This window comes from Syngnathus typhle, linkage group LG17, assembly GCF_033458585.1.
Source record: "Syngnathus typhle isolate RoL2023-S1 ecotype Sweden linkage group LG17, RoL_Styp_1.0, whole genome shotgun sequence".
Taxonomy (NCBI): Eukaryota; Metazoa; Chordata; class Actinopteri; order Syngnathiformes; family Syngnathidae; genus Syngnathus; species Syngnathus typhle.
The window spans coordinates 10,700,902-10,772,626 of NC_083754.1; the positions used below are offsets into that span (position 1 = coordinate 10,700,902).

The 71,725-nt window shown below is 46.4% G+C and overlaps 2 protein-coding genes and 1 long non-coding RNA gene across 4 annotated transcripts; 1 reads left to right on the plus strand and 2 right to left on the minus strand.

Moving 5' to 3' along the window:
• Positions 1-4,525: 4,525 nt before the first annotated feature.
• Positions 4,526-9,246, minus strand: LOC133170788 (uncharacterized protein K02A2.6-like). The gene has a single exon (XM_061303928.1). It carries the CDS (start codon positions 8,924-8,926, stop codon positions 4,853-4,855), a length of 4,074 nt encoding a protein of 1,357 aa, XP_061159912.1. The 5' UTR covers positions 8,927-9,246; the 3' UTR covers positions 4,526-4,852.
• A 289-nt stretch (positions 9,247-9,535) lies between these two features.
• Positions 9,536-35,114, plus strand: gcgra (glucagon receptor a). Of its 2 annotated transcripts, XM_061304044.1 has the most exons (15): positions 9,536-9,632; positions 9,718-9,819; positions 29,080-29,202; positions 29,424-29,520; positions 29,623-29,730; positions 29,801-29,895; positions 30,022-30,116; positions 30,209-30,398; positions 30,540-30,699; positions 30,774-30,834; positions 31,635-31,704; positions 32,514-32,602; positions 32,670-32,814; positions 32,929-32,970; positions 33,039-35,114. In XM_061304044.1, exons 3-15 carry the CDS (start codon positions 29,149-29,151, stop codon positions 33,351-33,353), a joined length of 1,521 nt encoding a protein of 506 aa, XP_061160028.1. In that variant the 5' UTR covers positions 9,536-9,632; positions 9,718-9,819; positions 29,080-29,148; the 3' UTR covers positions 33,354-35,114. The 2 variants fall into 2 exon arrangements, with proteins under 2 accessions (XP_061160028.1, XP_061160029.1); XM_061304045.1 differs by lacking the exons at positions 9,536-9,632; positions 9,718-9,819 and adding an exon at positions 26,298-26,433.
• A 16,804-nt stretch (positions 35,115-51,918) lies between these two features.
• On the minus strand, positions 51,919-53,617 carry LOC133170794 (uncharacterized). The gene is made up of 3 exons (XR_009718625.1): positions 53,342-53,617; positions 52,797-52,928; positions 51,919-52,679 (listed from the first exon to the last, which is right to left on the minus strand). It is a non-coding gene; the product is annotated as an uncharacterized LOC133170794 (long non-coding RNA).
• Positions 53,618-71,725: the final 18,108 nt, after the last annotated feature.

Sequence of the window (71,725 nt, forward strand, 5' to 3'; positions counted from 1 at the left end):
TCAAACACTCGGCGCTGTGTCCACCTTGCTTTTCCTTGGGCGACTCATTTTAATAGAAGGATTCCAGGGGAAGGTTTGTGGGTGGCTTTAGCGTAAAACTGTATCTGAAAGCTCACCGCGCAAATTACAAGAATGCTGTCGTCACAGCCCACGCTCTAAATTCAGGACTGATACAAATAGAACGCGAGTGCGCCATGTCCGTACTACTGAGTACGTACACGCACTTGTGAGTGTCCACCGAGCTTTCTGACACGGCTTCCGGTAGTAAATGTGCAGGCGAGCGGTTCCCCATCTACTGGGGAAACGCAGTCATTGCAGGCAAAATGACCCCAAAAAATTTTCAATAATACCGTTTTTTTCCGTGTATAGTGCGCAATATTTTACTAATTTATTGTCCTAAAATCTGGGGTGCGTATTATACATGGGTACAAAGAAAAAAACATTTTTTTTTTTTTTTTAATTTTTTTTTTTTTTTTTTTTAAATAAAGTCATGGTACAACAAAACCAACAACAGGACTGACCGACAAAGTCGTGGAACAAAAAGACAGGGTGACATTACCAAAGACAGGAACAGAATGACAGTAACACATGCAATGATCCAACGGTGAGCGAGGGGCAGACAGGACTTAAATACAAAACACGTTACATCGATTGAGGTGACACAGGAAGAGCGGGGTGACACGAACAGAAACTATGGCAACCTAGACACATAGCAAAACTGGGGACGAGACATGACAAATCTCCCCCGAAATAAAACTCACCTTTCTTCTTGTTTGTTGTCAATCGCGCATCGCATTCAGCCATCCTGCCCAACACACTTAGTAAAATTCATAATTGACGACACATCGTTTGATGCGATGGTGCAATCCTCGATGGTGTGTTATTGTCAAATATTGTTTGTTTTTTAATCTCCATCGCGGACCGGACGTCATACGGAGGCCGCCATTACAGATGCGCAGAACGGTTGCGCAAGACACGTCAGCTATATTAAGAGCGAGAGTTGTTTTCTTCCTATTAGTTTCAATTCACAGTTTAATTAGCAGTTTCAATCAGCAAATAACAAAATGCGTTGCCTTGTTCCTTTCGTCTCTGCTGTTCATTTCAAACACGCTCCATACGACCGCAATGCTCTTGTATCGGACGCTCGCTCGATCACCTGCTAGTTTGCCGTCTGTCACAATGTACCCTACACAAATCCGAAACATTTGTTGCGGCTCCGAGTCACGACGAGGGGCAAGTTTTGGTTTCCAAGGGTGTTTTTATTCCTCTTCAACGTCTCTCCCATACAGAGCCGCCGTGTGCGCACGGAGCGCGGTGGTGCGTTTAGGGCAGTGCTTCTCAATTATTTTCTGTTACGCCCCCCCCTAGCAAGAAGAAAACTATTCGCGCCCCCCCTCCCCACCGTGACTATCCTAACTTGTCTTGTAAATCGTAAAATGTTGCACTGTCGCAAACGTGACAGAAGTAACAATGAGAGCGCCACTGCCCCCTGCTGTAGTAAACGCGCAATTACACTTTATTCTAGTACTGCCAAAAGAAAAGCCTGTTCCCCAGGGTCACACGCGCCCCCCCAGGAATAGCACCGCGCCCCCCAAGGGGGGCGCGCCCCACTATTTGAGAAGCACTGGTTTAGGGGCAGTCGGAGAAATCAACGCCAACAAAAAAAATGACATCCAGCCTAGTTAAGACCATACCAAAGACTTTAAAAATGGGACCCATTGCCTCCCTGCGTGTGTGACGATCTTTGGGACTTAAAAAAAAAATAAAAAATAAAAAAATAAAAAATTTTTTTTAAAAAAATTCATAAAAATTGGGTGCGTATTATACATGGGTACAAGCTTTTTTCCAGCATCAGCATGCCATTGTTAGGGGTGCGTACTATACATGGGGGCGCACTATACACGGAAAAAAACGGTACAATTTATTCAGGGTTAGTGGGCCGGATTAAACGGTCCCGTGGGCCGGATGTGGCCCGCGGGCCATAGTTTGCCCACCCCTGGGCTAGCCGGTCAAGAAGAATAGAGTGAGAAATTTACTTTATTACTGTGAAGGCAAAGGCCTTTACACTTATATTCTACACCATTCACTTAATTGTGTGAAGGCGATGGTTGGAAGAGAATTAGAGCTGGGTGTCATCCGCGTAGCAATGAAAGTTAATGTTATGTTTTCAGAAAATCAAACCAAGTGGGAGGAGGTAAATGGTAAATAAGATTGGAGCAAGGACAGAGCCCTGGGGAACACCAGAGGACAGGGGGGAGGGATGCGATGCGAATGATTTCAACTGGATAGATTGCGAGTGGCCCGAGAGATATGAATGGAACCAATGCAGGGGTGTGTCTGACAGTCCGATAGAGGCTAGCCGGTCAAGAAGAATAGAGTGAGAAATGGTGTCGATGGCTGCACTTAAATCAAGGAGAATGAGAATGGATGATCAGCTGCAATAATGAGCTCATTAGTGATTTTAATAAGGGCTGTTTCTGTACTGTACGGGGACGGAAACCGGATTGGAACTGTTCATATAAATTATTACTAGAGAGGTGAGTGTGGATCTGTGATGCAACAACTTTTTTGAGTATTTTGGAGAGAAATGGCAGGTTGGAGTCGAAGGTTACTGAGGATGTTTGGGTATGAGCAGGGTTTGTTGAGGGTTGGTGTAACAGCAGCAGATTTGAAAGGTAAGGGGACAGACCCAGAGGTGATTCTACATTTACCGCTTATCATTCTTCTCGCTTTCCATTTTTCCCGCTTATCATTATTCTCGCTCACCGTTTTTCCCGCTCATTGTTTTTTCTCTTACCGTCCTCGACAGTCTCGCTGGTCCTTGTTTTTCTCTCGTTTTAAATTGTCCATTTCTTATCGCCCTGGCTCCCAGAACACAAAGCCAGATGCCTTGTCCCGCCAATTCCCTCCCGGCGAGTCAGTGGAAGAACCAGCTCCCATCCTTCCCCCCAGTTGCACCATAGGCTCCCTCTCCTGGGATATCAAAGAGCTCGTTGCTCAGGCTCAGCTACGGGAAGCCGATCCAGGCATGGGGCCACGGGGAAGGACCTACGTCCCTTCCTCAGTCCATCCTCGCCTAATTAACTGGTTTTATTCGGCCAAATTCTCAGCCCATCCCGGGACCAGCCGCACCATTGCGTTGATCTCCAGACGCTTCTGGTGGCCATATGTCCACAAGGACGTCAGGGAATACGTTCTCGCCTGTCCCATCTGTTAGAGTGGTGCTCACTCTAACTTATTTTGCAAGAACCACATGGGAGACAGTTAAGTCTTTTTGGGCACCTGCAGGCGGAGAGTTCATTCGTCACTGTGCGTACAGCAATGATCGAATGACGTCTGACTCTCGCTTCCGACAAGAGCACCTTTATTAAGAGAAAAAGGGTGGGGGTGACAGTGGACTGAATAGACAAGTTAAAGCCCTTGACCTCTAGATTAGCAGAACAGGGGATGTTTTACGACATTGTGTAGGATGGAACAAGCTAGGTTATTTATTACTGGTTACCCACCAACATAAGCATAAAACTAATCTACCTAGGTTATTTATTACTGGTTACATACATTCCAACATAATCATACGATCAAGATAGTTTTAGAAAACCGTGACACCATCTGTGCTCGCAACAAGTCCTCCCATTGACCCCTACTGGTCTTCTACAGCATCTGGCAATACCCAGCCGCCCCTGGTCCCATATTGCATTAGATTTTGTGGCAGGCCTGCCCATCTCACAGGGAATGACCACCATCCTCACCATCGTCGACCGTTTCTCATGTCATCTCAGGGTGGCGTACCTTCTTTGTCCACTGGGCGCAACTGTGAGCAGAGCAGCAGAGTGCAGAGGGCCCAGGTGCGACTCATCAGGCTCGTTAGAGGAGAGCTCTTAAAAAGCATGCTGTCAACTGCTTCTCGCCTGAGTGTCCCTTCGTTGTGATCTTCTCCACGGTTGTGCCTCTAGCTCCTTGCTCATAGTTCTCGCCTTGCTTTCCGACGCCAAGTTCTTCAGATCCTTTGGTTTGCAATTACCTCCACCAATCACCGCCAAGATCCACCTGGTTGAACTCCTCACGCTCCGCCACTGCTGCCACGCTCCGTGCTCCTGGCTCCGATCATCCCGCTCTACCTCCACCGCAGCTCCTCCAATAAACACTCACTCATTCTGGACGTCTGAGTTGGTTTTTCTGCATGTGGGTCAAATCAATTGCTAAAACGATGACAGGAACAGTATGAATCAAAACCTAAAACAAAGCTCAAATATGGTGATGTTTAAAAAGAAATTTTAAACATTGACAATTATGAGCTAAGAATACATTGAAATTACATAATTTAATTGCATTTTTTCTTCCTTTCTATTCATGTGAAAGTCATGGACAATAATAGCTAAAGTAACAACTCTGTTATAGGTAACTATAAATTGTATTTATTTTTGTCGTAAATTGAATTGAATACTCCTTTTCAGACAAGTAAACTCTGCCCATTTTGTGCAGTATATTCTTGTTGTATCGTGGCCGTAATGACGCGCACACTCTCCAAGTTTAAAGGACGTTTAATAAGAACGGCACACACAGTACAAGCACATGTTTCTGTCTTGTACAACTTCTTCGGTCTACCATCAATCCTCAGTAGTCAACTCTAAGGCGAGTGCGCCCTCTACTGGGTAAAAGTAGAAGTATCACATTGGCAGCAAATACGCACTGAAATAATACTTATACCAAACGACATTACCAAATCAATACACCACATCTCCCCCACATTTAAGCAAAAACAACATGTGTTATACACTCAATAAACATAAACAGAACAATTACTTAATGTAACCCAGTATGACTTCTTTTTTTTTTTCAATAACATTCTACTTTAAGGAACAAAGTCTTTGAGGTGAACAGGGGTATGTCTCTCTCTACTAGAACGTCTCAACTCTGTCTGGGGTGGTACAACCTTTTCATCCTGGGTATTGGTAGCAGGTGGTAACTCGGACACCTTCTCTGAATTAGAACTCAGTTCTAACATCGGTGGTTTATTTATTTCCGGTAGTGGAATCTTTGCAACAGTCTCTGGAAAAAATACTAAGTTTTTCTCCTTCTCCACCGTTGTCTCGAGATTGGAAAATCTTGCTCTTACTTGATCTACATGCCTTTTCACAACTTGACCAGTACCAACACTAACGGTATAGGAAAGGGGTCCTGAAGTGTTTTGGATAACACCAGGAATCCATTTCGGTCCATAGGAATAGTTCCTGATGAGTACGTCCTCTCCTGACGTAAACCCTCTCTGCTTACTCCGTGTGTCATGATTTTCTTTCTGTTTAAGTTGCTTTTGTTGCACTTTGGTTTTCAAATCCGGAACAACCAAATCCAGGGCGGACCTTAGTCTGCGTGACATCATGAGTTCGGCAGGTGATAAGCCTGTTGTTGCGTGAGGTGTGATCCGGTAGCTAAACAAGAATCTTGATAACCTTGTTTGTATTGTCCCTTCTTTCATCTTCTTCATCCCCTCTTTAAAAGTTTGAACTGCTCTCTCTGCGAGTCCATTTGAGGATGGGTGAAAAGGAGCGGATCTCACATGACTGATTCCATTTTGCTTCATGAACGCTTCAAACTCAGCACTTGTGAAGCAAGTTCCATTGTCGGACACCAGCATTTTTGGTATTCCAAAATTACTAAAGCTCTGTCTGAGTTTCTCGATGGTGACTAAGGATGTGCATGTTTTTGTAGGGTAAACATCCAACCACTTTGAATGTGCATCCACAATTACGAGAAACATTTCTCCTAGAAAAGGTCCTGCATAGTCCACATGAATCCTTGACCATGGTGATTCAGGCCATTCCCACGGGTGTAGAGGAGCAGAAGCAGGTGCTTTTTGATGTGCCTGACATTCGTGACATGCTTGAACCGTTCTCTCGACATCTTGATCCATTCCAGGCCACCACATGTATGATCTTGCCAAACCTTTCATTTTAGTCATTCCTGTGTGAGTTTGATGTAACATTTTTAACATCCTACCTCTTCCTTTGGCAGGGATGACCACTCGAGCTCCCCAGAGAACACAGCCATCTCTAACACCGAGCTCCAATTTTCTCTGGTGGAAAGCTTTCAGATTTGGATCGGTTTCTGTGGGCCACCCTTTCAGGATGTATTCATGAACTTGTGATAAAACAGTGTCTTTTGCCGTCCAGCTCTTTATCTGCTTTGCATCTATCAATGTCTCATCCAACATGTCCATCATAAGTACTTGCTCAGTACTCTCCTCTTTCCTTAACTTGACAGGAACTGCCATCCTGCTCACGGCATCTGCATTTGCATGATGTTTGCCTGGTTTGTAGACAATGTTGTATTGGTATGCACTCAACTTCACAGCCCACCGCTGCACTCTAGGTGATCCCATTTGAGGAATTGGCTTCTTCTCATTGAACAGATAAATCAATGGCTTGTGATCCGTGTAAATGGTAAAGTTTCGACCATATATATATTTATGAAACTTTTCAATCCCAAACATGACCGCAAGTCCTTCTTTATCCAACTGTGAGTATCTTGTCTCAGCAGGTTGTAAGGTACGGGACACAAATCCAATTGGTCTCTCACTTCCATTTTCCATGATATGTGATAATACTGCCCCCACTCCGTAAGGGGAAGCATCACACGCCAAAACCAACTCACGGTCAGCTGAGTAGTGTACAAGAACATCTGAAGTGTTAAGCAAGTCCTTGGCCTTTTGGAATGCCTCTTCTTGTTCTTTGTCCCATTTCCAACGAACATCATGTCTCAACAACTCATGTAAAGGTGCCAACAGGGTTGCCAGGTTTGGAAGAAACTTGTTGTAGTAGTTTAACAATCCCAAGAATGATTTCAGCTCTGAAACATTTGCTGGGGCAGGAGCATCTTTGATTGCTTTGACCTTTTGGGCAATGGGGTGTAATCCTTGTGCATCGACTTTGTAGCCCAAGTACTCCACTTCATCTTGAAGGAACGTACACTTGTTTCTCCTAAGGCGTAGTCCCGCTTCTTTCAATCTGTTTAGCACAGAGTCTAGGTTTTTTAGGTGATCAGATTGGTCCATGCCACTTACCAATATATCATCTAGATACACAGCTACTAGAGGAATCCCACATAAAAGACTCTCCATCGTTCTCTGAAATATGGCCGGGGCAGAGGCCACACCGAATGGAAGCCTGTTGTAGGTGAACAATCCCCTGTGCGTGTTCACGGTGAGGTATTTCTTGGAGTCCTCATCCATAAGTATCTGTTGATAAGCATGACTCATGTCTAACTTAGAGAACTGCTTACCCTTTGCAAGTGCATTGAACAAATCCTCCACTCTGGGTATCGGATACTGCTCAAGGGATGACACGGTGTTTACAGTTAGTTTATAATCTCCACATAATCTGACTGTGCCCACTGGTTTCAGGATAGGTACCACTGGTGCTGCCCATTCTGAGTACTTAACTGGTGTGATAATGTCTTCTTTTAACAGTCTGTCAATTTCCTCATCCACTTTTGCTCTCATGGCATAAGGAATAGACCTTGGACGGAAGAAGCGCGGAACAGCATTTCCCTTCACATGAATAGTGGCTTTGGTGCCCTTTAAAGTGCCCAGCTCCTCCTTGAAAACTTCATCATGTTTGCACAGTACTTCTTGTAAGGTCACTTTTGTTTCCACTGTTCTCTGGTCTGTGTGTATCTGATGTACTTGTCTTTCTTTGTGTCTGGCTTTTATTTCTTTCCAATTCAGCTGAATGTCCTCTAGCCAGCATCTGCCTAGTAATGAGGGACCATCTCCTTTCACAACCACTAGGGGCAGTTTAGCTCTTTGCTTTTTGTACTTGACTTGGACTTGAGCTGCTCCCACAACTTCAACTCGATCCCCAGTGTATGTCTCCAACTTGAGTCGTACTGGTTTAATACAAGGAGTCTTGTTGGTTCTCCATGTTGTCAGGAATGTCTTCTCACTCATTACTGTGAGACTGCAACCTGTGTCAATTTCAAACTGAACTCTCTTCCCATTTAGTTTCATGCTCTCTGTATACGGATCAACTTTTCTCAGGTATATGTCACTCATGCGTCCCAGCTTAAACTTTATATTTTGTAAAGGAAAGGAATCTTCTTCTGAACCATCTGTATCACTGTCCTCTGGTCGCTCTTGAACGTTATGTGACCGATAACTTGAACGAGACTGCTCCTTTTTAGCTGTAGGATTTACTACATATCTCTTTTGTTTGCTTTTATTTCTGCAGGCTCTGGCAATATGACCCACTTTTCCACATGCATGACATTTTTCTTGTTTAAACTTACATTCTGCAGCGTTGTGTTGTCCTTTGCAACGATAGCACTCTTGAACATTTCCGCACTTGAACGCACCTCGCTGCTGCGGACCTTTGTTTACTTTGAAGCACTTCGCAGTGGCGCACGGATTCTGCAGGTCTTGCGCATTTTTAGTTGCTGTTTCTGCCGCAACGGCAATGGACAAAGCCTTCTCACACGTTAGATCTGCTTCTGCCAGGAGTCTTCTTTGAATCCGATCATCATTTATTCCACAAACGATCCTGTCTCTCAACTTTTGCTCCAAGGTGTTGCCATAATTACAGTCCTGGGCCAGCCTCCGCAGCTCCGCTACGTACTCCATCACCGACTCATTTGGTTTACGACTGCAAGAATCAAACTTGTACCTCTGGACGATTTCACTTGGCTTTGGGTCGAAGTGGTTTTTTAGTAGTGCCACCAGCTCGCCGTAAGTCTTCTCTTTTGGTTTAGTTGGACTAAGGAGATTCCGCATTAAACTGTAGGTAGATGCGCCGACAACGCTGAGGAGAATAGCTCTCTGCTTATCCCCATCATCAATCTCATTGGCCTCAAAAAACTGATCCATTATTTCACAGTATTCTTCCCAGCTTTGATTTTTCGCATCAAACGCCGCCAGAGTGCCAATGGTCGCCATCTTCTACAAACTTTCACGGTACTTGGTACTCCTCCCTTTTTAAGTCCTTGTCGTCCGAACAACTCGTCCTTCCTTCAAAACTTTGTTTATCCTCGTCGCCAAAAATATGTTGTATCGTGGCCGTAATGACGCGCACACTCTCCAAGTTTAAAGGACGTTTAATAAGAACGGCACACACAGTACAAGCACATGTTTCTGTCTTGTACAACTTCTTCGGTCTACCATCAATCCTCAGTAGTCAACTCTAAGGCGAGTGCGCCCTCTACTGGGTAAAAGTAGAAGTATCACATTGGCAGCAAATACGCACTGAAATAATACTTATACCAAACAACATTACCAAATCAATACACCACAATTCTATTCTGTTTGTACCAAGCATTTATAGTCATAATTTAAACGACTTTCACCTTGTTTTTGTTTTTTATTTTATTTCCTTCATTTGATTGACTGATTGGTGTGAAGTTTACATGTTTGAAACAAATCAATTATTTCATTCATTCAGTCATTTGTTCATCATCGTGTTAGGTGCAATAGACAAAATATGTACTCACGCTAACACGCACACGCATTAAATAAATAGCGCCCCCACTCCCCACACATGTGACGTCACACAAGTACAAGGAGCGAGTGCAGCGTCGGAGCAAGGCTCCAGTCGCATGACATCAAGCACAAAGCCACATAACGATCATGTCATCGCGTCACTCTAGTGAGTTGTAATAACTATTTCAAATGAAACTTTCCACTTGGCGCGGTCACGCAAGACTAAAACTAATTCTTGGGGGGGGGGGCAGTTTTGGATTTAAAACGCAGGAGCCACTCTCGTCTTTGGTGCCAGATGCTCTCGGGATGAGCGGGAACGACGCAGACCGAGGCAGGCCAACCCTCCAGAACCGGTAAACACTTTTGGTTTGGTTTGGTTTTAGCCGCTTCGTCCTGCACTTAGAACGCACTGGGCACACGAGGCTCACGCAAGCGCTGTTACGTCGAAGCGAGAAAAGTTACCGGGCGCTCAAATGCCGCTTTGGGTCTGCGGTGGAGGCGACAGCAAAAATAGCAATAACAAAGGGCTCGGAACACACGGACGGCAGCTCTGGAAATTGTTGATTTGCTTTTCTTCGCTGCATTAGTTTGCAGAAAATGAAAAATGCCAACATAACACACTCGCCGCCTTTTTATTAGGTACACCTGACCCGCATAATCCAAAACTATCAGCGGCAGAGTGTGATTGTTTCAATGTTGGGGTGCACATCTTCAAAAGGTCGCTTCGTGAGAAGCAACCGCATTGGCAAAGGCCTTTTATCAAATTCAGATGGAAGTTCGTTAAAATAAGTACAATAAAAAGTTGCAAATGGGCAGCGAGCGCATCGACAGTCGTATCAAGTGATAGGTAATCTTAATCTTGCCCAATGTACAATTGCTTTGCCCCCTTTTGCCTGCGGTTTGTCGAGTTGCCATTTTACTAACCATCATGTTGTAGTTGCCGAAAAATAAGAACTTTGTACACTTAAATGTTTTGATAGCATCGTATGAACCAAGTTAAAAAAACACAACTTTGCAAATTGCATGATAAATAACAAAATAAAAATGACCCCCCCAAAAAAATATATGTCTAGCCCGAGCCACAATTGTCGAAGCAGCAAATGAAGCAAGAAGGTTGGCAAACGCTACTATTGTCTTCAGACCATTTTTAGTCCAGCCATTCCATAAATCATCCCTCAGACACATTATTGGATTTGGTTGTGCCTCGAAGACTAAAACAGCGACAAACATATGTGCGCCACGTTTAAATCAATATTGGAGGATTATAAATTATTCTTGAAACAGCAAATGGAATTTGGGTTGCGAGTTTGCTGAATTCACGCTCAACATTGCCAAGTGCATTTGGGGCATTGCCTGATACACCCAGCAAATGGGACTCTTTCTTTTTTCTCCTTCCTTCCTTCCTTCCTTCCTTCCTTCCTTCCTTCCTTCCTTCCTTCCTTCCTTCCTTCCTTCCTTCCTTCCTTCCTTCCTTCCTTCCTTCCTTCCTTCCTTCCTTCCTTCCTTCCTTCCTTCCTTCCTTCCTTCCTTCCTTCCTTCCTTCCTTCCTTCCTTCCTTCCTTCCTTCCTTCCCAGTATGTATTTTGTATTGAATACAGAGCAGCCAATGGGGGGGGGGTGTAGGGTAATTGCCTCATTCTCTTTAGAGACAGTGTTGTATTAAGAGTAATTTCCTGTGTGCAGAAGCGTAATTTCTGTTTTAATAGTCGGTAATAACAGTGTTTTGTCTCCTAATTGGACCCAAGTTGACAGCATCACGAAGCGCAGGCACAACTTGGGTGCATTGCTCTCGCCCGCCCCCACACTTAATCTCCTTAAGGCTGTCAAGCGTGCAAATATATTTGGGCACAGGCATGGGCGTAACCCAAGGAAGCGTCGGCGCCACGCTTGACGAATGAGTTTGGATGCGCGCATTCTAAAAGGAGCTGGTTCAGTGCCATTTTCGGGTTGCCCGGGCAAGCCCTTGCCCCGCAAGCGGCTTCGACGATGTCAAAGCCGGGCAGACCCGTGCTCGATGGCATTTGTTTGCATTTGGCGAGGCTTGCGGACGACTCGGGCGCCAAGTTGGCCCGAAAGGGCAAAATGTCATTTTGGTATTTGCGCCTTTGTCACAAATTTGGTCGGCAAATAGCCTGTCGAAGAGGAACATGGAACGTGACATGAGCCTCTGCCACTCTTCTGTAGAGCAAACTAGATCCAGACACCTTGGCCCCATGGCGGCCTTTCAAGGGAGCATTTCATGAGCAAGTTTATCATCGCAATCAGACGTATTTTGAGCGCTAAAAACGAGCCGTCGAGACTTCTTTGCGTTGGTGACATGCCGTGAAGCATTAGGAATGGGATTCAATTCTGCCTTGGTGTATGCGGTCGTTGTCGAAAAGCCAATGACCACCGGCTTCGCTCCTTTGCGGTCGACACGGATTGTTTTCACCGATCCGTTGCAACAAGACCAAAGGGAGACACAATGACAAATGCGTGAGATGTCACTCAGCAGACAAGTGGCAGAATATGCCCGCCCACCGGCGCTGCTCAGCACACATGAGAGAAGTCAGCTAAGAATAGGCTGCTACTACAAAGCGCTGTCACTCTGGATTGGAAGAGTGTGCCGAGAAGGGGGCTGGCGGCTCGTGACACCTAAGCTTCACCCACCCCTTTATCAACACAGATACTGTATGCTGCCGGCAGCTCCCACAAAGCCTTTGAACCTTTTCGCTCAGACTTTGTTTTCATCGGATTGGAGAGCTGGGGGGTATTCCAGAAAGCAGGTTCAACATACTCTGAGTCTATCCCGAACTCTGAGTTGACTTACTCTGAGATGGGAGCAGTGTTCCCTCTAATTTTTCAAGTGTCTGTACAAACACACAACGCTCCCTGTGCACACTGTGGACCACTGTGTGCAACACCAGATTAAATAAATAAATAAATAGAATTATTTGAATGAATAAATGAATAAGCGGCCGAAATGAGTTTTCTCCGCAGGATGTCCGGGCTCTCCCTTAGAGATAGGGTGAGAAGTTCGGTCATCCGGGAGAGACTCGGAGTAGAGTCGCTACTCCTCCACGTTGAGAGGAGCCAGATGAGGTGGCTCGGGCATCTCATCAGGATGCCTCCTGGACGCCTCCCTGGAGAGGTGTTCCGGGCATGTCCCACCGGTAGGAGACCCCGGGGACGACCCAGGACGCGCTGGAGAGACTATGTCTCTCAGCTGGCCTGGGAACGCCTTGGGATCCCCCGGGATGAGTTAGATGAAGTGGCTGGGGAGAGGGAAGTCTGGGAGTCCCTCCTGAAGGTGCTGCCCCCGCGACCCGACCCCGGATAAGCGGAAGAAGATGGATGGATGGATGGATGGATAAATGAATAAATGAATGAATAAAAAAATAAAAATAAAAAAAACCACAACACAATACAATATTGTCAATGAGAACTTTAACTTGCTCTGGGTCGGATTTTGTTTTGTATGATAGCTCGTTCCTTTTCTGTCTGTCTTTTATGTTCTCGCAATGATGTACTGATCTCCTGTCTTGAGTCTTTGTACAATTCCAACAGCTTTCAAATGACATTTCTGCTGAATGTGACGCTTGAGGTAGTCCAATTTCCATTCTTTCCATATTTTTGCCTCCGTAAACTCGCCCGCCACTTTGGCTTCACTGCATGTTTTGCAGAGGAGACCGTTCTCATTCAAAAAAGAGAAAATCTCACTCAGTTTCACCATTTCCTCTTGTACTTGCACACACTCCGACAGCCATTCAATCTTAAAAGAACTGCCGCATCTCTTATTTATTTTTGCTTGGCGAGTGGATGTGTCGTTGCTCATTCGTTTTCCCATGATTAGCTAATTTAGCATTTGCATCTCTTGACTCCGCCGCACTGTCGTTAGCTAACCTGCGCGTCACGGATGGGCAGGCCACATGTTCAGGCACTGTCTATCCCAGGGGTGGGCAAACTTTTTGACTCGCGGGCCGAACTGGGTTCTAAATTTGGACCAGAGGGCCGAACCAGGAGCAGATGGACGTAGTGTTTGTGTGAAGTAATATAATCGACCTGTAAAGGTCATTGGATAAAAGATTTTGGCCTATAGTAGGTAGTAAAGCATGGATATTCCAAAAAGTTTTTTTGAAAACAAATGCATTTATTAACAGCATTAGTCAGCAAAATCACTAAAAAACTGCTATCAGTGATTCTCATAAAATACGACACTGTTATTATGAATATCACTTCAGTGCCTGCAGGTCAGATTAATGCAGTGCTTCTCAATTATTTTCTGTTACGCCCCCCCTAGCAAGAAGAAAACTATTCGCGCCCCCCCTCCCCACCGTGACTATCCTAACTTGTCTTGTAAGTCGTAAAATGTTGCACTGTCGCAAACGTGACAGAAGTAACAATGAGAGCGCCACTGCCGCCTGATGTAGTAGATGCGCAATTACACTTTATTCTAGTACTGCCAAAAAAAAAGCCTGTTCCCCAGGGTCACACGCGCCCCCCCAGGTACAGCACCGCGCCCCCCCACTATTTGAGAAGCACTGGATTAATGAAAGATGTTTATTTTATGAGATCACATCAAACGGCAAACATTCTGACCAAATATATCATCTTGAAGAATCGGTGAAAGCATACATCCAAATAAAGTAATTAAAACGGCAACACGGTGAGGGGTATCTGAAAATCAGAGCAGAGTTTTAACTCACAAACACCTGGTAACAGAGGTGAGGAAACGGGAAACACTTCTTTAAAGTAAGCCTTAAGAACTTTACAGGTTAAGATTAGTCGCAAACAGGTCGTGCATCAATGTCCTTGAGCAATCCTGCATTGTTTGAAAATGAGAATGGTCGCTAGTTTCAATCCCTGCTATGTGTACAAATCATATTCAAAATGCATTTTTTTACAACAAACTTGAGAGCCTCCTCTTCATTTTCAGTGGGAACAGTGTTGTTGGTCTCCCTTTTTTGCTAGTGCGTCATAGTCTGGAGTAAAATTTGTTGTGGCAATTCTTAGGAGCGAGCCGAGGTGTTGGTCCGTTTACCTCGATCTGTGACGGGTTGATGTTGATGTGGCTGAACGTCACGTCGCGTACGTCGAGCCAAATTGGCCACTCTTTTTCAAACACTCGGCGCTGTGTCCACCTTGCTTTTCCTTGGGCGACTCATTTTAATAGAAGGATTCCAGGGGAAGGTTTTTGGGTGGCTTTAGCGTAAAACTGTATCTGAAAGCTCACCGCGCAAATTACAAGAATGCTGTCGTCACAGCCCACGCTCTAAATTCGGGACTGATACAAATAGAGCGCGAGTGCGCCATGTCCGTACTACTGAGTACGTACACGCACTTGTGAGTGTGCACCGAGCTTTCTGACACGGCTTCCGGTAGTAAATGCGCGGGCGAGCGGTTCCCCATCTACTGGGGAAACGCAGTCATTGCAGGCAAAATTACCCCCAAAAAATTCCAATAATACAATTTATTCAGGGTTGGCGGGCCGGATTAAACGGTCCCGTGGGCCGGATGTGGCCCGCGGGCCGTAGTTTACCTACTCCTGGTCTATCCTATGATTGGCTATGTCGTGTAAGCGAACCATATCATTGGCTGGACACCTGTCAATTACTGATTTTTCACTACAAAAAGGCACTGAAAGAAAATAATTCGTCCACTTGATTATATTAGATTAGATTACGTCTAACATTCGATATTAATCATTCAGTTTAAGATGAATTTTATTTTGTGCGCAGCATGGAGTTTCTTGTGCGCAGAGACTGTGCGACCAGCGCGCAATTGCGCAGCTGCGCAGCTTAGAGGGAACACTGGATGGGAGACTCTCAGTATTCGGTTCCAGAAAAGCTGATCTGAGTTAGTTCAATCAACTCTGAGTATGTTAACCTGGAGTTACGTGCGTGCACAACCACTATAAAAAGCCATCATCAATGGAGCCCCGATACCACGTGTCACCATGACAACTGAGGAAAAACGGATCACCTTATTTTACCACGATGGAGTTGGAGGTCCTTATGCAGGCCTATGGCAAGTACGAATATATTTTTTCGCCACAAATCTAATACGGCTACAGCAGCGAAGGACAGGAGAGACGTCATGGGATTAATCGTTAGAATCGTTAGAATCAATCTTTATTTGCCAAGTTTGAGCATGCCAGACAAGGAAGTTGACTCCGGTAGATCTCGGCCACTGTACAACATTTAGGTACGTAGCTCACAACATTCAGGACAACATGTGCAAAAATTGACAATTATTCTCAAACATCCCCTGATCTTAAACTCCCAGGAGGGCAAGGAAAAACTCTAAACTCTTACTAGGGGAAATGAGAACCCTTGAGAAGAGACCACAGGTGGGAGGATCCCACTTCCAGGATGGCCAGGCTGCAATGGATGCAGAGAGGACACATAGTACAGGGCTCTGTAACTCCGTAGTAGTTCGAACAGACTGCGACCTGGGTCAGAAGGGTCTGTAGAGATGGTACTTGCACGTTTCCTGGTCCTGGACAGGTACAAGTCCTGGATAGATGGGAGGTTGGTCCCGATTATCTTTTCTGCAGTCCTGATTGTCCGTTGCAGTGTGTGTTTGTCTTGTTTGGAGGCCGATCCAAACCAGACAGTGATGGAGGTGCAGAGGATAGACTGGATGATGGCAGTATAGAAGGTCTTCAGCAGGTTGAACTTACTGAGCTGTCTCAGAAAGTACAGCCTCTGCTGGGCCTTCTTCCAGACAGAGTCTGTTTCCTGCCCGAGTCAATAATTAAGTTTGAATAAGATCGTATCACAACCTACAGTTATTAGGGGTGTAACGATCGATACACATCGACTAATCGATATAATGCTCTACGATTTGTTGGCATCGATGCTAAACGTAAACATCGATCTATATCGCCCGTTTTTGACCTCGGACATTAGACGCAACTTCATTTTGAAATCCAGTTCATTGTTGCTTGCTTCCTCTTTCCGGGAGCAGTGCGTGGCGTGTTGTGTTGTGAGCAGAGCAGGCACGTGAAAGGGGAGCCGACAACTATGCGGCTCCTGGGCTGGTGCTATGGCTAGTGTCCAATAAGACGAGGAAATTCGCTCCCCTTTGGGCTTCAAGTCATTCGTTTGGAAGCACTTTGTAATTTCCTAAATAAAGAGTTTGCAGTACCTTGTTGATTTTGCGTACGAATTGTTATAAATCAGGATATTGTTCTATATCGATCGTAGGGCACTATATTGTGATGTATCGTGAATGAATCACAGCAGGCTTTAAGATATCGGCAAATATCGTATCGTGATTCTTTGTATCAAAATGATATTGTATCGTGACAAAACCCGCGATTTACACCCCTAATAGTTATGAATTTAAAGGAATGAAATCTGATTTTCATTTAGGTCAAGTCAAGTCAAGTTTATTTGTATAGCCCTAAATCACAAGCAGTGCAATCCAACATGAGAAAAAGGGATTTAGAAGCAGCTCAAAATGAAATAAGTCATGTTTTGCTAGACTGTGATTGCACCTCAGTTTAATTTAATTATTTTAAATGGACTTAGACTATTAAACAAAGTCAATATTCATTCGAACTAAAATATTAATTCATCCATCCATCCATCTTCTTCCGCTTATCCGGGGTCGGGTCGCGGGGGCAGCAGCTTCAGGAGGGACTCCCAGACTTCCCTCTCCCCAGCCACTTCATCTAGCTCATCCCGGGGGATCCCAAGGCGTTCCCAGGCCAGCTGAGAGACATAGTCTCTCCAGCGCGTCCTGGGTCGTCCCCGGGGTTTCTTACCGGTGGGACATGCCCGGAACACCTCTCCAGGGAGGCGTCCAGGAGGCATCCTGATGAGATGCCCGAGCCACCTCATCTGGCTCCTCTCAACGTGGAGGAGCAGCGACTCTACTCCGAGTCTCTCCCGGATGACCGAACTTCTCACCCTATCTCTAAGGGAGAGCCCGGACATCCTGCGGAGAAAACTCATTTCGGGCGCTTGTATCCGGGATCTCGTTCTTTCGGTCACGACCCATAGCTCGTGACCATAGGTGAGGGTAGGAGCGTAAATCGACCGGTAAATTGAGAGCTTCGCCTTTTGGCTCAGCTCTCTCTTTACCACGACGGACCGGTACAAAGTCCGCATTACTGCCGACGCTGCACATCCGCCTGTCGATCTCGCGCTCCATCCTCCCCTCACTCGTGAACAAGACCCCAAGATACTTAAACTCCTCCACTTGGGACAGGATCTCATCCCCGATCCGGAGAGGGCATTCCACCCTTTTCCGATCGAGGACCATGGACTCGGATTTGGAGGTGCTGACCCTCATCCCGACCGCTTCACACTCGGCTGCGAACCGCTCCAGTGAGAGCTGGAGATCACGGCCTGAAGAAGCCAACAGCACCACGTCGTCTGCAAAAAGCAGAGACGCGATGCTGAGGTCCCCAAACCGAACACCCTCAACGCCTCGGCTGCGCCTAGAAATTCTGTCCATAAAAACTATACCAATTTTTATGATTTCTTTTTTATGAATTTTATGAAGTCCCAATGATCATAGGGAGGCAATGGGTCCCATTTTTATAGTCTTTGGTATGGTCTTAACTAGGCTGGATGTAATTTTTTTTGTTGGCGTTGATTTCTCCGACTGCCCACAAACGCACCACCGCTCTCCGTGCGCGCACGGGAAAGAGGCGTGCGGACGTGAAAAAGGCGGCTCTGTATGGGAGAGACGTTGAAGAGGAATAAAAACACCCTTGGAAACCAAAACTTGGTGATTTCAAGTTTCATTTCGAGGGACATTTGTCACGTCTCGTCCCCAGTTTTGCTATGTGTCTAGGTTGCCATAGTTTCTGTTCGCATCGCCCTTCCCTTCCTGTGTCACCTCAATCAATGTAACGTGTTTTGTATTTAAGTCCTGTCTGCCCCTCGCTCACCGTCGGATCATTGCATGTGTTACTGTCATGATGTCTGTTTGCTTTCTGTTCCTGTCTTTGGTAATGTCACCCTTGTCTTTTTGTTCTTTTTGTCGGTCAGTCCTGTTGTTGGTTTTGTTTTCTAAAAAAAAAAAAAATTTTTTTTTAAAAAAATCAAAAAAATTTTGTACCCATGTATAATGCGCACCCCAGATTTTACGACAATAAATTCGTTAAATTTTGCGCACTATACACGGAAAAAACCGGTATGTCTTCTTTATTGATTTAGTGTAGGTATAATTATATGCTTAAAATATTTCTTTTATTGCTTTTATATGTGAATATACTTGTCTGCTTATGTACTTTATTCAATGAGGTTTGAGCATATCTGTTTTTGTAGCGAGGCAGGACTTTTTGTATTTCGAACTCATTTCTTCACCTCCTTGTTTTAAAACTTACCTATCACGGTAATACATTTTACTGTTTTACGTTTTACTCATTGAGTTGCGGTCTATATAAAGTGGAACAGCAATGCTTTTATCTGAATTCTTTGTTTTGATAGCCTCACAGGTCCCTCTTTTCTACTCGTTCTGAGGTGCGGCTCAGAGCAAGCCGTTTTTGTCTAAATTTCAGCGATATGAAATTTCTGTCACAATAATGCGATCAGCGCGGTCCAGTTGCGCGGTCGGCGACGCGCTACGTTTGCGCGTTTGGCGGTGCGCTGCAGTTGCGCGAGCTGACAAAATTAAGCTCCCTGCGCACTTAGGTCCACTTGAATTTTGGAAAGTACATCAGCAGTTTAAAAATATTTTCTAAATTTCAGCGACGGCTCTGTCACAATAATGCAACCAGCGCGGTGCAGTTGCGCGGTCGGCGGCTGTGCGCTGCAGTTGCGCGATCGGACAAAAATGCGCAAATGAAAAATTGCTTAGAAAAGTCTTGGAACGGATTAAAAAAAATCCATTATTTGTGATGGGAAAAATAGATTCGGAATTCGACCGATTCGCTTCTCGAACCGCCTTCTGGAACGGATTGTGGTCGAAAACCGAGGCTTGACTGTATTATATTCACCTTGGTAGCCCACCAAGCAGGAATATTTTTTTAACAAAACTGTTGGAATTGAGTGATGAAATTAAGGGTTTTGGGGTTGCTATACTGCCAAAATCCAGTAGTTTCCAGGGAGCTTTTCCCCATGAGCCCCCTCTGGGGCGTTGCCCCTGGCCCCCTGCGGGCCCCAATGGGGGCCTGTGAGCCCTGTGGACCCCAATAGGTACCTGTGGCCCCGGCAGACCCCAATGAGGGCATATGGCCCCTGGCCCACTGCGGCCCCCATTGGGGGGCCTACCTCCCCTGGCCCCCTGCGGCAAGTTCACTGTGTGATCAAGTCAAGCTCAATTTCAAACAATCCTGCTTCACCGGTGCAATAAATGCTAACGCTCACAAATCACACAATGGGACGAAAACCGTTTCCGCTATGGTTTCTTTGGTGCGCTTTCAGTTCTTTTTAATTTTCCCTTTTAATTTACTTTGTTTCATGATGGAAAATGTTTTGTCAAATTTTGTGTTTGTTATTTCTAGACTGAACTGTATTCATCAAGTGGAAATGACAGCGTAGCAGAATGCCAGTCAAATCTGGGCACAGGCTGCAAAACACGCCCGGTTGCCCGCTCGTCCAGTAGGTGATTGCCTTTGAAATCGCAATCATGATGAGAGAAAACAAAAGATATTTCTAAACTCATTCGACACACATAAGCATGTAGACATTCTTCATAATTGAAAAAAAGGGAAGCATAAGAATCTGCCTCTTCCTGTTGATGTGCTTGCTCATCGAATGGAATGGAATCTAATCGAATAGAATCGACATCCCGTGTCACCCACAAACCTTTGAAGGGGACAATTTATTCAGGCACGTGCCGCCTTAAACGGATCACCTTTGACTTGATTACATCTACCTCGAACGTAGAGCGCAAGTTCTTCAAAACAAGCGCCGCTGGCGCACGCCCCTTCCCAGAAGCTAACCTGATTAGCCACCGGCTATTGATGGGCCAATATAGGCGCACGCGTGGAAGGAGAAAAGTGGCGCTTTAACTGGAATGTAAACATGAGCGCCGTGTTTCTTACTGCCTGATCAGCGGTCCAAATTTTGCAAGACAGAAGATAAAATGGGGTGGTCATTCGTCAGAATTCTTTGACATTTGCGTGCAACTCGATGAATTTGCCGCACAGCAACGTTTTTCACTTTTCACTCCCTGCAGGTGTAAGGGCCAGGTGTTCCAATACTTTTGCCCAGAAACCATTGTTGGGGCTCCAATGTTAGCGTTCGGCCGAAAATCCTTCTTACCATATCAAAGATGGAATGTCACTGTAAAAACATTTGCCATGTGGTGCCAAAAAACGCAAAGAATTTTGCAGATATTACAAACGCTATTTCCAGTCATCTACTTTGAACCTTAGAGACGCCTGCTCCTCTCGTGGCTGATCTATGCCGCAACGTAGCGATTCCTATATGATTTCCAAATGCATGCGCTCGCTATGCAGTGGCGTCATGATTTTCTCTGCAGAATTTACCGTTGATGACTCGCCGACGCTAAATTGTTCTTCCAAAACGACTTCTGTTGTACTATAGCACTTTGTCTTCTTTGCTAATCAACATTTTGTCTTAGCTTAGCATAGTTAGCATGCTTTCCGACCCCTTCCCATTCTACTCATCGTTCTTTTTGATGAAAAAAAAACTTCCGTCTGCTGTGGCTCAAGTTTTTGTGATGACATTGTATTTGCATCTTTCACGTCTTCTGATTTTAACATTGCAATCTATGAGGTTTGGCTTCAATAGAATAAAAACAAAGACAGTAACTGGAAGAAAAATTATGATAGTTGTGCTGCTTGGCTGGTTGGTTCCCAGCCAATCATTCCCTATTTTTAATCCGCCCTGTAGCCCACAGTTTGTCGTGGTAGCAGATAACGCAGAAACAGATACGGAACCCAGAACATTCCGTCACTTCAGTGCGGCCCGGACGGCTGTCGGCGGTATAGCTTCCTGCCGCCCCGCCCGTGTGAAGAAACGGTGCTTGTACTCCGGCGGGAAACGCTCACATTCATCAAGATGACGAGACCCCGAACCCTAGCATCCTGATTTTGGACAGGTTCAAAGGGATTTGCTCAGGGTTTTGCCTTGGCTCAGCCTGGCCCATCCCTTTAGACCAGTGGTCACCAAACTACGGCCCGCGGGCCGGATACGGCCCACAGGACCGTTTAATCCGGCCCGCCAACCCTGAACAAATTGTATTATTAAACTTTTTTTGTGTGGTCATTTTGCCTGCAATGACTGCGTTTCCCCAGTAGATGGGGAAGCGCTCGCCTGCGCATTTACTACCGGAAGCCGTGTCAGAAAGCTCGGTGCACACTCACAAGTGCGTGTACGTACTCAGTAGTACGGACATGGCGCACTCGCGCTCTATTTGTATCAGTCCCGAATTTAGAGCGTGGGCTGTGACGACAGCATTCTTGTAATTCGCGTGCTGAGCTTTCAGATGCAGTTTTGCGCTAAAGCCACCCACAAACCTTCCCCTGGAATCCTCCCATTAAAATGAGTCGCCCAAGGAAAAGCAAGAAGGACCCAGTGCCGAGCGTTTAAAAGAGAGTGGCCAATTTGGCTCGACGTACGCGACGTGACGTTCAGCCACATGAACGTCAACATCAACCCGTCACAGATCGAGGTAAACGGACCAACACCTCGGATCTCGCCTAAGAATTGCCACAACAAATTTTCCAGACTATGACGCACTAGCAAACTTTAACAAAAAAGACAGCGGTGTCTACAAGCCTACTTGAACCTACAAAAGGATTATAAGGAAGGAACACAAGAACTTTAAGAGACTGCTCATATGTGTCAGAGAGATTCTGCTCTGACAACTGAGCTGAACTTTTATCTGTTAAGATAAAAAGACAGAAAGTTAATGTTCCATGGCTTTTTTTTCTATGATGAACCCAGAGAGAGTTATTTAGTTATTTATTTCCTGTTTTTTCTGTGAAGAACTCAGAGAGGGTTATTTAGTTATTGTTTATTTCATTAATAGTGTTATTATTTGTTTCCTGACTTTTTTTCTGTAAAGAACCTGGAAAGGGTTTTTAAATACCGTTTTTTTCCGTGTATAATGCGCCCCCATGTATAATACGCACCCTAAAAATGGCATGTTGATGCTGGAAAAAAGCCTGTACCCATGTATAATACGCACCCAATTTAAAAATGCGTCACACACGCAGGGAGGCAATGGGTCCCATTTTTATAGTCTTTGGTATGGTCTTAACTAGGCCGGATGTAATTTTTTTTGTTGGCGTTGATTTCTCCGACTGCCCATAAAGGCACCACCGCGATCAGTGCGGACGTGAAAAAGGCGGCTCTGTATGGGAGAGATGTTGAAGAGGAATAAAAACACCCTTGAAAACCAAAACTTGCCCCTCGTCGTGACTCAGAGCCGCAACAAATGTTTCGGATTTGTGTAGGGTACATTGTGACAGCAAACGAGCAGGTGATCGAGCAAGCGTCTGATACGAGAGCATTGCGTTCGTATGGAGCGTGTTTGAAGTGAACAGCAGAGACGAAAGGAACAAGGCAAAGTGTTGTGAAATAAAATATTACCTGTAATACGCATTTTGTTATTTGCAGTTATACTGCCTCAGTATGACGTCCGGTCCGCGAAGGAGATTAAAAAACAAACAATATTTGACAATAACACACCATCAAGGATTGCACCATCGCATCAAACGATGTGTCGTCAATTATGAATTTTACTGACTAAGTGTGTTGGGCAGGATGGCTGAATGCGATGCGCGATTGACAACAAACAAGAAGAAAGGTGATTTCAAGTTTTATTTCGAGGGAGATTTGTCATGTCTCGTCCCCAGTTTTGCTATGTGTCTGGGTTGCCATAGTTTCTGTTCGCGTCGCCCTTCCCTTCCTGTGTCACCTCAATCAATGTAACGTGTTTTGTATTTAAGTCCTGTCTGCCCCTCGCTCACCATCGGATCATTGCATGTGTTACTGTCATGATGTCTGTTTGGTAATTTGGTAATGTCACCCTGTCTTTTTGTTCCACGTCTTTGTCGGTCAGTCCTGTTGTTGGTTTTGTTGTACCATGATTTTCTTAAAAAATATATATATATATATATTTTTTTTAAATTGTACCCATGTATAATGCGCACCCCAGATTTTAGGACAATAAATTAGTTAAATTTCGCGCATTATACACGGAAAAAAAACGGTAACCGTTATTTGGTTATGTGTAGCTTTCTGGAAAACAATAAAAAATTTTAAGCTCCCCTACGATCGTCACACTTTTTCTGTTAGAGAAGGGAAAAGTTATGTGGCCCTCACAGGAAAAAGTTTGGGGACCCCTGCTTTAGACAATGTCACAAGAGAGCAACTTGAGTGCATTCTCTTTGGAGAGCAGCCAAACACAGAAAAACGGCAATTGTGACGTGATCAAGTTTGTTGCACGGGAGGAGAAAGACATCAAGTCACGTACACCCCATCATAAAAAATGCTTCGACACCACCGCATCACATCTCACGGGACCGGTGCGACAAAGCAAAAGTGGAGCGGTAGGCCACGGCGAGGTTGACATACACGCCGGCGCAGTGAAAGCGGGAAGCCCGCCGTACTTTGCGCGACGTGCCACACAAATCACAGTCACGGCCGCATTTAGACGCTCAGGCCGACAAGTCAAGTGGGAGGGGGCCAAGAGGTCACTGGGTTGACGGAAACATCCATCTCGCTAACTCCCTCAAGGCGCAATCAACCCAATGGAGAGCCAAGAGGCCTGATGCGATTAGCTGACTGATAAGCCAGCCACCCACTCGCACGTCCGACAGCGCACGTGGCCCCATTCAAACGGTGGCCTTGGTTTCACGTGTGGCTGAGTGGGCGGCATGATTCACAGGGCCCTTTTGGGAGTTCAACTTCCTCTTTAGCGCACTGCAAGCCCAGAGCGCATTTATGGCGCACAAATCGATTGCAGCAAAGTGGCGGGAAGTGACGAGCACAACACGCTTTAGCTTTTCTCCCTCCACACTTTCGCTTTGCCCAAGAGGCGCTCCTAATACCCCCCCCCCCCCCCCCCCCCACACACACACACACACACATACACTCGCACGGTTGTGTTTGCACACTACCATGACCTAACTAATGCGTCTGTTTAATTCTGCCATCCAAGTTGGGTCACTTGCGATGAGTGAACATAAAGTCCATGGGACATGGGGAAATAAGCAACTACTGGCAGCCTCTCTTTCCCAGGAATGTGACTGAAGAGTTGGCCGTCCGTTGGGTAAACGTTGTCCGTTGAGGCAAAGCGGCGGCAGCTGCGCAAGCCACGCTAAACTCTGAGGCAACTGATTACCGTTTTTTTCCATGTATAATGCGCCCCCATGTATAATACGCACCCTAAAAATGGCATGTTGATGCTGGAAAAAGGCCTGTACCCATGTATAATACGCACCCAAATTTTGACTCCTACTTAAGTCCGTAAAAGTAAAATTATTTCAGAAAAAATATCATCTTTGGGAACAACCGGATGTTATTCTGCCGGTCAGTATCACTGCGCATGCACTAGCTAGCAAACTCGATAGCGAAGAAATGTTTCGGATTTGTGTAGGGTACATTGTGACAGCAAACAAGCAAGTGATCGAGCAAGTGTCTGATACGAGAGCATTGTGTTCGTATGGAGTAGGGGTGTAAATCGCGGGTTTTGTCACGATACGATATAATATCGATATAAAGAACTACGATACGATATTTGCCGATATCTTAAAGCCTGCTGCGATTCATTCACGATATATCGCGATATAGTGCTCTACGATCGATTTTTTTATTTTTTTTTAATAAAAAATATAGAACAATATCCTGATTTATAACAATTCATACGCAAAATCAACAAGGTACTGCAAACTCTTTATTTAGGAAATGACAAGAGTATTGTAGTATACAAATTGCTTACTTTAACACTGAACTTTGATGTCGTGTTTTTTCTTTAAATGTGCGGCGAGATTTGTGCTCCCTGAATATTTGATCACCGCATGGCAGGATTTACAAACTGCACGTGTCTTGTCCGTTGAGCCATCTTTTCTTTGGAATCCAAAGTGCTTCCAAACGAATGACTTGAAGCCTAAAGGGGAGCAAATTTCCTCGTCTTTTTGGACACTAGCCATAGCACCAGCCCAGGAGCCGCGTACTAGTTGTCGCCTCCCCTTTCACGTGCCTGCTCTGCTCACAACACAACAACGCCGGGCGCACTGCTCCCGGAAAGAGGAAGCAAGCAACAATGAACTGGATTTCAAAATAAAGTCGCGTCCAATGTCCGAGGTCAAACACGGCGATATAAATCGATGTTTAGCTTTAGCATCGATGCCAATAAATCGTAGAGCATTATATCGATTAATCGATGTGTATCGATGTCTCGTTACACCCCTAGTATGGAGCGCGTTTGAAGTGAACAGCAGAGAAGAAAGCGCATCTGTAATGCCGGCCTCCGTATCATATCCGGATTAAAAAAAAAAAAGAAAAAGGTTATTTTTTTGTTTTTTTTTATACCCATGTATAATGCGCACTCCAGTTTCTAGGACAATAAATTAGTTAAATTTTGCGCATTGGATATGGAAAAAAACGGTATTTTTGCAAACATTACACAAGAGGCGAAACAAAGCTGTCAATTGCGCTGAGGGCCAGTGAGGCCTTCCTATTGGCCCTCAGCAGTTTGGAAAGCGCAGAGATGGAAATTAGTGTTTGATCTCTGAACCGTTTTGCCACAGTGACAGTCCCATTTCAATTTCCAAATTTTTTTTCTAAGCAAATAAGGTTAAGCAACAGAAAGCCAACAACGTGTGTTTGAAAGTACGTCGGCTGCTAAACGGCTGCGCGGCTGCGACCTCTTGCCTTGACCCAGCAGCCACCGCCCACTTTGAGCTCGTTCACATGCTGGCTGGCAGCACATGGCCGCATCATGTCCGACACCCACGTTCGCCAGATGTGACCCCAATAGACAACAAAACAAATCAATAATGCGCCCAGCAGCGAAGGAGGAGGCGACGGCGGCGAGAAAACGACAACAAGGTCATGACCGAGTGTACGCGTGCATCCTCGCAGAGAATTACTGCTTTTGGACTTGAGATGGCGGGTTAAGCGCCGCTCATGTCCTTTTCTTTGCCAAACAGGAAATGGGAGCAATTTGCCTCAAAGCGGTTGTTGTTAATGCCCGTCACTAAACATTTGGCTTTGTCTCATGCTCAGCAACATGATCAGTCAAGTTCTTTGTTCTTATTCTTTCTTTATTTATTTCTTTATTATGCAAGGAAGACCAAAGATTCGAGGAGGTCAAATTACTCAATATATAATGGCCAGAACTGCCAGCCACAGTGAGCGTTTTTGGCCCAAAGCGCATTGTTTGGGCAAAATGCGATCCACTACAGCGGGGCTTTGCCAACCTTTTGGAAACTGAGAGCTTCTTCTTGCATACGTTACTCGTGTTCATGAAAACATTGTCAAATCGAAATGAAGCCAAAGACCCGGTAGAAAGATAGCGGCCCACCGACTAAATATTGCCTGTGACATATTTTGCAAACACGGCAGAGCAGACGCCGTTGGACAGCCAAGAGTCAAAGTCCCATTCCAACAAGCAAGAGCACCGGCCGGCGGAGCGACCAAATTAGGCCATGACGGCAGTGGCCGAGCGGCAGCCGAGCTTACGTGGTTGTTACATATGACGACGGGGAAGCCATTGATCACCAACACGCACCTTGTATCGCCTCAATGTGAAAGCACAAGTGTTTCTCTCTCATTCAACTCTCTGCTGCTCTTGCTATGAATTTAACAGGACATATCTGGTGACATTTATTTTAGTCGTTGGGAGGGGGTTGGGGGGCATTTTAAACTCCAAAGTCCATGTGTACTATGGTGGGTAGTTTTTTTATTTGTGGAAAAAAAAAGCTTTGGAGGGGGCTCTTGGCCTTTTCACGTTCACTTGACAAAAACGGTTTTGCATGTTTGCTTTAGTGACCATTCATTTCATGAACATCTGATGGAAAACAAAGCTTTGCCATTCATAGACTATTTCAACTTGTTTTTTTATAGTTATCATAGTGAATGGGCTTGACTTGATCCCCCTACACGTGTTCAGTGTTGTCATTAGCAAGTGCCAACGCAAATTGTCCGATAATACATGCATACAATACATAATACAATGTCTTGTATTCTCGTGCTCAGCAACATTTCGCGCGTTCACTCAAGGTGAGTGAGTGTCGCGTATGTTTTACTCACACAAAGAGCGTATGTTTTACTCACACAAACAAAGAGCTTCTTTGCAAACAATTTAGTTCAAAACACATCGCTTAAGTTGAGTGTCCATCACTTGAAAAAGTCCAAGGTAAATGAAACAATGTGAAAATGAATAGGTGGCTCACAAAAGTTTGTTTGAGCCAAAAATTGGGAAATCATTTTCAGCTGAAGCACATCTGCAGTGCTGAAACACCCACACACACACACACACAGCAAGCAGCTGAATAGAACGAGGCCAAAAACTTAATGACAAAAGTTGATTCGCTCCATAAACGCTACGTCGACTGACCATTCAAAACATTCAGTCGGCAGCAACCTTGAAAGTTTGCAAAAACAAACGAACCAAAGCAGCAGCCCGAAACGCCAAAAGCATCACAGCCACATGCAAACACTCAATGTCTTCTGGAAAAAGATAAACTGTAAAACCAAGATAGCACTCTCGCCGCCAAATTGCTCAGAGTTTATCCTGAAAACGTGGCTGTCGTTTGCTTGTTAGTGACAAATGGAAACCGCACCAACGTGACAACAAGGACATGTTGCAACACACCCTAATCATCCTGCTTGCCGAACTCCAGTGGCAGCCAACGGCTGCCCCGCTTCCTGTGTTCATATCTGAGCCATCGTGTCATATAGTATGCTGCACGGACGGTGACGACGTCCCGCATTATTCATCGGGGCTTTGTCTTTCTTGATCGTATATGAATTTTTCATCCACAAAGGAAAAAGCCTTAAATACTTATTAGGCCCGTTGGCACTCACACAACTCGGCCGGGGAAGGATGTTTTGAGACACAAGTGCCATTCTTCTCGTGGCACATTACTCGTCTTTTGATGAGGCTGCTCCTCCGTCGAGACGAGGATCACGAAAAAAGCCAAAGAAAAAGCAAATCTCATCCCCTCTAAACTTCATTCTGCACATACATGACGACGACGTGGCAACTGGGGTTGATCCGATGCCCGTCAGCGCCAGAGGTAATCAGCCAATGCTTCCTATGGCTCATTCCTCTGTACGGGCCATTAGGGAAGCGGACAGATGCTATCTGAGGTCTCGCTACCATGCCGTCGCACATTTTCAAGCCTTTGTTTCGAATGTTCAAACAAACCACAGCTGAGATTTGGTGGAGGGGGATAAGTCTCAACTACATGCATCTGTCCACCCTCAAAAGACCAGAACAGAATGAAATTTGAAACGTTTTGGTCAAGAATGTTTCCACGTTCAAGGTGTTTTTTGCAGAAGCGTTTCAGATTTGGTCCGTTCTACCGCTTCACACTCTTGCCGGGATGGAAATGGAACGGCTCCGGCTGACAATGGCCTCTTGAGTAGAGAGCAGCTGAGCAGCCGGCGAAGCTTTCTTCAATGTGGCTGTAGCACGCTTCCTCCTTCCACTTACGTGACACTGGCAATGTATGCTCTGTGTGTATCCAGGTTGTGCGGCCGGCCTAAATAAGCCCCCTCCTCCAATGAGGTGAATTTGCCACCCCCTTTGAAAACGGCATGTCGCGGCTCTTCCTGCTTTCCACGATACTCCTGGTCCCCGGCAGCATCCAGGTGGGTCAACGGACCCGGAGTCCGTGCCATTCTGTTAGCCAGCTGTTGATTTCAACCATGTTGACCTTTTTGCATGCAACTAAGCTGCATCAGAGCGAGAAGGCTTTCTTGCTTTTGTGGTCGCTAATAGGATTTCATTTTGGTGACTATAAAAGCGCAAGGCTCTCTCAACAGTATGGCATATGTGCTCATCACTTGACCCCCCTCCCCCCGCCATATAGATGTCTCCCCCCGTCATCATGGATAAGCTGCACGAGAGCTGGAAGTTGTACATGGACGAGTGTGAGCACAACAACAGCCAAGCCCCGCCGAGCACCGGTGAGCAATGACAACAAAATATCGCCGTCGTACTGTCATCTATGTGTGCCAACAGCTGCGGCCATCTGGGCTATCTCGCATCTTTGTTATTCTCGCCTGTAGTGCCAGTGTGCAACAGAACTTTTGACAAGTACGCCTGCTGGCCCGACGGAGTGCCCAACACGACGGTGGGCGTATCGTGCCCGTGGTATCTGCCCTGGTACCACAAAGGTACGAGCGACGGCAATGTGGCGAAACCAGCCGGAGTACTTTGAACTAAGTGTATGCTTTGGGAGCGCAGTTCAGCACGGCGCGGTGTACCAGGAGTGCGACACTAACGGCCGCTGGCTAACGACGAAGAACACCAGCGAGTGCGACTCCAATGGGCCCGCTCAGGTAAGTGCAAGCTTGGCGGCATGGCCGCCAGCGCTCATTCTGAATCCTTCTACTTCGGGATTAGTGTCAGACCAAGACAAATGAAAAGAATGACAAAAACTGACATGATTGTGTCGGTATTTGCAGCAGTACTACGGGCAGATCCGGATTATGTACACCGTGGGCTACTCGCTCTCACTGGTGGCTCTGGTTTTGGCTTTGAGCATTCTCATTTTCTTCAGGTAATGTTCAGCAGCCCTGATGAGAGTGAGCAAAAACGAATGAAAGATGGACGCATGTAAAGTAGAACAAGTCCACCGATGTGACCCGACAGGAAGCTACACTGCATGAGGAATAACATCCACATGAACCTGTTTGCATCCTTCATCCTGAGAGCCTTGTCCATCCTCATCAAAGACGCGCTGATGGAGGCCAACATCACGTCGCAGGACCTGAGTCAGGCGCAGGAGCAGGGCTTCTCCCGGACCTCTGCATCACTCGTAGACCTGCTGCTCAACAATGAGGTCAGTCCCGACAATCTTCACGAGCGGCCTATGAAATGGGCAAATGCTCCCATGTCACCAAGGGTGTGCCAAGCTCCGGTGTGCAGTTGTCTGCTGTGACGATTGCTGGCGATTTAACGACACTGCACTCTGGCCCGGCAGATAACGGTCAGTTGTCGCGTGGCTGCCGTTATGATGCAATACAGCATCTTGGCCAACAGTTACTGGCTCCTGGTGGAAGGCATCTACCTCCACAACCTGCTAGTCATTGCTGTCTTTACAGAGAGGAATTACTTCCAGATCTACCTGTGCATTGGCTGGGGTAAGCTGAACCCAAACCGGAGAAGTCTGACGCGTAATCGTGCTCAAAATCATGTCGCAATCATTTCTTTTCAGGTACGCCATTGTTATTCCTCGTTCCCTGGGTGATTGCTAAGTACCTCTATGAGAATCACGAGTAAGTTTCGGCGCATTGTCGTTTGTGCTTTGTGGTCTTTTGAAGCGACACTACAATAGATTCCTAGAAAGGAAAAGAAAAGTAAAGCAAAGTAAAACAAGCCAAGGTAAAGCTTCATCCATCCATCCATCCATTTTCGGAATTGCCTTATCCTCACCTCGTTCAGATAAATTAAATTGGAACAGAGAACTCAAAGCTCAAAACTCAACTCAATTATGAGCTTTGCAGCTAAGCATTCAAAACGACCCCAACTAAAGACAATCCCAACAAGACCAAGATAAAGGAATCAAACAAAAACAGATTCGGCTAATTTTAATGGCACAAAGATGAGTTGACTATGCAAAACTAACTTCAACTAAGCCAAACAAAGAGGTTTCAATCAAACAATGTATTCCTCTTGACAAAACTACGATGAACTAAAGTCAAATCAAACTTCGCAAGGTTTCAGCCACTCAGTGGGCTATCTTTGAGAAGCTTAACTAAATCTGTAAAATCAATCATTTAGACATGAATGGAAAGAGTGCCACAGTCGTAAGTTTAGCTCAAATGATGGAGAATAACAAGCAAAACACTAACGGGATGGCAGGCGAGCAGATTGTCTTGCTCCCAAACAAAGTCAATGTTGACGATAAATCTAACGCCTCATTAGAGCGCTCTACACACTCACAAGCAGCCAAATATGGCAATTATGTTAAAGCACTTTGGGAGGCATGGCAGGCACCTCATTCAGATCTCACGCAACATTTAGGCGAGCGAACAAGGGCCGCGTGAGCGCTGATCATGCCGTGGCTCTTTTCCAGGTGCTGGGGCCAGAATATCAACATGAACTACTGGTGGATCATCCGTTCGCCCATACTGCTGGCGGTTGTGGTAATTCTCGTGCGCAACCTCCAAAGTCGCACACAACTGGAAGCGCAGCCATGAGACACATTATGCATTTTCACCAATGCTTGGAAAACGGCAAATTGGAAACAAAGAATTTGCACATCGCGATGAAAAGTGTGCCATAGCAACAAGGAAACCATTTGTCCAAACTGATCAATCACATTTTGCGTATCTTCAGCACTCCCCTTCGACAATCAACAACTATATATAAATACAGAGTGTCCAAAAAATTGTGATTTTTTTCAAAGAGTTGTAGTGGAAAATCCCGACGACGATTTCTTCAAGTTTGCCCTTGGGAGAAAAATAATTTTTCCTCAAAGGTCATCGGCGAGCGTTTATGTACGTAAGTGCCATTTGTCACGACTCTCATGTCAGGCTCGTCAGAAACACGCACGCGTGCGCACACACGTCTCGCTATTTTTCCACGCATTAATCAGGTCGTTAAGTGGGCTGTATCGCACAGGAATTCCTGTGTTTGCTTTGACGCGGCGACCAGCGGCCCAGCTCCCATTTCAGTGCTTCCCCCTTGATCCCAATCCCGTCGTGCGTTACCAGAGACCGATGCCTTATGTTTGTTTGATCAATGACTCCATAGGCAGCACTGCCCAGAAACCATTGAAGCCGCGCTATGTGTGGCGCTAACAAGTTACTCTACGCAGTAAACAGGTCACATCGCAAGAAATTAGAGAGCGTGCGCAAATGACGCTTGACTTTGTGACAGTGCAGGAGGGACATTTGCAGAAACAAACACGCGGCATAATGTGTTCCTCACGCACTGTGCGTATCTCGCGCAGATCAACTTCCTGATCTTCATCCACATCATCCAAATCCTGGTGTCCAAACTGAGAGCGCATCAAATGAGATACAGCGACTACAAGTTCAGGTGAGCACCAATTGGAAGGCACTTTGGAAAAGCTTGCACGTGACCGTGTGGTGCTCCTCCATCGCAGGTTGGCCAAGTCAACCCTCACCCTCATCCCTCTGCTGGGCATCCACCAGGTGGTTTTTATTTACGTCACGGACGAGGCCACAGAGACCGCCATCGGTTTGCGTCTCACCAAGCTGGTCATTGACCTCTTCTTCTCCTCATTCCAGGTACGCTAGCACCTCAGAGTGGGGAGTGGGTTATGATTAGGCCAAAATCCCGACCAGATGTGGATGGATCTCAAGTTGACATTTCATTGATGAATGTCCGTGTTGTCTCTCTAGGGCCTCCTGGTGGCCATTTTGTACTGCTTTGTCAACAAAGAAGTGAGTTATCCCCGCTCCGTCCTCGACACGTCCCGTTTTGGCACCCTGGCTAACGCGCACGTACGCAGGTTCAGTCGGAGGTGACCAAGAAGTGGAAGCGCTGGAAACTGGGCCGAAACATCAAGGAGGAATACCGCCATACGTACAGCAACACGCCCAACACCAAGACGGCCATCCTGCTCAACCATGTGGCCCAGCGGCCACCCCAGCTCACCGAAGCTTACGCCAAGCCGCCCACGCCCGTCTGCAACCCCGAAGAGTGGCACGCCCTGGTGGCCAACGGCAAAGCGGCGGCAGGCCAGCACCAGGCCGCGCTCACCCCGGTGGAGGACGTGGGCCTTGTGGACAATTATAAGAGCGAGCAGGCCGAGAGCGGCCACTGAAGCAAAGCGGGCGGGCGCACGCACACTGAGCACGGCACGCCCCGCCACGCCAAAGAATAGCACGACCACAACGCTGAAACCTCACACGGCCACTCGTCAATGGAGCCACCACTTTTGTTTGGAGTAGGCAAACGTGAAAACACACAAAACGACCGACTTCACTCAAAATTCCTTCAAATGCGCCCTTGCAAGTGATTGACTTCCTGTATCTTCCAACCAGGGTATGAGCCAAAGTCTTATTTAAAGGCCTCTGTGATCAAGTTGAAGACCTCGCCTTCAGTAATGTGTTCAGTAATGAACACTGGGCGGGCCATGCCCACCCAATCATTTGTTGATATTGTGGAATTAACACCAAGATCTACTTGAGATATACTAATAAAATAATTCACTTGGCTTTTTTTAGGTCTTTTGAACTGTTTCAAGGATAATTGAGGAAAACATAAATCCATATGAGGACTTTCTTTAAGGATCCTCAGAGACCCAAATGATACTCTCACAAATGTAAAATCCTAAAAAAAAAACGTTCACGATGTCGTATGCTCTGTTCATTTTCAAAATCAATGTTTTTTTAAGATACGGCTAAGAAGGCAAAACCCTCCAAAAGGTCTCGTCAAACAAGGAGTACAAACACGTACACACACCTAGCATTGCAATGTCAAACGTGTGATGCAACCACCAAATGGGCTAACATGGCAAGGATCATTCAGAAACATATTTCTTAAGGATCCACAGACACCCTGTCTAATGCTGAAAATGTTGAACTGCCTTGGAATAAAAAATCTTTCAAAACATCTTCAAATGACGAACATGTAGCCACCTAGCATTGCAATAATGTGTTATTAGGACACAAGGATGAATACGGGGTTTTCTTGAGGATCCACTGACACTCTTGTCTTGTGCTAGAACCTCACGAGAAGAGAGACATGCCTCCAAAATGTCTCTCAAAATTAGAAATGCTAAACCGTTGATGCAACGCAACCAGAAAATTGCAATTGCAAGTATGCCTGTTTTAACGCCTGATATGTTCAATCTGCCGAGAATGCAACGCTAACATGTAGCCGGCTAGCATTGTAACGTCGAATGGCAGGAAACGGGCTCGACATGAAATTGGGGAGTGGGCTCAGAGTGTGCAGCGGTAGTTTTCTGATTCTCTTTGGTGCACACTGAAACGGTTGGTTTGGTGTCATCCTACAGACCTTGGCCGAGGGCGGTCGGTGCACAAGGACCGGCTCCCGTCGTGCAAAGGCTACTCGTAGACAAGACATACGGACGGCCTCGCGGGCATTTTCCGACACGTTTAAGTTTGTGTGCCAACTGCTCTGCTTGTGTCGTGTTGCATATGAATTTATCACGTGCCACAATCACATGTTGGGGGCACCTTTGGCATGGCTTGCTGCTGTGTGCTCTTGTGGACAGATTCGGTATTACAAGGTACGCCGTGGGGTCAACGCCCGCCCGCTGTTGGAAGACGCGTAAGCGTCAGTAAGCAGAAATCGGCGTCGCGTGCCGTCCGTCACTTTTGCGGGTCAACGTGTCCTTGGAAAGCAGATGGATAAAGAAGCTGTGACCTGACCTGGATGTTCTTCTTGGGTGGCCTTTTTTCAAAGTGGTTCTACGATGTGAATGTATTCTCCAAGATGTTTCTCTTCAACGTGTACAGTTTATTTGCTGTGAATGCTCAGGTGTAAACAGTTGATCGTGCTTGTATGTATATATTGTGTCCGAAATGGTGGAAGAAGAATAAATCGCAGAGTCAAATGATTTTTTTTGGGCTGTGGGTATCTCCTTGTCTGAATGTGAAAATAAAGACGAGGATGCGCGGGCGCACGCGCGCACACATACGCACACACAAACACACACACGGTCTTTTGCAAGCTCTGGCTCCTCGCCTGTCAAATTCAATCAAGTCAAAGTGCAATCACATAGCAGCCACGCCTATGCACGCCTACACACACACACAGCGAATAAATAGGGTTACACAGGAAGGGGGGACATTACCAAACTCACTGGCCTGAGAAGTTCAAGCTTCTCGCCGAGGGAGACGAAGATCCATCATTCTGGAGGATTGTGGCAATCCATGAGCCAGGGTTTGCTGTCAAAATTGTGACGCAGAACATCGGAGATCATCATCAAAGAATACGGAAGAAGGAGGTCATAATGTCAAACATTTCTTCTAGTGCTTGTAAAAATTGAGGAAAGAAAATGTCCAGAGCAAGCTCAACATTTGCAAAATCGAAGACCTGCAAGAAGGAACTCAAAATGGGAATATTATTGTGAAAATGAATGAGCTTCACATTTGAAACGGGAACATTTTGCTTGAATATCTCATTCAAAAGTTTCATACAAGCCCTTTCCACACATAAGAAAGTTGTTTTTCTTTCTGGCAATATGGAGGCAGCTTCCCGAACAAGGTGTGTTCATGGGAAGCGCCTTTGAATGTATGATGCCCACAAGCTGTTCAAGAGGAGCACTTAACCGTCAAGGCGCTAATATGGCTCATCTTTTTGCTCTCTCAACAAATAAATGCTGGTGAGGAGGGGGGGCAACAACATTCCGCTGACATTGTCCTAAGCTTTTAAGCCGTTTGGAAGCTTGCTTATTGCTTCGACACGTCCACAGGCTTCAGTATTCACGATTGAAGACAAGCAAAGACGCTAACACGATGTGCATTGCGCACGAGTCCTCCGGGCACTTTAAGGCATTTTTCTGTCCTACTTTGCAAGCACAATTATTTTGCTGCCGACAAGCGTGGGAGGCTAATAATGTCAGCAGACACTTTGAAGAGGTCATTAGCTCATCGATGGCATCACAATGGAACACGCCACGTGTGGCCTTTTCATGGCCGACACGATTGAATTTGCACCTGAGGAGGCGCACTCACGCTTTGAAGGTTCTGGACATTCGGGATGTTCTCCGAGGGCACGCCGACTTTTCAATACGTGCATGTTGAGTTGGAGGTGTGAACTTGAGCGCAAAAGGTGCTTCAACTGTCGAGCAAAGACAAGCAAGTAGGGGTGTAAATCGCGGGTTTTGTCACGATACGATATCATATCAATACAAAGAACTACGATACGATATTTGCCTATATTTTGAAGCCTGCTGCGATTCATTCACGATATATCGCGATATAGTGCTCTACAATCGATTTTTATTTTTTTTTAAATAAAAAATATAGAACAATATCCTGATTTATAACAATTCATACGCAAAATCAACAAGGTACTACAAACTTTATTTAGGAAATTACAAGAGTATTGTAGTATACAAAGTGCTTATTTTAACACTGAACTTTGATGTCGTGTTGTTTCTTTAAATGTGCGGCGAGATTTGTGCTCCCTGAATATTTGATCACCGCATGGCAGGATTTACAAACTGCACGTGTCTTGTCCGTTGAGCCATCTTTTCTTTGGAATCCAAAGTGCTTCCAAACGAATGACTTGAAGCCTAAAGGGGAGCAAATTTCCTCGTCTTTTTGGACACTAGCCATAGCACCAGCCCAGGAGCCGCGTACTAGTTGTCGACTCCCCTTTCACGTGCCTGCTCTGCTCACAACACAACACGCCGCCGCGCCACTGCTCCCGGAAAAAGGAAGCAAGCAACAATGAACTGGATTTCAAAATAAAGTCGCGTCTAATGTCCTAGGTCAAACACGGCCATATAAATCGATGTTTACGTTTAGCATCGATGCCAATAAATTGTAGAGCATTATATCGATTAATCGATGTGTATCGATGAATCGTTACACCCCTACAAGCAAGCAATCGGCTTTAAAGTTACGTACGTTCATGAAAGTTTGATGAGCATTCTGACAGTTGGAACTCAAGCTGCGAGCCTAGCACCACACCGTCTGTTAGGGTGGTGCTCACTTTAACTTATTTTGCAAGAACCACACGGGAGACTAGTAAGTCCTTTTAAACACCTGCAGGTGCAGAGTTCATTCGTCGGTGTGTGTACAGCGATGATCGAATGAGGTCTGACTCAGGCCTCTTGCAGGAGCATTTTTATTGAGAGAAACAAAGTGGGGGTGAGAGTGGACAGGATGGGGTTGAAGCCCCTGGCCTGCTGATCAAAGCATAGCAGGGGGTCTTTTACGACGTTGTGTAAACAAAACAACTTTGATTGCTTCCTCTGCAGCTAGTCAATCAGTTCAAAATATCTTCGCACTTTGTTCTACCACTTTTGTTAAGACAGGCCAAGCTAGGTTAATTATTACAGGTTACATTCCAACATAATCATACGATCAAGATAATCTGTAAATCCTAACACTGTCATTATAGTCTGGATTTTTTTTTGCAGCGATGTCAGTCCAGCATTTGAACAAGTGCCAGATGGGCTCATTTGCGAGCTTTTGGTTAAAAAATGCCATGAAGCTGACGGCTTATCGAGGCTGTTTACGCGAGCGGTGAAAAGAAGTCCAAAACGATGTCTTTAAAATAAAACATGTTGAGCACAAACGCAGACACGGCATACGCAAATAGATCAAGCAGAAGCATATTTTGCATAGAGAAACAATTGCTGTAACTTCCCGCCTTTAACTGCTTTCGCGCCTGGTGGGCAAATTGAGATGATTTGAGACCAAGGAAAAACCAATGAAAGCAAATAACAGCTGCGGTCGGTCAAGTTCATGAGGGCGGTCTTATGTTCGGAAACACGTGGACAACGGCTCCGTGCTCACTGTCGTTTATTTTCCATCACACACACACGGTTTACGTTTTTCCGAACAACAAACTGTTTTTACGGCAGTCACGCCACACGTATACTGTGATGTAAAGTCACATACCACATTCACCCCCCCTTCGCAGAATGCCAACCCACGACAACAAGGTAGTGCAATATAACATAACAGTGCAATATAACGCAACAGACTGGAACATAGTCAACCATTCTAGGTAAACCGGGTAGACTACCAGTTTACCCGCATAGCCCTGTGGATTATTGAAGCACGTGACGGGCTATGCTCTATTCGAGCACATAGTCGATCAGGTAAGAGGGCCTTTGGCGAACCCAGACAGGGCGGGGCCCCGGTTCTGGACTGGTATCCTGTGCCTCAACCTCTGGTGGGTCCCCTACTGGATTATCCGGCTGCAGGGCTGCGAGGCCCCAACCCCAGTCTGCGTGCCGCGAGACAGCTGCAGCTGCCTGGTCCTGGGCCGATGGAGGTGTGACTCGTCTAAGGCGGCGAGCATGCCACCGGGAGTCATCAACCACACGGAAGGTAGCCGTCCCCAACTGTGCAGTTGTCTACTGTGGTGAGGACCAGAAAGAGAGCAGCTTGTGGGACCGTTTGGGCCGACGGATGCGGACCCAGTCCGACACTTCAAGTGCGGGCTGTCTCACCCTGCGCACCCTGTCGTAGCGTCGCTTCATGTGTTGTTGGTTCCCTGCCACCGTGTCTCTGGGAGAGGGCTTTGGTGTCAGCGTGTCTTCCTTGGGAGGTCGAGGTCGATCCAGGGGAAGCCGGAGTTCACGTCGCAGCATCAGGAAGGCTGGCGAGGTTGTGGCGTGTGTTGTCGCCCTGTAGTGTAGTAGGGTGTTCTCCAAGGCCGCTGTGAATGAGAGGTCATCAGCCAGGTGCACTCTCAAACCGAGCTTGAGGGTCTGGTTGAACCTTTCCACCCCTCCATTGGCTTGCGGGTGATTCAGGGCCGTTCTTACATGTTTGATCCCTCTCGCCTCCACGAAGGAAGCAAAGTCATCTGAGATGAACTGGGGGCCGTTATCCGTAGTGATGGTGTCACCCCAGCGGGCAAACGGGGAGGAGAGGAAGTCGGCGACCGCCTTGGTGGTTACTGACCCCACAGGGAGAACTTCAGGCCACTTGAGTGAAGATCATAGGCCACCATGAGGAAGCGGTGGTTGTGAGGGGTGCCACGAAGCTCCCCACAGATGTCCACCTGGATGTGGGACCAAGGTGATGCAGGCCGTGGCAGGGGCTGTAAAGGTGGAGGCGGCGGCAGGCCAGTCTTGCCACTGGCTAAGCAAGCTGAACAGTCCTTCACCATCGTCTCAATGTCCCTGTCAATGCCTGGCCACCAGACCAGACCCCTACAGCGCTGCTTAACCCTCACGATGCCTAGGTGACCCTCATGAACCATGGCTAGGATGCGGGGTCTCAAGGCCATAGGGATCACGCCACATAGCCCTCTCGCAATGCAGTCGCCATTCCAGCAAGAGAGGTCGCCTTTGACACGGTGGAAAGAGTGTGAAGTGGCACCCATAGAGGTACATGTGCCACCTCTCGCACGCCCAAACGCATGCCAGTGCCTCTCTCTCTCCCACTGAGTATTTCTGCTCAGTCGGGGGGAGGCACCGTGAAGCAAACGCCACAGGACGTTCAATCCCCCCGTGGAGCTGGGACAGGACAGCACCCACCGCGGTCACAATTGTGGAGCTCCGCAGATCAAAATGGGCGAGCACTGGAGGAGAGGTGAGTTGGCCCTTCAGTCGCCAGACTGCAACAGAGCAGGCAGGAGTCCACGACCACAAGGCATCCTGTTTAAGGAGAGCACGCAGCGGCGCTGTGGTTTCGGAGTAGTGGGGAAGGAAACACAGGTAGAACGCAGTCATCCCCAGGAATGACGACAGTTGTGCCGGGCAGGTGGGCTCAGGCAGGCGCAGGATGGCATCAACATTGGAGTGCAGCGGGCTGAGACTGTCAGCGGTCAGACGGAAACCCACGAACTTGATGGTGGACGGAGCAAAGGTGCATTTCTCAGCATTCAACGTGAGGTTGTAGCGGGAGAGAATATCCAGCACCTTGGAGAGGCGGTCGTAGTGTAGGGCTGACGACGCTCCATGAACCATTATGTCATCCAGGTACACGACCACGCCAGGGATGCCAGTGAAGATAGTGGCCATGATCTTCTGGAAACAGCTGGGGGCGGAGCTAAGTCCGAAAGGCATGCGCGTGTACCTGAAGACCCCCATGTGAGTGACAAAAGCGGTGAGGTTCAGCTCTCTGGGTGCAGGGAAACCTGGAGGTAGCCCTGGCGGAGATCAAGCTTAGAGAAGACTCCTGAGCCGTGAAACTTGGCTGAGAGCTCCTCTGTTGTGGGCAGTGGGTACTTATCCGGAACCACCGCCTTGTTCACCTGCCTGAGATCGATGCAGGGGCGTAGGCCGCCTGTCTTCTTCTGCGCCACCACCAGGTTGGATATCAATGGTGATGCGTCCACCCGCTCAATGATTCCTGCGTCCAAGAGTTTTTGCAACTCGGCCGTGATCCCGTCACGCAGAGCGAGGGGCAGGCGGCGTAGAGGCTGGATGACTGGAGTCACAGCAGGATCCAGGAGCGGCTGGTGGTCAAAGGCTCTGAAGCAGCCCAGCCCAGCAAACAGTGAAGGCCAGCGTTGCAACCGGGGCGCGGTCACTGTCAGTATGGTGTCATCCAAGTTGTCCGTGATGGAAAACCCAAGGGCACAAAATAGGTCGAACCCGAGGAGGTTGGTCCCATGGCGAGACACCTGAAAGGTGAACGCAGGGAGAGTCCTGGAGCCGTAGCGCACCGCAAAGGTGGCAGTACCAACCATGCCAATCTTAACCTGCCCATAGCCGTACAGGTTCTCTGCGCCTGGCTCAATCGTCAGTCGGGGAAAGAGCCGACGGACCGTGGACATGTTCAAAAGAGACCTGGAGGCCGCAGTGTCCAGCAGCAGTAGCAGGCACACACCATCCAACTCTATTGTGCACCACTTGAACGGCTTTGCACTGGACTCCACAGAGTGGATGGTGGTGTGGCTAAAGGCAGCGGATGAGCGAGACCTGGGGCTGGAAGAAGCGGGTGCAGCGCGGCACACTCTGGAAAAGTGGTTTAACCTACCACATCATTGGCACCTCTTTCCCACGGCCGGACAGGCAGGCGCGTGCGTAGGATGTGACGAAGAGATGCAATTCCCACAGTGCTGACGTGGTGTGGCGCCCCGTCGCCCGCCAACATTAACCTCGAGCTTGTCGGAGGTAGCGGGGCCGTTAAAGCCACCGTCTGAGCCTGCGGAGTGGGGTAGGAGGGGCCCTGGTCCGCACCTGCGAGCCGGGACGCGAGCATGGCAGCCGACTCGAGCTCGAAGGCCATGTCCACCGGCTTAGAGATAGCGTTGTGTCGTCCGGTGACATGAACAGCTTCTGACGCAGCCTCGTGTCGATCGTATGCTCCACCAGCTGATCCCGAATCATCTCCTCTTCTAAGATGCCGAATTTACACAGGCTGGCCAAAACACGGAGATCGGCGACATAATGGTGGACCGACTCGCTGGCCGCACTGATGGAAGACGATCCTCCGTACTGAAGGAATGGGGTCGAAATACAAAAGGTCATGCCTAGCTACAAAACCAGATATGCTCAAACCTCATTGAATAAAGTACATAAGCAGACAAGTATATTCACATATTAAAGCAATAAAAGAAATATTTTAAGCATATAATTATACCTACACTAAATCAATAAAAAAGACATAACTAGACATCTTTGATAGGTGGTAATGACACCTAAAGGTTTTTATAACTTTATGATCTGATATATATTTCTGAGCACTTTGAAATAACAAATGTTTTTTGACATATTGCCTGAATAGCTTAATGACCCTTAAGGAACTGTTTAATGCATGCCTGATGATTTTCTAAATCACGGACACCGCCAAAGTCGTCTAAAAATGTTCAGTACTTGATTGTATCTTATGTTTTGACTAATGCTAGATGCCAGTTTTTGATTACTACTGAACGTTCTGGACAGAGGGAAATATTGTGCCTAACAAAGAAAAGATATGGTTGAAAGCATGATTAAACTAAGAATATGATGACATAAGCAAGTACATGGAGTATCAAAAGAACAAACAAACAAAAACATGGTAAGTGGTGAGTACAAACTTTGGATAGTCAGGGAACATTAATAAATTGATGATGTCACAGCCAAAAGCTCACATAATTCCGTACAAAATGACAAAATTGAAAGAATGATGAATGGATGAGGTGCGACAGTGTATGTGCAAGAATGGAGGAGAATGTTTACAGGAATGTCACTTGGAGATAAAACCAGCAGGTGCCAGAGGGAGACAGCCAAGAACCCGGCCAAAGATGATCGTCAAGGCTGAAAGATGGAAAGGAAAATAACAGCCCCCACACACATCGAATCGCCCATAATCAGCACCCAACCCCACGGAACCAGCTTTCACCGAACCAGCACCCACTCCCATGGAATCAAACTCTACTGCGAATTTGCCCCACCCCAAAGACTCATCACCCATCAAACTCGGCCCACAATGTGCAACTGAATATAAGCTGACCAAAGAAACTTGAACGTTGCCTTCTCTGAATGGAGACTTTCTGCTCTTGAGCATGGTCGCAAGAAAGGCCCAGCGCTGTATTGTACTTTCCTGAAAACAGCTTTCTTAACAAGAATTGTGATTGAACTCAACCAACCTGTGTACCGTAATTTTCGGACTATAAATCGCGTTTTTTCATAGTTTGGGTGGGAGGGGGTGGGGGTGGGGCGATTTATGAGGAGCGAATTATGTGGGGTTTTTTTCAAAAGATTTCCCCCCCAAAAAAAGTTAAACCGCGATAAACGAACCGCGATGTAGCACGGGATTACTGTAATTTGAATTTTAAGTGACGTCAGCAGCGCGACGCGGCGTGACAGTTGTTTACATAAAGGACAAAGATTGATCACGGGATGACGAAGATGACAAAGGACCCCACGTACTACCGGCATCATTAGCGGCTTTGTTTCTAAGTGACACGGCGGACGAAGAGTTTGAAGGATTTAAGGATTTGGAGTGACACAGAAGGTTTGAAAAACTATTATGGCTTTTACGCACGCCCGGTCCTATTCTGTGGAGCTCTCTTCCACTTCCGTGGCTGGAAGTCCACGCCGCCACACGCCTGGAAGTTTGTTTTGTTAAATAAAGAGCCGTTTACCAAACCCACGTCTTTCCTTGAACTTTGTTAACGCTACAATCTAGTTGTATAGTAGATCTGTTGAATAACAACGAGGCTGACGTCAGGGCGCACGCGCAGCGTTGTTGACAAAGGACGAGGAATTTGATTGATGGATTTAATGATTTAGAGTGCACAGATGGTTTGATAACATTATTGCTGATATAATAGTTATTTGATATATAATTTATATATCGTTATATGGGCCTGTGGAATATTTTGAAGTGCAAGCGCCGTCAGCGGCGCGCACGCATTGTTGACAAAGAACGATCAATGGATTTAATGAATTGTAATTAATTAAATTAATTAAAGTCCCAATGATCGTCACACACACATCTGGGTGTGGGGAAATTTGTCCTCTGCATTTAACCTATCCCCGTGTGATTTTAATCCATCCCCTGGGGGAGAGGGGACCAGTGAGCAGCAGCGGTGCCGCGCTCGGGAATCATTTGGCGATCTAGCCCCGCAATTCCAACCCTTAATGCTGAGTGCCAAGCAGGGAGGCAATGGGTCCGATTTTTATAGTCTTTGGTATGACCCGGCCGGGGTTTGAACCCACAACCTTCACATCTCAGGGCGGACACTCTACCACTAGGCCACTGAGCTGGTGACACAGATGGTTTTATTAACGTGTTATTTATGTAATAGTTTTTTTAATAACTAAATGTTACGTCAGGGCCGTTCTCAGCTCTTCGTTTGTGTTTATGTCACGTTAGCATACCTATCGTTTAGCCTGTTGTTCCTCGTTCATGACTGTTCTTGGTGTTGGATTTTGTCGAATAAATTGACCCCCAAAATGCGACTTATACTCCGGAGCAACTTATGTATGTGTTTTTTTCACTTTTTTGGGCGTTTTATGCCTGATGCGACTTGTACTCCGGAGCGACTTATAGTCCGAAAATTACGGTAAATGTTAGGGTGGTGCTCACTCTAACTTATTTTGCGAGAACCACACAGGAGTCAAGCAAGTCATTTTAGACACCTGCAGGCGGAGAGTTCACTCGTCGCTGTGCTTACAGCGATGGTCGAATGAAGTCTGACTCAGGCCTCGTCAGGCGCTTATTTATTGAGAGAAACAGAGTGGGGTTGAAAGTGGGGGTGTGGGAACACACAGGATAAGGTGAAGACGGTCCCCTGCTGATCAAAGCATAGCAGGGGACCTTTTACGACGTTCTGTAAACAAAGCAACTTTGATTGCTTCCTCTACAGCTAGTCAATAAGTTGAAAAGATCTTACTACTTTGGTCAACTACTTTTGTCTAGACAGGACAAGCTAGTTAAATTATTACAGGTTACATTCCAACATAATCATACGATGAAGATATTCTGCAAACCCTAACAGTAAGTCTAATTTCTGCTTCAGTGTCTTAACATTTTCCTAAATCTGAAGAAATCAAACGAGAACACAGTGAGTAAATTGGATAACAGGTGATTGGCAATGGCTTTTGCCGTGAGGCGCAGATAGCGCGCTCCCTAAATTGTGGACAAAATCCAACAAATGTGGACAAAATCCAACAGTACCATGGCACTCTGTGGGTCCGCGAAATGGCAACACATAGTAGTTCTAGTTGATTTGTAAGTAATTTGTTATTCTTTCTAAAATGCACATTCCTCTAAACCAGTGGTCACCAAACTACGTCCCGCGGGCCGGATACGGGCCGTCAGCACATTTGGCCCGGCCCTCTGAACAATACCAGAGACGCTATCTGATTTTTTTCCTATTTGGCCTCCAGAAAAAAAATCCTAGGCCCAGCCCTGTCAAAGAGAGAACGGAATAATGGCGAAAAGGTTAGGTAAGAGAAAAATTGATTCAGAATGCAGGGTATTTAACCTGAAGTGGACAAACGATTATTTTTTTGTTCAATGCAAAGAAAAGGCTGTTTGTCTCATCTGTCAAGAGACGGTGGCGGTATTCAAAGAATACGGTCTTCGCCGACACTATGAATCCCGTCACAAAGACAAGTACGATAGCTTGCAAGGCCAAATACGAGCACACAAACTCTCAAAGCTAAAAAGTGGACTACTATCTCAGCAGAATACATTTGTACGCCAAGCTTAGCTGAACCAGGCATCCGTTCGGGCCAGCTTTCGGGTTGCTAAACTGATAGCAAGCAGCGGTAAGCCTTTCACTGACGGAGAGTTTGTTAAGAAATGTATGGATGCTGTCGCGGAGGAGGTGTGTCCCGAGAAGAAAGATGCATTTAATGCCGTAAGTCTGTCGGCGAGTACAATCACCAGACGCGTCGAAGAAATCGGGAGTAATGTATATATATGCCCAGCTGCAGCAGAAGACGAAAGAATTTGACTTTTTTTCATTAGCACTGGATGAGAGCACGGACGTGCAAGACACAGCGCAACTGCTCATTTTTATTTGTGGAGTTAGCCACAACAAGTTAGCGCAAACTTTGAGATATGCGAGGAGCTGGCAGCCCTCCAAAGTCTCAAAGGGACTACAACGGGAGAGGATATTTTTGACAAAGTGTGCCAAACCATGGAGAAGTTGGACCTGGACTGGTCAAAGCTAGCTAGCATCACAACTGACGGGGCTCCTAGCATGGTGGGCGAAACTCGCGGTCTAATAGGACGCATGAACCGGGAGTTGGAAAAAAGGGGTCTTACCGCCCCGCTACGAGTCCACTGCCTAATTCACCAGCAAGCACTGTGCTGCAAAGTGTTGACGTGGGATTCTGTAATGAAGGTTGTGGTGTCGTGCATGAACTTCATCAGAGCAAAGGAACTTAAACACAGGCAGTTCCAAGAATTCCTGTCTGAACTGGAGTCTACGCAGGGAGATGTGCTGTACTACACAGAGGTCCGATGGCTGAGCCGGGGCAGAGTTTTGAGGCGTTTTTACGAGCTGCTACCCGAAATTAACGCATTTCTTCATTTAAAAGACAAAACGGTCCCAGAGCTGATCGACCCAGAATGGAAATGGCACCTCGCATTTTTAACAGACGTGACAGAAATAGCCTTAACTTGCAGCTACAAGGCGAGGGGAAACTCATTTGCAACATGTATACACACATAAAAGCATTTGAGGTGAAATTAGCGCTGCTTTTGGAACAAGTGAAAAAGCGCAACTTCGTCCATCTTCCTGCTACCCAAAACCTGTCGACAGAGAACCCAGCGGTCCCGTTCCCAGCTGAAAAGTGCGTGGAAGCACTGGAAATGCTGAAGGCGGAGTTTGGTGTGCGATTCAGTGAACTACATGTTCATGCAAAAGAAATCCGTCTTTTTCAGAACCCCTTTGTTGCCGACATTGATGAAGCCCAGCCTTCATATCAGTTTGAGTTGGCTGAGTTACAGAACTGTGATGTTCTGAAAGACGCATTCAAGCCCAACAGTCTTATTGACTTCTATGCCACCCTCCCAAACGACACATATCCAAACATCAAAAAACACGCAATGAAAATGTCCACAGTTTTTGGCAGCACGTATATCTGCGAGAAAACCTTTTCTCGCATGAAACTGCTGAAAACTCCAATGAGATCAAAATTGACAGATGAACATTTGCATCAGTGCTTGAGACCGGCTGTAACTAGAATGGAACCAACTTCTCACTAGCCAGATGCAGGCCCACAGTTCACACTGATGAACATACATAGGTAAGCTCGCTTTTCTGACTTGAATGAGTCATTCTGAGCATAAACAAATATAGTCATAATAAAATCTACTGGGATAAAATCCATCTTTACAACCATATTGGTAGTGAAATGTAATGTGCTGTGTAGGTGTCACAACCGTGCCAGAGCACGGGCTGCCTGCACTTCCCTCGGCCACACCCCTTTCGTTACCGTAATGTCTGTCACCTGGTTCCTCTTGTTACCCTGTGTATTTAAGCCCTGCCCGTGTATTTCTCCCTGTCGGTGTCTACTGTTGTGATCCGTCCCTGTCCGCGCCCAGTGTTCCTGTCGTTTGGTTTTCCACGGTCTGTCTGGAGGCTCACGGTCAGAATTTTATCCTTGTCCAAGTGTCCATGTATCCAAGTGTCCAAGAAGACTTCTGTCTGTTTGCTGGCCGTGAGTCTCTATCCCGTTTGTGTCTTCGTTTCCCCACCTGACTCCCTTCCCACTCCCTTTCCCTTCAATAAATCCTAGTCCAAGCTGCATTTGGTCGCCCTGGCTCACGTCATTCCTGACAGAAGACACCGACCAACACAGCGACCAGCGCTTGGACCCCCCTCCACCACCAGCTTCCGTTGCCAAAGCCAAAGCCAAGCCGAAGCCATGCCAAGCCAAAGCCAAGCCAAAGCCAAGCCAAGCCACAGCCTAGCCACAGCCAAGCCACAGCCAAGCCACAGCCAAGCCCCAGCCCAAGCCCCAGCCCAAGCCCCAGCCCCAGCCCAAGCCCAAGCCCAAGCCCCAGCCCAAGCCACAGCCCGAGCCACAGCCCGAGCCACAGCCCGAGCCACAGCCCGAGCCACAGCCCGAGCCACAGCCCGAGCCACAGCCCGAGCCACAGCCCGAGCCACAGCCCGAGCCACAGCCCGAGCCACAGCCCGAGCCACAGCCCGAGCCAAGCCACAGCCCGAGCCAAGCCACCGCCGAGCCAAGCCACCGCCGAGCCAAGCCACCGCCGAGCCAAGCCAAAGCCGAGCGAAGCCACAGCCGAGCGAAGCCACAGCCGAGCGAAGCCACAGCCGAGCGAAGCCACAGCCGAGCGAAGCCACAGCCGAGCGAAGCCACAGCCGAGCGAAGCCACAGCCGAGCGAAGCCAAGCCACAGCCGAGCGAAGCCAAGCCACAGCCGAGCGAAGCCAAGCCACAGCCAAGCCACAGCCAAGCCACAGCCAAGCCACAGCCGAGCCGAGCCAAGCCCGAGCCAAGCCCGAGCCAGGCCCGAGCCAAGCCAAGCCAAGCCAAGCCAAGCCAAGCCCCATCTGCGACGCCATCGGTTCCCCAAGTCGCCGCCCGAGTGCGGTTCATGTCCCCCAGGTCGCCACCCGAGTGCGGTTCATGTCCCCCAAAGTTGCTGCCGATTGCGCGTCAGGCCCCCAGTGTGTGCCGCGAGTGTGGCCCTGGGCCCCTGACCTCCGCTGAGTGCAGTTCTGTTCCCCAAGTTCTTGCCGATTGCGCGTCAGGCCCCCAGTGTGTGCCGCGAGTGTGGCCCTGGGCCCCTGACCTCCGCTGAGTGCAGTTCTGTTCCCCAAGTTCCTGCCGATTGCGCGTCAGGCCCCCAGTGTGTGCCGCGAGTGTGGCCCTGGGCCCCTGACCTCCGCTGAGTGCAGTTCTGTTCCCCAAGTTCCTGCCGATTGCGCGTCAGGCCCCCAGTGTGTGCCGCGAGTGTGGCCCTGGGCCCCTGACCTCCGCTGAGTGCAGTTCTGTTCCCCAAGTTCCTGCCGATTGCGCGTCAGGCCCCCAGTGTGTGCCGCGAGTGTGGCCCTGGGCCCCTGACCTCAGCTGAGTGCAGTTCTGTCCCCCAAGTCGCCCCCGAGTGCGGCTCTCTGCCCCTAGTTGCCGCCGCCCGAGTGCGGCTCTCTGCCCCTAGGCGCCGCCCCCCGAGTGCGGCTCTCTGCCCCTAGTCGCCGCCCCCCGAGTGCGGCTCTCTGCCCCTAGTGGCCGCCCGAGTGCGGCTCTCTGCCCACCCGCCCCCCCGCGTGCCGTCGTGAGGGATTGGATTTTGGGACGTCGGGAGCCGTCCCTTGTGGGGGGGGGGTACTGTCACAACCGTGCCAGAGCACGGGCTGCCTGCACTTCCCTCGGCCACACCCCTTTCGTTACCGTAATGTCTGTCACCTGGTTCCTCTTGTTACCCTGTGTATTTAAGCCCTGCCCGTGTATTTCTCCCTGTCGGTGTCTACTGTTGTGATCCGTCCCTGTCCGCGCCCAGTGTTCCTGTCGTTTGGTTTTCCACGGTCTGTCTGGAGGCTCACGGTCAGAATTTTATCCTTGTCCAAGTGTCCATGTATCCAAGTGTCCAAGAAGACTTCTGTCTGTTTGCTGGCCGTCAGTCTCTATCCCGTTTGTGTCTTCGTTTCCCCACCTGACTCCCTTCCCACTCCCTTTCCCTTCAATAAATCCTAGTCCAAGCTGCATTTGGTCGCCCTGGCTCACGTCATTCCTGACAGTAGGTGCTGTATCACTTAGTTCAGTTTCTCAACCTGCTTCCTTTGTGGTTTTCACAGGGAAGTTGATGAGAGAGAGCTGCAAACAGCGGTGTGTACAAGCCTACTGGAACCTACAAAAGGATTATTAGGAAGGAACACAAGAACTTTAAGAGACTGCTCATATGTGTCAGAGAGATTCTGCTCTGACAACTGAGCTGAACTTTTATCTGTTAAGATTGTGCATGGCACAACAGAAAGTTAATGTTCCATGACTTTTTTTTCTATGAAGAACCCAGAGAGAGTTATTTAGTTATTATTTATTTCCTGTTTTTTCTGTGAAGAACTCAGAGAGGGTTATTTAGTTATTATTTATTTCATTAATAGTGTTATTATTTGTTTCCTGACTTTTTATCTGTAAAGAACCTGGGAAGGGTTATCAAATAACCGTTATTTGGTTATGTGCGGCTTTCTGGAAAACAATAAAAAATTTAAGCTCCCCTACGATCGTCACACTTTTTCTGTTACAAACTGACACCGGCCCCCCATCAGAGAAGGGAAAGGTTATGTGGCCCTCACAGGAAAAAGTTTGGGGACCCCTGGCTTAAAGCAATATTATCACACAATTAGACCAAGGTGCCCACCACTATGAAAATGGTGGTGTGTTAAAAATTGTTTGAAAAATTGATACAAATGTGTTTTTTATTCTCTATTTTATTTTATTTGCTTGGCAAAAATATATTCTGTAACCGCTTAAAGCAATATTAACACACAATTAGACCAAGGTGCCCACCACTATGAAAATGGTGGTGTGTTAAAAATTGTTTGAAAGGTTGATACAAATGTGTTTTTATTTTCTTTTATTTTCTTTGCTTGGCTGAAATATATTCTGTAACAGTTTAAAGCAATATTATCACATAATTAGACCAAGGTGCCCACCACTATGAAAATAGTGGTGTGTTAAAAAATGTTTAAAAGATTGATTCAAGGGTTTTGATTTTTTATTTTACGGTTGATTGAAGGGTAACATTGAACTATTATTTTTATAAAAATAGAAGTGAAGAAAAGAGGAAGTAAGGTACTCACCAGGGTGGCCCGGACTTTTGGTGGAAGATAGTGAGTGGGGCGGAAACAGCTGCCCGAAAGGAGCAGGTGTATGAGCGTGGGAAACTGGTCAGTGTAGAGGCCAGTGAAAGGGGGGGGGGGGGGCAGAGAAGTCTATAAAAAGACCGCCATAGGAAGGTACGGGGCTCTCTCCCAAACCGCGTTCATACGTGAAGAAGCCCGTATGAGTTCCAAGACTTTTTCTAAAGCCTTCGAGATCTTTGTGTGAGACGCAAGATCGATTGCCTGGATTAACTTGGATTTACTCAAAAGAATTGGACTGGACAACATTGCGTGAGGAGCTAGGTGAGGGGAACGACTCTTTCTGTATTTCCGCGGGGGGGACAGTCATCGGGTAGTCGGTCCTCTCGAGACCAATCTAGTTCCCAAATTGGAATTTTAGAAATAAGATCGAACTGATCACTCGGCTTTATTTCCACAAAAAAATAACACCCAATTGGTAGCTACCTTTTCCTTCTTTTTTGATTTATGTTTTACAATCAAAAGTACTCCGGGATTGAATGATTTTATTTGCAAGTGTATCAGTGAGTGGGATTGTTCAGTTTTTGGAGGTTTGAGATTTGTAATTCTATTTCATGCTTCTTCAATAAATGTGTTTTATATACTCATTTAATTCGTTGTGCGCTAATTTGTATGATATATACAATCGATTGTTTGTGGTGGGTTTGATAATTTGATTTATTAACGGGAGATTATTATGGTATGCAATCATACCGTAATAAATAAATAGAACGAAGGTGTTTAAATTAGATATATCTAATTTGAGAGTAGAATTAAAAGTAATTTAATTGTCCGTCGAGCGCGGGCCCGTTCCTATTTTGTCAGGCCGCGTCAAAGGCCATACCGGACAATTTTGGGGAGTAAATTGCCTTCATAATTATTTGAGGGATGACTGCATCTCGTTAAACATTTAATTCGCTTAAATATCTGTTTTATTTGAGTAAAATAACGAAGGTGTTTAAATTCGACTTTTTGGATTAGTGGTAGAGTTATAATTAGTAAATGTCCGTCGGGCACGGGCCCGTTCCTAATATTGTCGGGCCGCGTCAAAAGCTATGTTGGATGATTTTGAGGGATTAATTTGCCTTCAAAATTAATTGCAGGATAATTCTAATTCGTGTAAATAATTTTGATTCGTATTAAGAAAAATATTTCTTTTTTTAAACGATCGAGTTGGTTGAAGCATTCGCACGGTTAAGTGTTTATTGGTATAATGTTAGAATTAAGGATTTAATGCATTAAATTCATTATCAAATACTATTTTTGTCATACTTCTACTAATTTGATTTTTCTTCGAAAAAAGAGAAGTAGGCTCGCTACTTCCGCAACCGAGAAGAGCAGATCCATATCAAAAGTTACTTCAGCAAAACTAGTGCAAGGGTGCGCTAGAACAACGAATCCCTGAGGCCTTAACAAAGGCATCTAAAAATATCCGTAACATAACACAAGCATCAAACAACCGAAGGGGGCCATCATTATGGCGCGGTCATTTCGACGACTCGCCTCGAATTGAGTTACTCGGAGGGATTGGTGTCGTGTAGAAATTAGATTGATTCTGGTAGAATTAATTTAACTCGGGTGGTTAGCTACGGACGAGTCCTTTCACCCCGGCTTATTGAACCCGTTACCCGGGAGCCGGGGGCACTTCAATAAAAAGTGCGCGTTTGACAGATGACATCAGAAGATAAACACCTACCTTTTCACGTGCCACTCCTTGAGCTAAATCTGGAGTCACAAATCACTACATGGGTAAAAAAAGGGAAATTACATCTTTGCCATGGCATCATCTCAAAGCTCATCCGGAGTGAATGGTTTTGTAACTTTTTTGTACCCTGCGAATACCCCGGGGAAAACACGCTCACTCCAACTACTAGGAAAAGTGGTTTCGACCATCTTAAAATAGAACAGCAGCTTGTTTAGTGTTGGTTTTAAGTGGACCCAAACACAAAGCAAGCGAGCCAACGGGAAGTTTTCATTTCACTCAAAGATGTCTGGTCGGTATGATGAGATAAGGACAATAATAGTAGGCAGTCCAAAACAAACATTGCACGCCAGTGATTAGTGCGGGTAGAAGTGAGTACAGCTGAATTGGAACAGGGAGACAAAGGTTTACAGAAGTTCTTGAGTGTTTGTCAAAATACGCTTCCATAGACCCCTTCCAGTTTGCGTACCGAGCCAAACGGTCCTCTGAGGATGCCATCTGCTCTGCCCTCCATTCAGCCCTCACCCACCTGGAGAGAAGGGACTCGTATGTGAGATTGCTGTTTCTGGACTTCAGTTCTGCATTCAACACCATTGTACCGCAACGTCTCATCTGCAAACTCGACAAGCTGGGCCTCAGTACCTACCTCTGCAACTGGCTACTGGACTTCCTCTGTCAGAGGCCTCAGGTGGTACGTGTTGGCGACAAGATCTCCGCCAGCATCACGCTGAGCACGGGGGACCCCCAAGGCTGCATGCTCAATCCACTGCTCTTCACCCTGCTGACGCGTGACTGCACTGCAATTTACAGTAGCAACCACGTGCTTTTTGTGTTGTTTACTTGTATGTATATTGTGTCCTATGTCTTGTCACCGTGGGATAGTGGGAACGTAATTTCGATCTCTTTGTGTCTCTCGACGTGAAGAAATTGACAATAAAGCAGACTTTGACTTGAATTTGATTATACCTTTGTGATTTTTCATGATGTCGTTTATATGGGTCACTTCATACATTTCAAGCAAAATAAAATGCCTTACATTAAAAATGTAAAATGAATAAGTTTTAACCATGTTTAAAAAGTAAAGGATGTTAACTTTACCAAACCACCCCCCAACAAACACATACAAACAAACCACTCGCAAAAACATTCTTGAAACATACAGAGCATGCTCTGTTCAAACGTATTACGTACCTAAATGCAGCCTTTCTGTGTTTTGTTGAAAAGTAAGTTGTTCTGTTCTTTTTCTGTAGCAGCGTCGACTTTCCAATTCGATGCAACTCGAAGGAAAGTACTCAGTTCTTCTTCTTCTTTTTTTATGGTGGCGCACTATTTATGCACGTGTCTTCCCGTAGCGTTTCGAACGAAGCAATACAACCACACTTCACACGGATCATTGGTTGTTTAAAACAAAGCATAATATTTGTACAACTTATAGCTTTTTTCCGGTTTAATATTTCATATTTGATGGTGGGGACAAGTGGTATAGAAATTGGATGGATGGATGGATGGATGGATGGATGGATGGATGGATGGATGGATGGATGGATGGATGGATGGATGGATGGATGGATGGATGGATGGATGATGGATGGTGGATGGATTTAATATTGGTTATAGAAATAACCACACTTCACACGGATCAATGGTTGCTTAAAACAAAGCATCACAACTTCTGTACATTATGTATACAATTTACAGAATGGTTTTGGGTTTAATATTTTATATTTGATGGATTTAATTTTGTCGTATATTTTAGGTTATTCCATAGCCCCAATGACACTTTACACGGATCAATGGTTGTTTAAAACAAAGCAACACAACTTGTTTTGGGTTTGATATGATCATATTTGATGGACTTAATTTTGTCATCTATTTTAGGTTATTCATTAGACCTAAAATCAGGTCACAGAAATAACCACACTTCACACGGATCAATGGTTGTTTAAAAGTTTAAAACAAAGCAACATGACTTCTGTACATTATGTATACAACTTGCAGAATAGTTTTGGGTTTAAAATATCATATTTGATGATTTATTTTTGTCGTCTATTCTTGGTCTATGTGTAGACCTAAAATAGACGTATATTTTAGGTTATTCTATAGACCTAAAATAGACGTCTAAATTAGGTCTATGTGTAGACCTTATATAGACGTCGAACAGGTTTCAGAAATAACCACACTTCGCCTGGATCAATGGTTGTTTAAAACAAAGCAATGCAACCTCTGTTCATTATTTATACATCCTACAGGTGGTTCATGGTTTAATATTTCATATTTAATGGATTTAAATTTGTCATCTATTTTAGGTCTGTATATATAGACTTAATTAAGGTGTCTATTTTAGGTCTATATATAAACGTAATTTAGATGTCTATTTTAGGTCTATAAAATAACCTAAAATAGACGTCTATATCAGGTTACAGAAATAACCAATTCACATGTACGGATCAATATGCTTGTTAAACACAAATCCAAACAATTATTATGCATTATTTATACAACTTACAGCGGGTTCAGACTTTAACATTTTAAAATATAATCATATTTGATGTTTTTAATTTAGACATCTATTTTAGGTCTATACCGTGACCAATTTTAGACATCTAAATTAGGTCTATACAGAACCAGACGTCTAATAGATGTCTATGGCTGACAGGGTATGGAACATATCTATGCATGTGTCTCGAAGGTACAGTGACAAAGAAAATCCCTTTTTATTGATTATCTCTTTGTAATTTATTTTTTTTACATCTCTGATATAATGCATTTGTTTTATTGCTGTGTAATTATCTACAGTATTTATTAAGGAGTTATTGTTGTTGGTTTCTTTGGCTGTGGAACAAATTAAATGAATTACAGACTATTCTTATGGGAATATTTGATCCAACATATGACTATTTCAACATTTGAAGTAGGTCCTGGAATGAATTAAATTCGTATGTAGAGGTTTGTAGTGTTGTAGCAAAAGCACCTTTATTGTTTACCACTTATATTTACTACTTACACTGCACTAAAGTAGAGGTACATACAAAAAAGTACTGAATTGAATACTCCAAAGAAACAATGTCTAAACTATTACTATGACTTGCCACCACTTAGCGAGCACACTACTGACCTTGTCTGGTTGTTTGGTATTGACCTTTTGAGAGATTGCACCAAGATGCACACGTGCGATAACGTGGCTGACACTGCAAGTTGCATCAACCTGCAATCAATTGTGACCCCATACCCCCATCTTCCACTGTGTTTCGCAACGTGTGTGTGCGTGGACAGAGGGACAACAAGCCAAAACAAAGTTCAACTCGAAAAGTCCTGCGGGACCCAACATTAGGGACACGTGCATCGGACATGCAATGGGAGACTTTCAATGGTTGTAGTTGGACGAGACATGTTTCAATTCAACTGCACCAAATAAAATATTATTGATGTCTGTATCCGTCTATCCAATTATTAATACAGTATGTAAAATCCAACATGTTGCTATTTAAGTTATTTAATCATTTTAAATTCTAAATTATTATAGTACATGAATGTATTTTTATCATCAACAATTCATGATTAATTAGCATTATTTGTTAAATTTTAAATGTATCTGTCTTAAATTTGTAGTAAAAATATAGAATTATAGATATATGTTTTAGATGCAAGTTTTAAAAATGTAGTTCCTGATTCGAAATACACAAAAATCTAAGAAAAATAATCATTATGAATAGTTTGCTTATTTCAATTGGACAAAATCATGATAAAAGTAAACACATTTAGTTGATTATTTTGCCAGCCTTCAAAAAATTGCATTTGCAAAGTTTTACACACCTGTTTTTGAATTGACATCATTTAAATATGTAGCTGTGATCATTTTTCTCAATTCCTTTTGAATTGTTTATGCGACCTACAGCATTTGATCAAATAGGTTGAGCATTAGCTTGAAGATTTTGATCCGCAGAGGCCATAGTAGAGTTGATTTCTTTATGTTAGCACACGTTTTCAATTAATGACTGTCATGATTCGTCCCCGGTCACGTCCATGTTGTCATTGTTTTGTCCGTCTGTCTGTGTGTTGATGTCCGTGGATCATGTCAGTGTGCTTCTGTCATGTCTCGTCCCCAGTTTTGCTAGGTTGCCATGGTTTCTGTTCGCGTCGCCCCTCCCTTCCTGTGTCACCTCAATCAATGTAACCGCGTTCACCTGCCTCGTGTTTCGTGTTTTGTATTTAAGTCCTGTCCGCCCCTCGTTCACTGTCGGATCATTGCTTGTCGGTTGTTGCATGCAATCGCCGCTGTCACGGTAACGTCACCCTGTCTTTCTGTTCCACGTCTTGTTAGGTCAGTCCTGTTGTTAGTGTGGTAGTTATGTCAGTCTACCAAGTCAGTGTTTTGAGTTTGCTTCAATAAACCCTGGTCCAAGCTGCACTTGGTCGCCCTGCTCCATTTCAAAAGTCAAAGTCAGCTTTATTGTCAATCCCTTCATATGTCAAGACACACGAAGAAACCGAAATTCCGTTCCCTCCATCCCACGGTGACGAGACACAGTACACGATAAACATACAAGTAGACGACACAAAATAAAAACAAGAAGGCACAAACAATAACTAATAAATAATAAATAAATAAAATGAGTGATGAATAAATAATAAACCAATAGCCCAATAAATAAGAGGAGCAAAACTGAGCCAGTGTGCGTACAGCAGACAGTAAGCATAGCGCAAAGTTCAGGACGCTACGCAGAAAGGGGGGGCGAGTTCAGGATCCTAACAGCCTGGAGTATGAAGCTGTTGGAGAGTCTGGTGGTGCGGGAGCGCAGGCTCCTGTACCTCTTCCCAGAGGGCAGAAGCTCAAACGAAGAGTGAGCGGGGTGACTCACATCACTCACAATCGTGGTCGCCTTGCGGGTGAGATGGGAGGTGTAAATGTCCTTCAAGGAGGGGAGCGAAGCACCAATAATCCTACCAGCCGTGTTCACTATGCGCTGCAGGGCCTTCAAGCTGTAGTCAGTGCAGCCGCCACCCCAAACAGCAATACAGCTGGAGAGGACGCTCTCAATGGTGCCGCGGTAAAGTGTAGTCATGACGGCCGGAGGAGCGCTCGCTCGCCTGAGTTTCCGCAGGAAGTACAGGCGGCGCTGGGCTTTCTTTGCCAGTGATGCGGTGTTGGTGGACCAGGAGAGATCCTCACTGATGTGCACCCCCAGGAACTTGGTGCTGCTCACTCTCTCCACCACAGCACCGTCGATGGTCAGCGGCAGGTGTTGGGTGTGACCCTTCCGGAAGTCCACAACAATCTCCTTGGTCTTCTTGACGTTCAGCAGGAGGTTGTTGTCCCTGCACCACGTGGTCAGAAGGTCAACCTCCAGCCTGTATTGAGTCTCGTCTCCCTTGGTGATGAGACCCACCAGAGTCGTGTCGTCAGCAAACTTCACTATGCGGTTGTCGCTGTAGGTTGCAGTGCAGTCATGCGTCAGGAGGGTGAAGAGCAGCGGACTGAGCGCGCAGCCTTGGGGGGCCCCCGTGCTCAGCGTGATGCTGGCGGAGATTTTGTCGCCAACACGTACCACCTGTGGCCTCTGACAGAGGAAGTCCAGTAGCCAGTTGCAGAGGTAGGTACTGAGGCCCAGCGTGTCAAGTTTGCTGATGAGGCGTTGTGGCACAATGGTGTTGAAGGCAGAACTGAAGTCCACAAACAGCAATCTCACATACGAGTCCCTTCTATCCAGGTGGGTGAGGGCTGAGTGGAGGGCAGAGCAGATGGCATCCTCAGAGGACCGTTTGGCTTGGTACGCAAACTGGAAGGGGTCAATGGTGGGGGGGAGAACGGATCGGATGTGCTCCAAGCACTTCATGATAATGGGCGTAAGTGCCACGGGGCGGTAGTCATTGAAGCAGGACGGAGCGGGTTTCTTCGGCACAGGTACGATGGTGGCAGCTTTGAAACACGACGGGTCGATGGCCTGCTGCAGGGAAGTGTTAAAGATGTCTGTGAAGACATCCGTCAGCTCACCAGCGCAGTCCTTCAGCGCACGACCCGGTATGTTGTCAGGGCCCGCCGCCTTACGGATGTTGATAGCGGCAAGCGCCCTCCTCACGCTGTCGGCGGAGAGGCACAGGGGCAGCTCATGTGAAGGGGAAGTGGCCTTCAGCGGGCAAGTGCTGTTCTGAGCGTTGAAGCGAGCAAAGAAGCGGTTAAGGTCATTGAGCAGACGGACGTCCCCTTCACAGCTCTGCGGTGCGGGCTTGTAGTCCCTGATGGTCTGAATAATAATAATAATAATAACTGGGATTTATATAGCGCTTTTCTAGGTACCCAAAGTCGCTTTACATGTGTGTGTGGGGGGGGGGGGCAGGGGGAGGAGGGAGGAAAAAGAAGAACAAAGAAACACCAAGGGCAGGGTCAGTTAGGAAAGGCTAATGTGAAGAGGTGGGTTTTTAGGGTGGTTTTGAAAGTAGGGAGGGAGGGGGCATCTCTGGTGTGCCTGGGGAGAGCGTTCCAGAGAGAGGGGGCAGCCACGGAGAAGGCCCTGTCGCCCCAGGTTCGGCGCCTGGTCTTGGGGACCTCCAGGAGGCCGGCATCACTCGACCTGAGGGAACGGGATGGGACGTGTGGCTGGAGGAGGTCAGAGAGGTAGGGTGGAGCCAGGTTATGGAGTGCCTTGTAGGTGGTGAGGAGTATTTTAAAGGTGATTCTATATTTGACAGGCAGCCAGTGGAGGTCATGAAGGACAGGTGTGATGTGCTCTCTGGAGCGGGTTCCGGTGAGCAGGCGGGCAGCGGAGTTCTGGACATATTGCAGTTTGTTGAGGGTTTTGGAGGTGATGCCGTAGAGGATGCTGTTGCAGTAGTCTAGTCGGGATGAGATGAATGCGTGGATGAGGGTTTCGGCAGCAGAGGATGTGAGGGAGGGCCGGAGACGGGCAATGTTTCTGAGGTGGAAGAATGCAGTTTTGGTGATGTGGTTTACGTGGGGGAGGAATGAGAGGGTAGGGTCGAAAATTACACCTAGATTGCGGATGTGGGTGGAGGTAGTGACAAGGGAGCCGTCGATGTTTAGTGAAAAGTCCTGAGTGGAGCGAGTGAGGGAGTCGGGGCCAATGATGATTATTTCAGATTTTTTGCAGTTGAGTTTTAGAAAGTTATTTTGCATCCAGGTTTTTATGTCTGTGAGGCAGGTGGTGAGGATGGAGTGGGTGGCTGCGGTGATGGTCGTGGTGGAAAGGTATAGTTGTGTGTCGTCAGCATAGCAGTGAAATTGAAGGCCGTGGTGGCGGAGGATCTGACCGAGGGGTAGGAGGTAGATGGTGAAGAGTAAGGGGCCAAGTACTGAGCCCTGGGGGACGCCGTGGGTGACTGGGGCAGTGGAGGAGGTGCAGTTGTTGATTGAAATAAATTGCTGACGGTCAGAGAGGTAGGATTTCATCCAGGAGAGGGCAGTGCCGGATAAACCAAGGGAGGAGTGGAGGCGTGATAGGAGAATGGAGTGGTTGATGGTGTCGAAGGCAGCACTGAGGTCGAGGAGGATGAGGATGGAGAGGGAACCAGAGTCGGCGGAGAGGAGGATGTCGTTGGTGACCTTGAGGAGGGCAGTTTCTGTGCTGTGGAGTGAGCGGAAGCCGGATTGGAACGTTTCGTATAGGTTGTTGTGGTGAAGGTGGGATTTAATTTGGGAGGCAACTGCACGTTCGAGGATTTTAGAGAGGAAGGGTAGGTTAGAGATGGGCCTGTAGTTGTTGGGGGAGTCGGGGTCGAGACCGGGTTTCTTGAGAATGGGGGTGATGGCAGCCAGCTTGAGGGCAGGAGGGACAGAGCCAGTAGATAGGGAGGAGTTAATTATAGTGGTGATGAGAGGTGAGAGTGAGGGGAGGCAGGCTATAACTAAAGTGGATGGGATTGGGTCGAGGATGCAGGTGGAGGCTTTCATACCAGAAGTTATGGAGGATAGGTCAGCTGTGGTGATTTCGGAGAAGAAGTTGAGTGGGTGGTTGGAGAGTAGAGGGGGGGCATGTTCGAGGGTAGGGGAGGAGGTGGGAGAGGAGGCGGCCAGTTCAGTATGGATGGTGTTGATTTTTGATTGAAAAAATGATAAAAATTCTTCACATTTGCTGGTGGTGAATGAGGTGGTGGTGGTGTCCATGGGTTTGAGGAGTTGGGTTACAGTAGAGAAGAGTATCTTGGGGTTGTTGCTACCAGATTGTATGATGGATGAGTAGTGGGAAGTGCGTGCGTTGTTGAGGGCATCTCTGTATTCCTGTTGGTGTAGTGTATAGATGTCCAGGTGAACAGTGAGACCGGATTTCTTTGAGAGCCGTTCAAGCTGCCGGCCCTTGGCTTTAAGGTGACGGAGGTGGTCAGTGTACCAGGGGGCGGTGTGGGTGTAGGAGACAGTTTTGGTTTTTATGGGGGCGAGTTGATTAAGACAGGAGGAGAGTGCGCTGTTGTAGCTGTTAACCAGTTCAGTGGGGGAGGCGTTCAAAGTGAGGGTGTGATCGGAGGTGGTGTTAGTCAGTAGGGCGGAAAGAGAGGGGGGGTGGATTGATTTCATGTTCCGGTATGATATGGAGCGTTGCTGCTTGATAAGGGGGGTGGGGATATCTATGTCCAGGGTGAGGGCCAGGTGGTCTGAGAGGATGTCTGTGAGGTTGAAGCTGGTGAGATTGCTGATGGAGAGTCCAGTGGTGCAAATTAAGTCCAGGGTGTGTCCTTTTTTGTGGGTGGGGAAGTCAACGTGTTGAGTGATATTAAATGAGTTGAGAATGTCCAGAAATTCAGTGGCAGTTTTGCAGGTGGTGGAATCGACGTGAATGTTGAAATCTCCCAGTAGGATGACTGAAGGTGAAATGGCACAGAGTTGGGTGAGAAATTCAGAGAGATCGGAAAGGAATGCAGGGTTGGGTTTGGGGGGGCGGTAGATGATTGCAGTGACCAGGGGTTTGGGGCCAGGCAGCTTGAAAGACTGGTGCTCAAAGGAGGAGGGGGTGGTGATGGTTACAGCAGTGGGTTTCAAGTGTTGGCGGTATATTGTGGCTATACCGCCACCACGACCGTCACGTGGTTTATCCATGTAGGTGTATCCTGGGGGTGTAGCTCTGTTGAGGTGAATGTATTCCAGTGGTTTTTGCCAGGTTTCGGTTATGCTGAAAAAGTCTATGTTATTGTCAGTTATGAATTCACTGAGTATTGGTCCTTTTTTATTGAGTGAGCGGGTATTGAGCAGAGCGAATTTGAGGGATGGGTAAAGTTGGATGGGTGGGGGAGCTTTGGTTAACGGTTGTAGATAGGCAGAGCGCGCGTGTGGTTTGCTATTGTGATGACGTGTGACGTCACTGGGGGTGGATCGGTTGCGTGACCAGAGTGATGGGATGCAGTGTTGTTCAGTCCGGGAGTAAATAAACTTTCTGCGGGAGCTTCTGTGGATGTATCTGGGTCGGCGAAGCAGTCCGTGTGTTTTGATGGTTGCTGTGGTGTCTGGAGGTATGGTGGTGTGGTTGTTGAGTTTAAGGAGTTGCAGAGCGGAGTATTTGAGTAGCATACTGGCAGTGGTGGATGTTAGCCTGAGATCGTTGGCCGACGGCTGCACACTCTCACAGTGGCAGAGAATGGCACAGAAAGCCGGGGGCGTCCAGTTACGCGGCCCACTGGTCGCGGGGAGCTGTACTGATGATGCTGGTTGCCGGCTAGCCCTGGAGCCGCCAGCTAACCAGACAGTCAGCGGGTAGCCAGGAGGGCTAACCGCGGTGCGATCCGGGAGAAAAGTCCGGAAAACAGCTCGTAGCGGCAGGTTGTTGCTGGGCGATGGTAGCCAGTGGAGTGGAGCATCTACTGAATCAGTGGAGCAGCGGGTGAGTGAGAAATCTGTCGTCTGTCAAAGTAATCCAAGCTGATGCCAGGTGGCGAAGTGGGTAAAAGTTGACAGGTAGAAAGCTACGTACTTAGTACACGCTTAGTGTAAAATAAAACAAAACTAAAGAAAAAGATACTAAGTCGCATAGAACTAAAACTAAGGAAGGAAGGAGAAGCGGCGAACAAGCGAGACGCCAGCGTCCTCTCACAACCGGAAGTGAATGCCCTGCCAAAGGCTCCGTGCGTCCCTGCTGTCCTTGAAGTGGGCGGTAATTTTGCAAGAGAACGCCCTCTTTGCTTCTTTGATGCCCCGGGACAGGTCGGCCCTCGTAGTCCTCAAGCCACCCTTATCCCCCGCTCTAAAGGCTTTGTCCCTGGCCCTCAGCAGCCTGAAGACAGCCATGGCTTCCGGTTAGCCCGAGTGACGATGGATTTTGAGTGAGTCACATCATCAATGCACTTCCTGATGTAGAAGAAAACAGAGTCAGTATAGTCCTCAATGTCTGTCCGATCGTCGCAAGTGGCAGCCCTCCTAAACATGTCCCAGTCAGTAGAGCCAAAGCAGTCACGAAGCGCATCAGAGGCACCCTCAGGCCACACCCGTACCCGCTTTCGAACCGGTCTGGATGCTCTCACCATAGAAGCCATAGAAAAGCAACAGCGCTCTGCTCTGTGCATTTTTGACTCTCTGGTGTCACAAGAAAACTTCAAGTTAGTGTTTTGCACTGATTTAGTATTACCTCGATGGTAGCGACTTTGGTGAAACAGCTTGTGGTTTGCTGCATGCCGTCCAAACATTTGTATCTTTGTGATCACGAGTACAAAGTCGTCGATGATGTCGTCGGTGAAATCTCCCTGAATGATCATCGCATCCTCTGTGTCCTGAGTTATGTATCATGGTGGCAGATGAAGGCTTTGAATACCGCATTCCTGACTTGGCTTTTTTTCCTCCACTTTTTTGCCCAGTATAGTTTTCTCCGTTTTCGGACAAGAAATCCACTACAAAGACGGCGATTACTAGGCTTCTCTAGCGACAGGAGTGGGAGATTTTTTTCAGGCCAGGAGTCAGTTATGTAACCACGCCACCCTGGCCTTGCCCACACGTTCATGTTCACACCCACACTTAAATGCATGGGCACAAGCAAAACGCATTTGTGCGCACCAGGGACGTGCGGTCAGAGGAGGTTAAGTTGAGTATCATTTAAAAGAGGCCCCGTGAACTAACAGTCTTTATTGGACTTAATTTGCCCGCCTTTTCTTCTACGCCTCCCCTGCCATCATGAAAAGAGGAAAAACAAATTCGTTTTTATTATAATGTCATTTTCCTTTTAATTTCAATAATTTTGCATAATTTTGAACCAAAATCGCTGAATTTTTATAGTTATTTTAAAACCGAAGACGATTCACTCGCAGGAGCCAACTTTCTGTCTAGCCTCCTCTGAGGATTGCGTAATCACATGGCTGCCTATGTTGACAGGCTATGCAGTTGCAATTAGACCAGTGCTTCTCAATTATTTTCTGTTACGCCCCCCCCTAGCAAGAAGAAAACTATTCGCGCCCCCCCTCCCCACCGTGACTATCCTAACTTGTCTTGTAAGTCGTAAAATGTTGCACTGTCGCAAACGTGACAGAAGTAACAATGAGAGCGCCACTGCCCCCTGCTGTAGTAAACGCGCAATTACACTTTATTCTAGTACTGCCAAAAAAAAAGCCTGTTCCCCAGGGTCACACGCGCCCCCCCAGGAATAGCACCGCGCCCCCCAAGGGGGGCGCGCCCCACTATTTGAGAAGCACTGAATTAGACTGAACTGCTCTCTGTCTTTATGTCGCTGTTTAAGTGTTCAAACACTGTGGCTATCTTAACTAATTTTTGTAGTTAAGCTGGTGTATATAATATCGTGTGTTTTTGTCATCTGTCTGTAACGTCGTGTTTCTTTAGATGAACAAAACGGCTTTGAAAAGAGATCTTACGGAGGCTACAAAAAAAAGTTCTCCAGCTTTATAGCAGGTGGTGCTAGTGATCCCGGGATGCTTCATGCGGCTACCTGTAGAATAGGAGATCTCTCTCCAGTTCCAATTTACAGTGAACAACTGAGGAGCAGTCTCATTCAGTCCATTTGTTTCGTTTTACATTCGTTTTGTTTTTTCCGTTTTTACATTTTGTTTTACAATGGAGGATTACATAACCAAACGATTTTCAACGATGGATTTTCGGTCGAAGCAGGAGGTAATCAGTAAAGAAAGAGCAACTCCGGAGTTAAAAGGTTTGATTCAAACAACGGGACTTTGTCAGCGGGTGTCCTCCTTCCGCTACCTGGGTGTCCACATCGAGGAGAACTTCACCTGGGGCGTGAACACCTCTGAGCTGCTTAAAAAGGCCCAGCAGAGACTTTACTTCTTAAGGGTGCTGCATTACACAAAGACTGCTGGTGTCCTTCTATCGCTGCTCCATAGAAAGCACTTTAACATACTGCATATGTGTTTGGTACTCCAGCTGCACTGCTGCTCAGAGGAAAAAACTCCAAGGGGTCATCAACACAGCACAGAAGATCATTGGCTGCCCTCTCCCCACACTGGAAGAGCGACACAGAACCCGCTGTCTCAAAAAAACACAGAATATTCTGAAGGACACTTGCCACCCTGGCCACTCCCTTTTCGAACTGTTGCCATCAGGCAGACGCTACAGAGCAATTAGGTCAAGGACTAGCAGATTTGCAAACAGTTTTTACCCTACAGCGGTAGTCGCATTGAATGCAGCTAAACGTAAATGATTATGCCTGTGTATGTTCTTCTTCTGTGGGTTTTAGCTTGTATTTTTTAAATCTTTTATTCTATTTATTCTGTTTATTTTTTTTATCTCATGCGCGGATCGGTTGGCACTTTTTAAATTTCGTTGTACATGTTACAACGACAAATAAAGATCTATCTATCTATCTATCTATCTATCTATCTATCTATCTATCTATCTATCTATCTATCTATCTATCTATCTATCTATCTATCTATCTATCTATCTATCTATCTATCTATCTATCTATCTATCTATCTATCTATCTTTGTAACGGAGTGGTACGCACAATCGAAAACAAGTTTTTGATTCCATGTGCTTTATTGAGTCTTTTTATGTGTGAAGACTGCTGATATGAGATTTTAATTAAAATAGTTCAAATTAAATAATAAATATAAGCCACACTAGAGCAGCGTTCCCAACCTTTTTTGTGACACGATTAGGTGCCGGACAAATTTTACCTGGGGCGATGACGTCAGTGCCTCCCCAGTCATGAACCTCACCGCACGTCACTGATGCGCACACACATGCACACAATCATTCTTTGGGTTTTAATGTGGGTGCCCCGGAAAAACAAATCAAGATCTCTAGAACAAGGGCGAGCAAAATAATCAAAAGGTCTCTCTGAGTCTGACTGTCTGTGTCCTGAGTTAGCCTTTCCCTTGTACTGTTCCCTGGACTTGTCTTGCCAGTATACTCTGCATCTGCTGGGAGTGTCAGAACAACCAGCATAATAATTATCGACAATAACACATTTAATCAAAAGAATGATATGGTTAAATATATGCTTTTTCCCCCAAATGTTTCATGTATAGTCATGGCCTATTCAATCCCATGCATTTATGGATGACTGTCTGTTCTTTACCTGTCAGCTGCTCTGAGCTAGTACTGGGCCTACTGTCTGAAGCACCAAAACTGGCAATATTTCCACCTTTGCATAGGAAACATATATATTAATATTAATTTAGCCAGGGCCTCTTACAAAGTTTCGACTCTAAACTAGGCTGAGTGCTTTGAGCTAAGTCAGACGCAGTTGAAATGCTGGAGATCTGCTCCCCTCTAGTGGCCAAGGGTAGCAACGCGCCACGAGGGACAGTCACAACTCAAGTCAAACGCAATTCAAGAAGAAATATTCTAGTTGGCCGAAATAGCTCACCTTATTCATTCTTTAAAGCTAATCCATCCTATAATTTTATATAATTGGTAATGATCTACAATCAGTACGTTTTTTTCCATGTATAATGCGCAAAATTTAACTAATGTCATAAAATCTGGGGTGCGCATTATACATGGGTACAATTTTTTAAAAAATATATTTTTTTTGAAGAAAATCATGGTACAACAATTTTTGAAGAAAATCTTGTCACGGATGGAGTGTGGAAAGGAGCAGGGCAACCAAGTGCAGCTTGGACCAGGGTTCATTGGAGGAACTCAAAACACAGACTTGGTAAACTAACATAACTCTCTAACAAAACCAACAACAGGACTGACCGACAAAGACGTGGAACAAAAAGACAGGGTGACATTACCAAAGACAGGAACAGAAACCTGTGTTATTGTCAAATATTGTTTGTTTTTTAATCTCCATCGCGGACTGGATGTCATACGGAGGCAGTATCACTGCGCATGCGCACTATGGATCCGATGCAAATAGTCCTCTTCTCTTCTTGACTGACAATGAATGTGATAGTTTAATACAATCAGCAAATAACAAAATGCGTATTACAGGTAATATTTTATTTCACAACCCTTTGCCTTGTTCCTTTCGTCTCTGCTGTTCACTTCAAACACGCTCCATACGAACGCAATGCTCTCGTATCAGACGCTTGCTCGATCACCTGCTCGTTTGCTGTCACAATGTACCCTACACAAATCCGAAACATTTGTTGCGGCTCCGAGTCATGACGAGGGGCAAGGTTTGGTTTCCAAGGGTGTTTTTATTCCTCTTCAACTTCTCTCCCATACAGAGCCGCCTTTTTCACATGTCCGCACTTTTCATTTTAACCTAACTGATCGCGGTGGTGTCTTTATGGGCAGTCGGAGAAATCAACGCCAACAAAAAAAATACATCCAGCCTAGTTAAGACCATACCAAAGACTATAAAAATGGGACCCATTGCCTCCCTGCCTGGCACTCAGCATTAAGGGTTGGAATTGGGGGGTTAGATCACCAAATGATTCCCGAGCGCTCACTGCTCCCCTCTCCCACAGGGGATGGATCGAAATCACACGGGGATGGGTCAAATGCAGCGGACAGATTTCACCACACCCAGATGCGTGTGTGACGATCATTGGGACAAAAAAAAAATTGGGGTTGAGGTAAATTTTGGATTCTATGAGTCACTGTATGTCACCTTAAATGGCGACCTTGCAGCAGTGAGAAGACCCTAAGCTATTTTTGCGGTACAGAGAAGATCTAGTTTCAGCAATGTGTAGGTGCTTAGAATATGGAAGGGCCATTCGTCCGTGACCAGGAATACCTTTGTCCATGCACTTTTAAGGGCATCGGAAGTAACCAATAGAGTGAGACTCGGACCGCAGCTGTTGTCTTACGAGGTACAAATGATGGGGGAGAACAGATAGGGAGGGGGTCAAGAACGCGAAGAGGAGAGCGCGAAGAGCAAGGGGCGCGCAAGGCGCAGGGGCGCAAGGGGCAAGAGCAAGAAGCGCGAGGGCCTTTTTGGGGCGAACATCTGTGCTGTCAAGAGCTGAAACATCTTTGCTCTTGGGGCCACCCTAACTTTTGGAGAGACATCACTTTGACATTGGTTGAATAAATCTTTTCCCAATCAGCCGTGTGTCACCGAAGTGCTTCCTTACCCGGACCAGCCATCGTCCACTGAGTGTTTTTTTGGAGACCAGCGAAACAACAAAGACCATTCACCACATTTTTGGCGTCACGAACAGGATTCGTGTTCCCCCGGGGAATTCCTGCCCGCTTCCTGAGCGAGAATCCAGCGGTCGGCCAGCGGCTGTCATTAAGGTGAGATGCTTCGCCCACAGTCGCCGCGATATGCTCGATTCTTGGAAAGGTGGGGGGTTGGCCCCTTGAGGGGGGCAGTTACAACCGAATCTGATGTGGCCATGAGCTGTCCCGGGAGTAAGTTGTCTCTCCCAGTCAAAAAGTCGTCATAATTCGACTTTCGAAGGGGGAGTGGCCCCAAATAGAAGCAGCAAAGGAAAAATAAAATAAAAAATAGAAAATAAATAAAAAATAAGAAATAAAAAGTGAACAGTAACTTAGAACTTAATGGGGAATGTGCACAGTGGAGTGAGTGACATGTCTGGTGAGAATGATGAATGATGAAAAAGAAAAAAGCCCGAAGTAGTGTGGCTCGTGACGGGACAGGTTGTCAGGGACATCGCTGTTGACCGTCACAATAAAAGAATAGTAGAAAGTCCCATAAAACGTGGACTTTAGTTTGGCGACAGATCCGATGGAGGATAGAAATTTTAGCTGTGTGAATGAGGCGAAAACACAGATACGATTGAACACTGTTGCGACAGGAAACGACCCGCCCCAGATGCAGTTCCTGGAAAAGCCGAGACACTGCAGTCGCACTCAGTGGCCGTACGGGCCAAGTGCGCACCTGTGGAGAGTTTCGGTGGCCGGGTTAGTCTCCGTCAAAAGTCCGACAAAAAAGGGAGGCTTGCGCTGACCGCGTTTGGCAAATAGGAAAAGTGCGCAGCCTTGGCATCCGTAACTGTGAGCATGAATGTGGAAGTGACCCGGTCAGACCCTTTTTTAAGGGTGCCGAAGTGGTCCGGTCAGACCCAGTTATGGGTGCCGAGATCCGGTCAGATTTTAAGGGTACCGAGGAAAATAAAGCGCGCGTAAGCCACGTCGTTTGGACACTGATCGAATTAGAAGTGTGTGGGGGTTACAAGGCTCCTCGATTTAAACGCTGGTGCAAGAAAATGGCAGAGTAAACTCGGTGGGCTGTCATTTTTGAATACCGAGGTAGCTGGTGCGTTATCGCGGCAACGGTCCGATCCCGATTTGTCGAGGCGCACTGTAATAGCATGCACGTCTGTCAAAGTTTGATAAATTTGAGCTTGCGACAAAACCGCTATTGGACGATGGTTTTGTGCGGCTGCTGTGTGAAAATGGAAAACGTGGAAAAGAGGCCTCTGGGGGGTTTAGTAGTGATATAAAAAGTAATTTGTGTGCACACTTAAGTTAAATTCTGCAGAGTAAAAGGGAAATATACAGCGCTATTAGGAACGAAACGAAACGAAACAAAAAGTTAACTAAGACGTGCGTATTTGTCAGTGCATCTGCGCTGATGACAGTTAAAATGACCAAACTGCTAAGCAGCAGTTGGAAAGAAGCAAAATGTGGAATGGATTCGAATCCCGTTGTATGTCTTCTGTGTCCGTGTGTAATTTTTGTGAACTCTGTCAGCTTAATGTTGTCTGTTTGAGCTTCCGAATGAATGGACGCTTGAAGTGTGTATTTGTTGGGCCCCGTAAGTGTGCGTGTGTGTGTGCGTGCGTGTGTGCGTGCATAAATGGGTGTGTGTGCGTACGTGCTCGTGAGTCCGTGCGTGTGTGTGGTTATGCTCATGAGCGCGCATGGGTGTGAGCGCGTGCTTGTAGAAGCAGCAAAAGGAACGGATAAGGATGGTGTGCTCTCGTTGCTTTGGGCGCGTGCCCGCCTGCGCTGCACGCGCGGGGAGGGGGATCCGGCCCCCTGGGCGGCAGGGTGGCCAACCTGTACCTGCCCACTGTGTTTCAGGCTGGCCCCTCCCCGCGCGGGTGACGTCGGGGCGGTGCGAACGGCTGGAGTTGTGCCCATTTTAGGGGCCTGCGTGGCCAGCAGCGAAAGGAACTAAGACAAAATGATGGAAGACGGAATGCTGAACGAGCAAAAGAATGCATGACCAACTGGAGAAATAGGAGCATGCGTGTGTTAACCAATACGACACCAATATAGATGTATCTAAAGAAAAACATGCTGCGACGACAGCAAGCGGTGGCAGAAGACTGTGGCCCCCTCGTAAATAATGGGGGACCCCACTAAGGCCAGCTGACGCTCCTTTTAGCATTCTGAGAGGAATAGGAAATTGGATCTGACGAAAAGCTCAACTTATTAATTTAAATTGCTGAAAGGATGACAAAATTGAAAACAAATTATTGATACTCGTTTCTTTGGGGCTCTCCTCAATACTTATTACAGATTTTCTGTTACATAAAAAACCTGAGACGGCGGATACATCCGTTGTCTCCAGGAGGACATAGAGACACAGCATGAACTTAGAATTAATGTTTAACAGCCGTCTAACAGGTGGAGTAGGAGCATGCGAGGGCTAACCACTACAACACAAATATAGGTGAATTGAGTGTCTAAAGAAAACTCAACCGGTCAACACTAATTTATGAGAACAAGAGCGGTATCAAGTCCTCACTTGCACAGCAGCAGCTGGAATTAAAGGAATTTTCTGGATTTAGACATAGGACTGAATTGTATGCATGGAGAGCCTGCTCGTAAATTGCGTTGGCCCGACAAGGCTGACCATTGCCCACTGTAACAAGACGCACAGGTCAAAAGCAGCAAGTTCAAAATAGAGGAGGAGATGCCAACGAGGAGAGATTGGATTTGGTAGTAATCTGTTGGTTCTTTTAATATTCTTGTAAAAATATGCTCGGTACAAATAAATTAGCGATAAGACCATTTTAGAAGTCCAAAAGTAAGAAACTCAAATGAAAATCACATTCTAGATTCGAATAATAGAGCCTAACTGGAGCATGGGAAAAGTGAACAGCTGAGAAATGGCCTTCGATGTAGTGGCGGAGAATTAAAAATTCAAGATAGTCCAGTAATATCGGTAAGTGAGCATAACACCAATAATACTGAGGTCAGACCAGAGAGGATGCAATGTTTGGAACATGACTTAATTATGAATAATGTACATTCTGTACGCAAAATTGGGAAACTTTATCTGAAATTAAAGGCTCAAATCAGGAAAGGTGAAAAGATGATAGAGAGGATTGCATAAAATCAAAGGCAGGAAAACAAACAATAGAATGTAGCCTGAAATTAGGATGATCTTCTGGAAATCACAGTATAATTGAGAGAAACCACAGTTAAGACTTGCAATTTTAAGTTTGGGGTAATCTGCCACTTTAAAATTGTTCAAATAAGGTCCATCACAATACAGCCGAGAGCTCATGAAGGAAAGGCAACGTTTTTCTCAAATATATTAAATTCTTGTTAATAGGAGAATTGGAAGTTTGATTAACAAAAGGTACTAGGTAATTAATGGCTAATTGGAAGACGATATTTAAGTTTGGTTTCCCAGTCTGTCTTTTCCAGTATCCAGCAGTGACCCTGAAACTCGATCCCGAGACTCCACCGACAGCTGAGAACAACAAGAAAACGGTGCATGGCTCTGAGGCACCTTTGACCTTTTGCAAGAGCAAAGAAGGACTATATTTGTGCTTGGGGGGAGCACAACGGAGGAAAACGACATCCTCTGAGGCGAGAGTGAAGAAACTTACAAGATGTGAATGGACTCAGTTGAAAATGGACTCATCCGAAAGTGAGGAATGAGTTGGCTCTGAGGCTACAACTAAAGACAACAACTTGACAATGAGGTGCGGCGAAAGAACCATGAGACATGAAATGTGCAACAAGCGAACTGGACTCCTTGCTGGGGCGTAATCAATACTTGGTGGGGCTTGAGTCAAAGTGAATGGAAGCTTGCTTGGGCACTGAACTTGACACAACTGAGGAGTCTTGATAAAAGATAAATAAATAAATCAGGAACAAAAGGTGTAGTGTTACAGAAAAAGGGAAAGCATCATGATCAGAGGATAAATTTGGATAAAACAGGCCAAATTGTATGAAATAAAGAGTAGGATCACATTTAGTCCACCCAGCTTAACAATTAGACATCGGGTCGTTGACAAATTGGAGATGAAAATAGGACATTAGGACCCAATAGGATGCAGTCAAGAGGG

Bases quoted from the DNA above. Each gene is read 5' to 3' on its own strand.
- gcgra (XM_061304044.1), top strand. From the start codon at position 29,149: ATGTCGCGGCTCTTCCTGCTTTCCACGATACTCCTGGTCCCCGGCAGC. The intron at 30,117-30,208 runs GTAATGTTCAGC...GTGACCCGACAG, and splicing joins AGCATTCTCATTTTCTTCAG to GAAGCTACACTGCATGAGGA. The intron at 31,705-32,513 runs GTAATTCTCGTG...TATCTCGCGCAG, and splicing joins CCATACTGCTGGCGGTTGTG to ATCAACTTCCTGATCTTCAT.
- LOC133170788 (XM_061303928.1), bottom strand. From the start codon at position 8,926: ATGGCGACCATTGGCACTCTGGCGGCGTTTGATGCGAAAAATCAAAGC.